The 72,089-nt window shown below is 41.4% G+C and overlaps 1 protein-coding gene across 7 annotated transcripts; it reads right to left on the minus strand.

Annotated features, from left to right (window-relative positions):
* Positions 1-3,891: 3,891 nt before the first annotated feature.
* L3MBTL1 (L3MBTL histone methyl-lysine binding protein 1) lies at positions 3,892-59,910 on the minus strand. Of its 7 annotated transcripts, none has more exons than XM_078393179.1 (22): positions 59,835-59,910; positions 45,018-45,180; positions 43,533-43,756; positions 42,127-42,271; positions 41,154-41,298; positions 38,666-38,792; positions 35,842-35,929; positions 33,103-33,194; positions 30,231-30,335; positions 28,452-28,587; positions 27,748-27,848; positions 26,375-26,526; positions 24,048-24,124; positions 21,468-21,553; positions 20,814-20,924; positions 19,907-20,021; positions 17,617-17,713; positions 16,540-16,737; positions 15,439-15,485; positions 9,309-9,450; positions 8,121-8,183; positions 3,892-5,892 (listed from the first exon to the last, which is right to left on the minus strand). In XM_078393179.1, the coding sequence occupies exons 2-21, from the start codon at positions 45,151-45,153 to the stop codon at positions 8,159-8,161; spliced, it is 2,349 nt and encodes a 782-aa protein (XP_078249305.1). In that variant the 5' UTR covers positions 45,154-45,180; positions 59,835-59,910; the 3' UTR covers positions 3,892-5,892; positions 8,121-8,158. The 7 variants fall into 7 exon arrangements, with proteins under 7 accessions (XP_078249305.1, XP_020656812.3, XP_020656811.3 ...); XM_020801153.3 differs by having other exon boundaries at positions 9,309-9,454; XM_020801152.3 differs by having other exon boundaries at positions 9,309-9,466.
* Positions 59,911-72,089: the final 12,179 nt, after the last annotated feature.

Consider the following 72,089-nt stretch of genomic DNA (forward strand, 5'->3'; position numbering starts at 1 on the left):
ATTTTGGCAGGATTTATCACAGTAGGACTGTCACCTAAAGATCTGCCCCTGTTTTTTTTTTTCACATTTAGGACAACGCAGCAATCCAAGGAACCACAAAAGAGGAAGAGGAAAAGATGACCATGTGCCAATAAAGGATGTTCCTTTCTTCCATTGCACTCAAGACCCCAAGAAAGCCTTAAAAGTGTAAACCTACTTTAAATTTTAGATCTGGACTCTTACATTTCAAAAGTGCCTAAAGTTAGTACAGATTAGAACCTGGATTTCAGGAATGGGAGGAGCTAATTTTGTCTGTTTGGTGTCTTACTTTGTTGTGAAATAGACTTCTTCAAGCCTACTTAGGAGCAGTTAATTAAGAAAGAAATGCCTCTGAACCTCTCAGCTATTGATGAATTTATCCATGCAGCATCATATCTCCTATTGCAGTGGTTCCCAACCTTGGGTCCCCAGAGGTTCTTGGACTACAACTCCCAGAAATCCTGGCCAGCTCAGCTAGTAGTGAAGACATTGGGAGTTTTAATCCAAGCATATATGGGGACCTAAATTTAGTAGCCAGTGTCCTACTGGTTCGCCACCCTCCAGAAAAATGAGTGATTGTTAGGACACCTGAGACAAAAACCTCCTGCAATGAGCCACATAGGATGATAATGATCAGTTCATCTTGTCCAGAGCTCTCCAGGCCCTTGGCAGAAGCACTGTCACTTGGAGACACCAAACATTTTCCAGACAATATCTGATGAGCCCCAAAGTTGCCTTCTCTTCCTCCCTTGCCATCTGCTACTGTTCAGTACCAATGCTCTGTTCCCAATATTTACAGCAGATAAATGCAGTTTATCGGCCTCACACAGACCTCAAGACTGTTTTGGCCACCCAAAGCTCCCCAGATACCCTCCCTCAGCCTCTAGAAGATGAGGCTCACCTATTAAATAGATTACAGGGGAGCCCTGCAGCATTTTAACATCCAATATCACTCATTTTCTAACACTAGCAGTAGACTTTTGGCCATTTGCCATTTCTTTCTTTTCATTTTTGGCAATCCACATAGTCTCTGGAGGATCCTGGAGACAATCTATTGGCCCCAGCCTTCCAAAGTTGCTGACCCCTGATTTACAGAAATACTTAATACAGTTGTGGAGGGGGAACTCTCTCTCTCTCTCTCTCTCTCTCTCTCTCTCACACACACACACACACACACACACACACACACACACACACACACACACATTCTTTGGGTTTAAATTTATTTTCTTTCCACAAAAGTTAATGTTCACATCATATTTTAGAAGTAAATAACTCCAACCATCTAATCAACTAAATGTGCAATTTCCTCCATCTGGAATGATTAAAACATTCTATGTCACAAAAGGGCAAGAGATTTCAGATTGGAATACTTATGATGGTGGACAAAAAGGGAAAAAAAAACCAGGAGTGCTGGATTTCCATTTGACTTAGAAGTGTGCATATTTCACCATCAAAAGCCACTCTTTTACTCTCTGTGCCAAACACACATATGCCAAAGAACCCAGATGCACAATATTAGATTTTACATTTCACCCTCACTTCCATTAAAGGTTATTTTGTTTTGGAAGAAGTCAGGGCTGAGGAGAGCAATGCCTGATCTAGGTTCTATTCCTGTTGCAAATTCATTGAAGCTCACTCAGTATCTTGGACATTCTTCCAAAAAATAATGATAGATATAGACAAATAAATAAGAAGAGAGAAAGAATGTAGTATGGAATCCATGGGATTAATTGACTGAATCCAAAATACTACATGAATACTGTTTTTCATTGAAGATTTCAAGTGGCTGCCTGCTGTTCAGTGTATAAAAGGCTTCAGAAAGTGACTTGTCACCTGAGTCTCAGTCCAAAACTATTAACAACAGATGCAAAGGTGCAGACCTGACTCTTTATCTGTGACACAAAAATAGCACAAAGGAAGCAATTTTCTAAATGACTGAGATTTCATCAGACAATAATAGAGATGCCCCCACCTGTATTCATCACTGCTGCACCAAAAACATCTCTGCTTATGAACATGCATTCATAATTGGATGATTAAGACGTATGTTAATAAGAAAGGGATATTTCTTTCCATCTTCATAGGATTTTTCCCCAAATACATGACTGGTCCTCATATAAGCAGGACCTTATATAATCTGGACTTGTTCAGATCATGTTCCAAACTAAGACAGTTTTCTTATTAAAGCCTGCATTTTTCATCTTATCATAAAAAGAAATATCTCACTATCTTCATAGTAGTCATAGTAGGCATCCTTCAGTCTCGAAAGACTATGGTAGCGTGCTCTGTATGGAGGACTTGGAACAGCGTCTAGTGTGGCTGAGGAGGCCAATTCGAGAGTGACAATCCCTTCCACACTGGAGACAAATCCAATCTGTCCCCTGTCCAGCTCCCTGGTTTTGCTTCCTTTGTGACTTCCTCTTTGCCTCAGCCTGCTGGACAAGGGTCTCTTCAAATTGGGAGAGGCCGTGATGTACTGCCTGCCTCCAGGCTGAACGATCAGATGTCAGAGTTTCCCATCTGTTGAGGTCTATTCCTAAGGCCTTCAGATCCCGCTTGCAGATATCCTTGTATCGCAGCTGTGGTCTCCCTCTGGGGCGATTTCCCTGCACTAATTCTCCATATAGGAGATCCTTTGGAATCCGACCATCAGCCATTCTCACAACGTGCCCAAGCCAGCGTAGACGTCGCTGTTTCAGTAATGTATGCATGCTGAAAATTCCAGCTCGTTCTAGGACTACTCTATTTGGAACTCTGTCCTGCCAGGTGATACCAAAAATCCGTCGGAGGCAACGCATATGGAAGGTGTTCAGCTTCCTCTCCTGCCGGGCACAAAGGGTCCAGGACTCGCTGCAGTAGAGGAGTGTGCTCAGGACACAGGCTCTATAGACCTGGATCTTGGTATGTGTTGTCAGTTTCTTATTGAGCCATACTCTCTTTGTGAGTCTAGAGAACACGGTGGCTGCTTTCCCAATGCGTTTATCCAGCTCGACATCTAGAGAGAGGGTGTCAGAGATGGTTGAGCCAAGGTACACAAAGTCATGAACAACCTCCAATTCTTGTGTGGAGATGGTAATAGAGGGAGGTGAGTCCACACCCTGGCCCATGACTTGTGTTTTCTTCAGGCTGATTGTTAGTCCAAAGTCTTGGCAGGCCTTGCTGAAACTATTCATGAGTTGTTGGAGGTCTTCAGCAGAGTGGGCAACAATGGCTGCATCGTCTGCAAAGAGGAAGTCCCGCATGCATTTCAGTTGGACTTTGGTCTTCGCTCTCAATCTAGAGAGATTAAAGAGCTTTCCATCTGATCTAGTCCGGAGATAGACACCTTCTGTTGCAGTTCCAAAGGCATGCTTCAGCATGACAGCAAAAAAGATCCCAAAAAGTGTTGGTGCGAGGACACAGCCCTGTTTCACTATCTTAACCAGTCATTTTCTTCATTTTTTTCCTGGTTGGTGAAAAAGAAGATTTCTTTAAACATATGGATAGTTTGGCAGCACACATGAATTGTATCTTCTCGGACCATTTAATCAAAAGTGCAAAACTGCGTTCTTCTCAGTATTATGCCTCTTGGCAAGCAAACATATGCTGATGTTCAAAAGGAAGACATTATGAAACCAGCAGAAAGATTGCTTGAAGAACAAAAGCTAACTTGACACACATAGAGAGAAACCAAGATAAAAATTTCTTCTGAATAGCAGGCAGCCATCAGTTAAAAGAGAAAGCCAAATACAACCAAGCATTTCATAATACTGGAGTCAAAATGCTGCATTTCCATAGAGCTTTCCATGAGCTTAACCCAAATATTTAAAAAATGTAGACTTCACAGACCATATTACTATGAGACATGTTGCTGGTGTACAGGTATGGGTGAAAAACTTTAGTTCTGTTGTTACAGACTGAAGGAGGACAAAGAAAAATTCTAACAGCCTCACGGAGCTCCATACACTGGAAGTGATATGCAATGCACTAGTAAACTGAGGGCTGCATTTCAACTTAAGAAACCCATGTCCAAATCCCTGCTTGGCCATAGAAGCCTTGGGCTGATTATTAGACTCTGTGGAATTGGCATATGACATAGGACCGTTATCAATTGAGATATGCTTGTGTAAGGACTAAAGGAGTACTGAGTTAGAAAACATCCAGAAAGACAACTAGCACTACTGAAATTAGAAGTGATTGCTTGACTTAATAGGGCCATTCCAAAATATTTTGGAACCTGAGATGGAAAATATTTATGGCTCCTACCCCTCCTTTCCCAAAATGAAAACATAACAGTAAAAAAAATTAACAGGGTGTGACCTGTCTTAAAAGTATGCAGAAATTGCTGTCTGGAGCCACCTCTTCCCTTCTGTCTAATAGGAGGACTGGCATTGGAGCTTAAGCCTCTTCTTAGTCCACATAGCTAAAAGCAGCTGAAGTGGCTCAACAGAACATCTGGCACCAGTGCTTTGCTAATCCTCATCAAAAGAACAAAAGGAAAAAGTATGTGTAGGAAAACAGCAGAGTTCTTGATGACTTGGAAAGCATAGGTCACATCACACATTGTATTCATGCGGTTAAAAAGAAAATAAGACATTGCCACCTGTGTTTCTTTTTATAAAAAGGAGAGTTCCTAGGTTATGTTTTCAAGAGACACTGTCAAGTAGCTGGATGTAAACATTTGGCACACACTGAATAAATACAATTTGATGGGCCAGAAATGATGAATTTAAAAAAGTGGATAATTGCACCATTGCACATAATCATCTTTTACATGGTACAGCACCTGATAGTCCAACAGGATGGGACAAAGTGAAATAGCCCTAACTTTAGTTATTCCTGCCACAGATGGGAGGAAGGAGGAATGATGTATTTCGGACAAGATACCAGCCATGTTCGCTTTTTTTTTTGGTGCACTTTGGGGGAAAGTGCTCCAAGCTAACCTGACAATCGGCATTTGTAGAAGTTAAAGCAAGGAACAATATTACCTAAACTGCTCAGTGAATCTTAACCTCCATGCCTAACATGGTAATATTATGATTCTGTAAATTGTGAGCACCAAATCATCATTTGTTTGTTTCATAGCAGCAGTGAATCCGGAACTGTTAGAGTGTGTTATATCTTCTGTGTACTTAGTCCAGTAGTCTGCCTTGGAAGGATTAAGTCCCTGGATAGATATTTATCAATCATCCCCGTGAAGTTCAAGGTCTAATCCCTGATATTTGGGAAACGACTTTCATAATGCAATGCCACAGTTCAGAATTGCTTCCAAATATCTCATACTGCTTGAAGTTGGGTAAAATGAATATACTGGCAATTGACTTACAGTTGTTTTCCTTCTCTGTTTCATGAAAATTCAGACATAATGTAAGATGCCTGAACCCAGGCTGTCAGATCTGAAGAATTAAAACCAAGGCAGCTTAAATCTAGCAGCAAACCTAGTCTCAGATCTATGCTGTGTGCCTTTAAAACCACCAAGAGAAGACCTTGACAGGGTTTGTGGGATCAGGCAGGTCAATGCTGGAGCTCCACTGGCAGACATATTCAGGCAGTATTCAGAAAGGCTGGTACAAAGAGAGAGGAAGACAGACAGGGGATGGATCTGGTATGTAAACAAAGACGGAGACTCAAAGAGGGAGCAAGTTGGCAGGATTTTACAGCTGCGAAAGTCAGAAGATCTCCACTCTGCTGAGACAGATAAACAGGAGAGTTCGGCATCTTCTAAGGAGAGGAAAGTCAAATACTCCTCAGGGTGGCTCACTTTAAGGTGTCATCTGCATTTTTGAACATGAGAATGGCATTGTAGATTTTAAGTGCTGGGCCAAGTTTGACGCTCATGATCTTCACAATGTCAGCCTGAGTCAGCAGGAGGAATGCTTCACCATCAATCATCTGTGGAGAAAGAGAGATGTTGAAGTTTCTTTCTCATGCATATTGGTAGGTCTTTACTTTAAGCTGTCTTTGCTCAGTGCTTACTGGGAGGGTTATGGGAAGTGAAATGATTAGTACCAGAAGGTGACATTCTATTTTGGTCCCTCTAGCCACAAATAACAGCTCTTTGAGCACTACCTGTGCAATAATCACAACTGGCTTCCAGAATGTGGGAAGAGAATATACCTGCATTTTCAGGGTGGAAGCTTACCATTCAATGGAATTTACCATGGTATGGTTGTCCAGCTAAGAGAAGATGTACCCCAGCAGGCAATAAACAACTTCTGAGCACTCAAATTGAATGAAAATCAAAGGACAATGCCACATAACTATTTCCCTGGACATTTCTTTCTCTCTTTAAAAAAAATGCTTTCTCTTTAAGTTTGTTGAACTTCCTGCCATTATATTTCATGGTTCCAAACTCTGACTTGTACCTGCTGTCACCAGTACTTTAAAATGTCAGCAGTAGACATCCAGGTTTTGGTGCTGGCTGAGTGCATTTGTACAAAGTTGTGGCACCAGCTGCACCAATTCCTACAGATGTCTCGTCTGGCCATAGTGACACAGGCCTTACTCTAACATGGTCTATATGTAGGCTGCCTTCAATAGTGTTCAGAAACTTCATCTTGTTCAGTGGGTTGCTGCCAGATTGCTGGTTGGGACCAGCGCGAAGGTAAACACCACCCTTATCTTACAACAGTGTCTTTGGTAGCAGTCTGTTTCTGGGCACAGGTCAAAGTGAGGGAGATCTTCAAATGATGCCCCTCTGTTAGTCTCACCACTTTTACAAGTATGTTTGGTGAGGATGCCTGAGAGGATCTTCTTGGTGGCTCTCCAAGCTGCAAAAACTTAGTCTACCCTCCTCTTCTTTTTATCTTTCTGCTTTCAGGCAAATATCATTTTATTCTGGGAGCCTTTCAGCAACTAATTGTTGAGGAAAGAACTTTTCATAGATTCATGCTGTGCCTTTTTGATGCACTTTAAACTTACTCTTCATTATCATTATCATTTCAATGATATGGTTTAACTGTGTTTCAACATGATAACCTTCTGTAAGTTTATAAGTGATATGTAAAACATTTTAGTCCTTAAGACCAACTAAAAAAGTGAAGTACCACAAGAGTATCTTGTTGCTTTTGCTTTTATTTATAGCTGTTTTTATCTATTGCTTTATCTGTTTTAATTTTGTTGTGAACTACCTTGGGTACTGACTCTGAGAAGGCGGCAGATTCCGAATCAAATAAAAAAATTGCTTGGCACTATACGTTTAGTTGTGAGATAAAGGACTACCACCTGAAACAATCCCAAATGTTAAATAATTTATTAAATAGGCACAATTTTGGAGAAGATATTTGGGTTACTAAAGGTTGCTGTCTTTCAATAAATACCTGACAACGGCCTCACACACTCCATGAGGACTTTTCCCTCAACCAAGCTACCATAAAATCACTCCAACCAAAACCAAGTTTAATCTCAATAAAACTTCTCCAGCCTCTCATAACCCAAACTATATTTTCCTCAACCACTCCTTAACAAAGGATCAAATCACATGTTGATCTAGAGTTTATTGCCTCTACTTGCAATGTTATCCCTTCAGACATGCAAATCTTTCAGTGCCATATGCCTGAGTATCTGATATGCAGACAATATGAAGCATGCAGGCAAGTTATGCTGTCTCCCAAATATCAATGACAAAATGAAAAAAAAAGCTCAGTTTGTGAATGTAGGGCAAGTTTGTGTTAGAACAGACTGTCAGTCTTTTTCCCTTAAGGATGCACTGCTTGTAGAGAGAAAATCAAGTGTCTCATTTAGGGAGGTCCTGAGTTTTCTGTCAAATCCTCCCAACTGTATCACCATGGAAAATCTGTCTTAATTTGTATTGCCACTCTTGAGTGGGGTATGGTAAAGAAGAAAGGATGAGGTATCAGCAAGACTTCAGAGGAAAACCTGCACTACATAGTTTTGTCAGCACAACTTTCCTGAAATTGGTGCCCTCCATAACATTTGCACTACACTCCTATCATCTAAAGGCTACCGGATAGGAATTATGAGATCCGTAGTCCAAAAGTAATGAGCAGGCGGAGTGGGGGTGGGGGAGCTACATTCATACGTGGTTCCTAACAAGTCTGCTTCCCATTATAAATACCACCATAATCTCTCTTTCATAAGAATGTGACTCATATCCCTACCTCATCCTTGAAGAGCTTTGCTTGGTCCTCACAGCCTGTCAGTGTCTGTACAAAGCTAAATACCTTGAGGGAGAAAAACAGAATGAATATTTTTTCTTTTAAAAAGATGTGGAGAAGGACTACAAACATACACAAATACACTCCATTGCTCAGCAAACATATTTCCAACCCTGTTTTCCAGAATAACAAAAATAAAATGTTTCATTAAAAGCATTTTAAAAATACAATTTATCTCAATGGGCCTCTTTATAATATCTGTTTTACTGTAAATTCTGTTGCCGTTTTAGACTGAAGTTTGGATTAGCTGGTTCAGGTTTTCTTTTTAATTACCAGAGGCAGAGTGTAAATTCTTTTGTGCTACATTAATTTTGGGTAGGTAATTTTGTTTGCTTTTTGTGAAAAAGTTGGGAGAAATCTATCCTCATCATTATCACCACAACCCCCATTTTGTTAAAATCAATGAGCAGAAAGGAAGAATATTTAATTTCTTTTGTACCTCCTAATTCTTCCCTGCAAAGTCTAACCTTCTTGGGCAATCTTTTTTTTCCCCTAGCTATGCTTAGTTGGATTTTGGAACCATCCAAAAGGCAGGGTATATGAAGCAATTTGAATGGCAGGAACTGGAAGAGGGGAGAAAGACAAGCTACTCCTTCACATAGTTTCTCCATAATATGTAGTTGTGTGCTCAGAATGGTAAAAAGGTGTCTAGCATTCTTTTAAAATGTTGACAGAATTGTTGTGAAAGTTCAAGTAAGATAACTCCTAAAGATACTTGCAGGACAAACATTATGTAATACTACAAAATTCTACACACTGGGCACCGCCCTGTGGAGCACAGGGGAATTGGGGAATTACTGACAGGAACGAGACCTGGTAACAGTATATGATACATAAATAGGTCTAAAACAAATAAAGTTAGTTTATAAGTATCTATATGCTAGGTCTTCAATATCCTTCTTTCTGTCTGTGAGCAGCAGCAATTACAGTATATAAACTGGGAATCCCTGAGTTCCTTGTGTGGGCAAATGAAACAATGTGCAAGTGACTTGGAACATACTCATGTGTCTGCAGCCATGTAGGAATGCACAAGCAGAGTAACAGTAGTGAATTCATTAACATGGCTCTGCCTCCAGAGAGCCATAGCTAATTTCCTGTGCTTACACCTATTGTATATCCACACACTCTTACCTCATCGGTGGTCCATTTAGCCACTGTTGATGCTGTGATCCCAGCCACACCAGGCAGAAGCTTACAGTGCTGTTCCCAGCAGAGGGACAGGGAACGATCTGGGTGTGCTGACAAGGCCGACATGAAGAGAGACTGGTGCATGCTGTCTGAAGAAATGGCTGTCAATGGCATTCAAAACAGTGATGCTTAAAGCAATGAAGTGAAAAAGAAAAAGGCTTTCCCTCTGCTTTCCCAGGGCTTGTGTCAATGATGTTTAGATGTTGTTTGAAGCTAGGAAGACATTATGAACCAAATTTGACATGTTGACAGCAGGCCCATATCTTAAATCAGGATTTCTGCTAAAGCCATGTATGTATGATGCATAAGAGTAAAGACTGGGTAAGGAACTGAATTCTGATTCTACCCATGCTTTAAATCAGTGGTTCTTAACGTGGGCGATAATGCCCCCCAGGGGGCGATTTCATTTTTCAGGGGGGGCGGTAGAATGAAAAGGGGCGGTATGTGGGCGGTGGAACAGAAGGGGGCGGTAGGGGGGCGCTGGAGCAAACCAAACCTGTGAAGGCAGCTGCAGCCGCGGTGCTGGCAGTGGATCCGGTGCCACCACTGCCAGACAATCCAGCTCTTTCTGCCTGCCACGTCTCGCCTTCCTCCCTTAGGGGAGCACCAAGTGTGGATTGGGTGGAAGAAAAGGGTCTCTCGGGTCCCCATCCTCACCCGGTGAAGCGCTGCCTTGTCCCTGGGTGGGGAGGGAGAGAAAAGCCCCGTTTGTCCATCCTGCCTTCCCGCCTGTTGCAAGGTAAGCACGGAGAGAAACGGGTCAGTTTGGGGTGCCATAGCAGGATTTCTAGGGACAGGGCTGGCTCGGGTCATCCTGGGTGAGTGGGAATTCAGCAGCTTTTCTGGCTTTTCTTGTTGCCCTGTTGTGGCTGGCTGGCTGTCAGGGGGGAAGAAAGTTCACCTGGCCAACTTTAAATGGCTTTGAGGGATGTCGAACTTGAGATCTTCCCCTGTCTTCCGTGTACACGGGTGTGATGTGCCTCTGTGTGTAAATCCTCTGGGAGACAAAGCTCTCAAATTGAACTGAGAGTGCTGAGGGCAAAATCTACAGGGCTGTCATAGAGAGAAGCAAATGCACTGCAGAAAGTCAGCCGCTCCTCTTTCTCCCTGAACCCTGAGGATCCGTTCAGTGGAGGCAAAAAGGGCAGCATGTCAGTGGTTTGAGTATAACAGTTTGCTTCAAGAAGGGGGTGGCAGGGGTGCTCCAAAAGTTTTAGACTACAACTCCCACAATCCCCTGCCCTTGGCCCACCTTCCCGCCCATTGCAACGGAAGCACGGAAAGAAACGTGTTGGTTTGGGGTGGAGTGCCATTTCTCATTGAACTATTCAGCAGTTCAGTTGTTTATTGTTCTGTTGGGTACTTGAAAAGTTGTTTTTAAGGTAATTTGTTATGGATGTTGTTGTAACCCTCTTTTCCCAAAATAATTTGTGTGAGTAAATGTTGTAAAGAGTGTTAGTTACTCATTACTTTCTGTCTACTTTAAAACCCTTAGGACTGTGAAGTGATTGGCATAAAACTTGAAAATTCTTCTCAAAATCTTATGAAATGATAATGTGAAAATGTTTCATTAAACTAGTTTTGTGTGTAGAAGGTTGCTTTGGTCAATAGACTTTTGCATTATTCTAACAATGCTCCTCGAATAAAAAAAACAATTTAAAACTGCTACAAGGCAATATACAACCCTAATTTGCTTCTCTATTTCCTTAATACAAAGTCTACTATCTACAGAATTTCTGTCTAACTTTGCTCTGCTTTTTCAAAAAAATATTTTGAGACCCAAGTGGGTTGCTATCTTGAATTTAGGGTTCAGACAACAGCAAAATCAATATACCTTTCCTTTCAAACAAATGCTCTATTATTCTAAGATTCTCCGATTCTTAAAATTCTGTTAGGACTTGTAGCTGAAGTGACAAAATCAACTGCTAGCATATTATTGCCAGCAGGATGTGGTCAGAAGCCATGGAGACATATTGTTTTTAATTGCTACCTTTTAGTATCAGAGGTAGTTTGTGAAGTGAAGCTTTTATCAAGCTGTATTTTTTGAGCTTTGGAATACACAGGCTTGTGTCCAGTAAGGATCATCTTGCTGGTGGAAGGAGAAATTGGGCTGCTTCCCTACCTTAATTTTCTTTCTCCTGTGCTGCCCTCATTCTCCATTGCCACTACACCAAGCTCAGTCACCCAACTCACATTTAACAGCAGATCTGAAGTGGTCTGCAAGAGGGAGGGGCATCACTGAAAACTGTCTCCTTCCCTCTTCTGAAAGGGGACAGTGCCTTCTATCAGTGGAGAGACTTCCACTGGATAAAAACCTCAGCACCCTATTTTCATTTTCATGTCTTGTTTTGTGTTTTGCCCATGGATGATTGATTGATTAGGCATCCTTCAGTCTCGAGAGACTATGGTAACGTGCTCTGTATGGAGGACTTGAAACAGCATATTGTGTGACTGAGAAGGCCAATTCGAGAGTGACCATTCCTTCCACACTGAAGACAAATACAGTCTGTCCCCTGTCCAGCTCCCTGATTTTGCTGCTTTCAGGACTGCCTCTTTGCCTCGGCCTGCTGGACAAGGGTGACTTCAAATTGGGAGAGGCTGTGATGCAACGCCTGCCTCCAGGCTGAACACTCAGATGTCAAGGTTTTCCATTTGTTGAGGTCCATTCCTAAAGCCTTCAGATCCTGCTTGCAGATATCCTTGTATTGCAGCTGGGGTCTCCCTCTGAGGCGATTTCGCTGCACTAATTCTCCGTACAGGAGATATTTTGGAATCCGATGTCAAAGGGATCTGATGTTGAGCCATCAAAAATTATGGTGCCCTTCATTCCCCCATGAAAGGACCTGATGATGTTAAGGAGTTGAGGTGAACATCCAATCTTGGGAAGTATTTTAAAAAAGGCTAACCAAATCAAAGGCCTTTGTGAGATCTATGAAGGCCACAAAGGGTGTTCCTGGATTTATTTATTTATTTATTTATTTATTTATTTATTTATTTATTTATTTATTTATTTATTTTATTTTATTTTATTTATATCCCGCCTATCTGGTCGTGTGAGGACCACTCTAGGCGGCTAACAACATGAGAATAAAACAATAAAATACATATAACCATATTACTTAACAAAAAGAAAAAGAAAAAAAATTATTAAACAAGATAGGAGAGCTATAGGGTAGGAAAAAATCGTCAGGAATTATCTGTTGGGAAGGCCTGCCTAAACATCCAAGTTTTTAATTGTTTCTTAAAAATACCCAGCGAGGGAGCCGCGCGAATCTCAGGGGGTAAGTCATTCCAGAGACGAGGAGCCACCGCCGAGAAGGCCCGATTTCTAGTCTTTTCCTTCCGGGCCTCCCTCGGCGTTAGGCTCCTCAGTCTCACCTCCTGGCTCGCACGAGTGACACGGGTAGATCTTGGTGGGAGGAGGCGTTCCGCCAAGTATCGAGGTCCTAAACCGTTTAGGGCTTTATACGCAAGCATCAACACTTTGAAGTTGATGCGGAAACGGATGGGCAGCCAATGCAAAGCAGCCAGGGTGGGGGAGATATGTTGGTATCTTCTCACTCCACTGAGTAATCTGGCCGCCGCATTCTGCACCACCTGTAGTTTCCGCAGCAGTCCCAAAGGTAGCCCCACGTAGAGCGCATTACAGTGGTCTAATCTTGAGATTACGAGCGCATGCACCAAGGTAGTGAGCGCCCCAACATCAAGGTAGGATCGCAGCTGGGCTATCCGCCTAAGGTGGAAAAAGGCGGTGCGGACCACGGACGCCACCTGGGATTCCATAGTGAGCGCTGGGTCTAGATGGATCCCCAAGCTGCGGACCCCGTCCCTGGCGGGCAGGGTCACCCCCCCAAAAGTGAGGGAGTTTCCCAGATCCCCTATTGTGGGGGCGCCCACCCTTAGTACCTCCGTCTTGTCCGGGTTCAGCCTCAGCCCGTTCTCCTGCATCCATTCCAGTACGGTCTCCAGGCAGCGCTGGAGGGACAGGACGGCATCTCCTGCGGTAGGTGAAAAGGAGATGTAGAGCTGCGTGTCATCCGCATACTGATGGCACTGTGCTCCACACCCCCTGATGACCCCACCCAGCGGCCTCATATAGATATTAAACAGCATTGGGGAGATGATCGACCCCTGTGGAACCCCACAATTGAGGCTCCACGGGGCCGAGACACTCTCCCCAAGCTGTACTCTCTGGGGGCGGTCCTCCAAGAAGGATCCCCTGCATTTATCACTGAGCTTGGATTCAGCAGTAGCCAGGAGTGCATTTGCACATTTAAAACTAGTGTACCCATTCTTGAAGAGTCTGATGTGGTAATGGTGACATATATCTTACTTACATCCTGGCTGGATTACTGTAATGTGCTCTATGTGGGGCTACCTCTGGATAGTATCCGGAAACTGCAGGGGATCCGAAGCATGGCAGCCAGATCCCTAACTGGAGCTGGTCACAAAGATCACATAACTCCCCTATTACAGCAGTTTAATTGGCTGATGATCTGTTTCCAGGATCACTTCAAAGTGCTGGTTTTAACCTATAAAGCCCTAAACACTTTGATCCGAGCTATCTCAAAGACTATGTCTCCCATTATGAGTCTGCTAGGGTGTTAGAATCATCAGGAGAGGCCTTTCTCTTGGCGCCTTCACAGGTGTGTCTGAGGGGGACACAAGAGAGGACCTTCTTGGTTGCTACTCACAGATTTTGAAACTCCATCCCATAGGAGGCCAGGCTGGCCCCATCTTTGCTATCCTTCTGTAAGCAGGCAAAGACTTTTCTCTTAAGACAAACTTTTCCTCAGAGGCTGGCTGCCTGAGTGGGGTTATTAAATAGGTTGTTGTGCCTTACTGCTTGGAATGTATTTTTTGTATTGCTTTTGTTTACCATTTCTTAAACAGGTATTTGATTCTTTTTTGTCTTTGTATACTTACTGTTTTTTAGTTTTAATATTATCTTTAAATGATGTAAATCATCTTGGGTCCTTTTTAAGGAGAAAGGTGGGGTAAAATAAATAAATAAATAAATAAATAAATAAATAAATAAATAAATAAATAAATAAATAAATAAATAAATAAATAAATAAATAAATAAATAAATAAATAAATAAATACTTCTTTGATCCAGCTGTGGGGTTTGTATTAGTGTTTGTTTTAGATGTTTTAAATATTTTCCTGGTGAAATTTCAGAACTGGATATCCTCACTTGGGAAAATGTCTGAGATACAATGTTTGTGGAATGAATAATATCACCATTATACTACTCATTAGAAGAAGTGCACCTCATTTCTATAGTGTCTGCAGCATCTGCAGTAGGTTTGACACACACATTAATCAACAACGAGCACTAGTACAGGAAATAAATCCATTTAGACATATTTCAGACCTCCCATCACCCATTTTTCAGGTGGGCGGGTATAATGCAGTGTGGACTGGCTTCCGTATAGGAAGCCATTTGTACAAGTGAGCAACTCTCTAGTTTTAGCAAAGGCATCTAATCACATCATTTCAATACATCTGAACTGGCATAGAACAAAGGAAAATGCAGCATGAAGGACTAATGGACAAATGACTTTAAATAAGTTGCACAGAGAACGGACACTCCTGCTGTAGGATGTGGATTTTCGTTCTGTGTCCAGGAGACTCAATAAACAAAAACCCCAAATTTAAAGGCTTGTCTCACCCTTTTACTAACTGGGGAAATCTCTGCTATATGTACAAGGCAACTATAGCAATGGGCAGATGCATTTTATCTCTTAAGAAATTAAACTTTGCTAAAGTATTCAGTAAAAAAGAGACTATTGAAAAGAAGAAAAGATAATGTATAGACAAAATCATATCACAAAGAAAAAGTTAAATAGAATACATGCAAGCTTCCACACTGGATAAGTGTCCCTCACACAATGGTCTGGAACTAGGGATGTGAACACTTGGGGGGGAAGGGAAAAATTTGGGGGAGGGGGGAGTTTACCCTCATGTTTCCTTTTCTTTTTCCCCATAGGAAAAAAAAGGCAGCAATTCCCTGAATTGTTTTCTTTTCTGGCACGAGGTCTTTACAAAGCCAGAGAGAAAAGGTACTTACTCTGGAAGTCTTCCTGCTGGATTTTCCGGTATTTTGGAGGCCGACCTCTAGAGAAACAAAAACAAGCTTTATCTTCAAAAGAGGCAGTACAGTGAGTGAAAAATGATGAACTATAGTAGACCTCATAAACTAAACCTTAGTTCGTATATATATGGAATCCTCAAAAACCCAGTGTGGAAAGAAGATTTAAAAAAACTATAAGGATCACTTATTTATTTATTTATTTATTTATTTATTCTTTGCTTATATTCCATTCCACTTATATCTCACATTTCCTCCATGAAGCACAAGGAATTATATACAGGAGTCTCTTACAGTTTTCTATTCTAAACCTGCTTAGCATGACCATAGTTTATACCTTCAAGATTTTATCACAGAAGTGTATTCCATTAGCCTTTCTAATGCCCAAGTTGGATTAAGTCCACATCCTCCAGATTTTTGTAGGCAGAAGCAAGCTACTTTGTAAAGTTAATGCTCAGTCAAATGTACTAGTGGGGAGGCAGTGAGGAGAATAAATGAGAAAGAGTGCAAACATATGAGAAAAAAAATACAGTGATAATGGACATCAGGAACATTATGTTGGCCTGGAGTCCTTCATCCATTGCTACTTAGCTCTTATCCAACCCAAATAACTAAATGCATGATTTGGGTGTAGGAAAGAAAGTCAAGAAAGGCTTGCCTGCCACTTTTAACTCTCTTCTACTTCCTTTCTGTATGTATTGTTAGACTGATATTTCTCAAGGAAACCTATGAGTCTCTATTCTCCTTCTGACCTTCAACTCGTTCTCACCTTTTGAAGGAGCAGACATGCTCTCTCTCCTCTGCTGTGAGTTCCCTGGAACACATGCCTACCTAGTTAGGTTTAGAATTTAGGCTTTTCTATCTGGAGTGTTACTTCCTCAAAAAAAAAAGGGGGGGTTAGTTATTTCATTTTTAACTGCTTCTCCTGTTTTCTTGTGGGCACATTGTAGGAATTACCATCCATTTATCTACATCAGCACTTATGCTATAGAGAGAGAAGCACTAATATTGCCTGCTTATTTATTTATTATGACCTTGCACCAGATGTATTAGCAGCAGTAGCAGCAGCTATCTCCTTACCTTCCGTGGTGTCGAGACTTTTTTCTCTGAGAGAAGCCTATAAGGTTCCTCTTTCGAACGGAGTTTTCAGTGTCTGAGAGATCAGCTTTCACTCTCCCCTGGTTTTTCTCTGCAAGGGGACACCCTGAGATGCAGTAATGAGCTGTAAATCTCCCTGTCACATGTCCTGATCCATCGCAACCAGGTGTTGGGCACTTTCTGGAGATAAGAGATCAGAAAAGACCCTTGTTTTCTGTATGGGTGGCAGATTGCCATCACAATTAACAATATAATCCAGTTCTGCTCAATTTTCCTTCTGATTCATCACACCAAACATAGCCTAACAGCCAGGAACAGCACCCTGTACAGTCGTGCCCCGCATAATGATTACCCTGTATAACGACGAATCTGCTTCATGACGATGTTTTTGCGATCGCAATTGCGATTGCAAAACGATGTTTTAAATGTGGGTTTTTTTGCTTTGCAAAGATCGGTTTCCTGCTTTGGGAACCGATTCTTTGCATTACGACAATCAAAACAGCTGATCGTCGGGTTTTCAAAATGGGTGCCGGGTGCTCTAAATGGCTCCCCGCTGTGTTTTTGGACGGATTCCTCGCTCTACAGGCACCAAAAATGGCCACCCCTATGGAGGATCTTCACTGGATGGTGAGTTTTTCAGCCCATTGGAACACATTGAACAGTTTTCAATGCGTTTCAATGGGCTTTTTTTATTTTGCTTTACGACGTTTTCGCTCTACAGCAATTTCGCTGGAACAAATTAACGTCGTTAAGCGAGGCACCACTGTACTTGACAGGCCCACCTGTTCCTCTAGTCTGAAACAACAAAAAAATGGCACCAAGTCCATCAGCCTACAGTGAGCTTTCATACTTGGTCTGTGGCTCACTGATGTGGCGACACATGAATTTTGGAAGTCTAGGATAGTAACTTGACTTGATAGAATGTATTCTAAGCAACTTGTATGGACAATGCAGTAGTTGCTTCCCAGCTTCTGCTCGTAGTAAGTAATATTAGTGGATACAATTTACAGCACTAGAGTCTCCAAGGCACTCCCCTTGCTTCTTCAGTTAAGGGCCCACCTGTGAAAGCTGTATTTGGAGGTCTTGGTGTTGGGGAGAGTCTTACAGGCCAAGGTTGGGCAGGTTCCATTCGTAGTAGACACAGGTTCCTTTGGCTCTGTACAGAACAGGAAATATAAATTGAATGAGGATTTCTCAACAGCCATAATGCAGTTTCTGGGTCAATCCTCCATACTGATACTTCCTAGATGCATGGAGCCATTATCAATGCTGTGGCTTTAAAAAAAAAACTGAATTGCAGTATTTTTTTCCATTGACTTCTACATTCACTCATCCATCACAGGATTATGATTAGAGATGGGTACAAACCAAAATATGAACCAGGATGTTTGTTGAAAATCGCTAGTTTGTTGGTTCGGGTAGGTTCAGGTTTGTCAAAAGCGATAAAACAAACTGAATTGAACCAACTAACTTTTAACGCGAGTTTTGGTTCATTTGCCCATTTTCTCCCCACCCCTCACCCCAACAGCCTGCTCCCATCGATCAGAGGCACTAAGCAACCCTGGGAGGGACCTAGAGACTACTGGATTGGCAGGTCAGGCAGCCAAATGTGTCACTCAAAAGGCTCTGGGGGAGTTGCTTGTTCTTATTTATAAGACTGTTTCACAGGAACCATTTCCACCTCAGAGCCACTTCTGATAGTCAGAGGAACCCTTCTACCTCAGAATTAGGTTGGCTCAGATCTCTACTGGCACATTGCTTCCCTTGTCCGACAGCTTCTCTCTATCTACCCCTCTGTTGACCACACAAGAACCTCTGTAGCTCAACTCAGAACTCCAGCATGGCATTGTCCATGCGGTTTGGGGAAAGGGCATTGTCCCTCCTCATTCTTCTGATGTCAGGTTCCCTGGCATGAACCACTGCTGAAATTTCTCCCAAGCCAACTGCTGAGGGTCATTTTCCTGGTGGGGCTTGCTTTGAGGGTGTATAACTCAGATATCCAAAATCCATGAAATTTGGAGGGGTTGTAGAAAATTGGAGGAAGCTTCTCCACAATTTTCATGTCTCTAGGTGGCTGGCGGGGGGCCGTTCTAGGGCTCCTGGATTTCAAAACCAAAATTAACTAATTCATGGTACATTTTTTCCTAAAAGTTCAGAAAGTTCGTGGTTCATGGACTTCAGTGAACCATGAACCCATGAACCACAATGAACAATTGTTTTGCTGGTTTGTGCCCTTCTCTAATTATGATCATGAGATTTCACATCACCAGCAGTAAAGTGGAAGGAAAAAAATAGTATTATGAGAAAGATCAAAGTTGGTGGTGTTTCCCCCTCCCCAAATATTTAGAAAGGTCCTTAGTGATCTTCTATGTTCAGGATTTCTATAGATTCTGCATAATAAACTTTGCAGAACTATAGGGATGTGCTTAATGTTAATGATTTTGGGTGAATGTTCTAATTTACCACATTTTAACTGGTTTGTGTTTTTCTAAAACAATTTGTGAACTACCTTGGTCCCATAATTGAGAGAGAGGCAGCATAGAAATAAAATAAATGGGAAGCTATATATGTGAAAGTCAGACATCAGACATCAGCTCCAAGGACTCATTTTCAGGTACTAATATGAGAAAGCATTGCCCACCAAAGGAAATCTAGTTCAAAACTTGATTTATTAGAGAACATGTTTCCTGAACTCTAATTTTTAAGTAGAAAACAAAATATTTTTTTTTAAAAAAAGACAAAAACATGGCAGGACTTTAAAGACTAACTGTGGTATTTTAACGTGAACTTTCATGGACAAGCTAACTTCCTGCGGCATAATTTAGTTTTCAAGTTTTATATGAAGCCAAAATCCTGTTCCATAAATTACACTTGCATAAGGATGATGATGTCACCAGCAGTAGAAGATTGCCAGTAATTAGAGAGTTAACCCTTCAGTCTCAGGATTCTCACAACTCACCTGCAATCAGTCTCATTGCACACAGGTTGGCAAACTCCAAGATCTAAGCAGGAACTCTTAATTACCAGCATTCTCCTACTGCCAGTACACAATCCAGCAGTGTGAGATTGTTAGCAGTTCAGTTAAAAGAGTTTCTGCTTCAGTCCTGGGGCTCACCCAACTCATACCCAATAAGAGTTACTGCAGGTTTAGTAATGCCTGAACAGGGTTATGGTAGACTTCTCTTTACATTCAGAACCTTCAGAGGAATATTACAAGCATTAAGCACTAGAGAGAAAAAAAGATGGCTGTTCCACTTCACCTGGTGACTGGGCGTACAACTTCTGTTTCTATCACCACATCTATGCAATCAGGCTGCAGCAAGGACTTGTGCCTAGTATTTGTACTCACTGAGAGGAGGCTGCAATGGATGTCCAGTTTTGGAGCACCATCCCACAGGGTGAATGTCGGGGTGATCCGAGTCAATCCAGAAATCACATACATGGCTCCAGCCATCAAAATGAATCTATGGGCATGAATCAACAGGTTGGATAATAAAGAATTTGTTGTGTCATAAACTAAGTAAGCAATATACTGTATACTGCAACACAAAAACATGTAAAGGTCACATGTTTCATATGTCACACAAAGATGGGAAACCCCCCCATTTCCCACTGCAAGTTAAACATTCAACATTGCGTTTCTGAAGTCCCGCAGTAAACATCAAAGCTGCAATGTGTCCAATAATCTTAAAAATATGTCCAAGTCACCAAGTCCCCTCAAAATAGGGGAACGTGGAGATCTACTTTTTGCTATAAATCCAAGACACAGCAGCTCAAAAGTGGACCAGATCAATCTATTAGATGTGCAGCTTCAAAAGAGAGAGGAATGAAAACTGCATGCAGCAGGCATTGTGTATCGGACCGGATGTGGTTTGACATTGTTATGCGTGTCGCTGTATCTTTACTTGTGTCTTCATTCCACAGATGTAGTGCACTCAGCTACTGAATCTGTGATCGAAACTGGCAACAGAATTATATTCGGTGGAAGTAACTGATGGAACTACGTCTACAAGAACAAGCCCAGCATTGCTGAGCATAAATGGGCCTTTAGGTTGGCCTGCCTGTTCAGTATCTGTTGCTCCAACAAACACAATGGTTGCTATAGAAAGAGAGGTTATTCTATGTTCTGAAAAAGATAATCCATATTGTGTAAACATTTATTATACAACAACAACACGACTTGTAGAAAAGCAAGAAAACAGAGAGAGAATGATTCACTAATAAGGCATAAGCCCTAAGCAGGGGAAGAAATCTACCTTTATCCTGTAGTCTTCTACGTCTTCGACAGTGGCTGCTCGGATCAGGGCAGGCGTTCTTCGGTCTACTGCCTCCAACCTCATGTTGATCAAGAAGCCATGGGGTTGCCTCTGGGATGGAAGGTACAGAATGGGTGAAACCAGAGCCTACAAACAATCACATTTCTCCCACCCAGTCTCTTTCTTTTCTATCTTAACAAATAGTTGCAGTAGGACTCTCCAGCTTGTTTGTTATTTGAATTGCTGGTCCATATTTTTTTTCACTTGGTGATCTAGTTCATCACTTCTCCAAACTCCCAGAAATAATACAAATGTTTGTATACTGCTAAAGTCACAGATGGGAAACATTTGTTTTTTGGATTATAAATTTCAGAAAATCACAGCCAGCATGGCCAAACTACTAAAACTTGAAAATAGATTTTTAAAAGGGGACTGCTCAACTCAGCACTTACTTGGACAGGCATGGAGGCCAGACTTCCCTCTTCTTGCCATGCCCGCCTCCAAATACCATTCACAACAACATTTGCTCATATATACTAGAGATCAGATCGTGGAGCCATTGACCATGCTGGCCAGGAGATTCTCAGAGCTATGGGCCAATGGGTCACTTTTCCAATCTTTGATAGAGACATGAGAAAGATATAGACTACTTACCACTTTAAAGGCCCAAGCTGGCACTGCAGAAGCACCTGTTTCTGCTAAGTATTTTTCCCAGCTGAAATTTTCAGGATCAGGGTAGTCTGGAAATAAAAAAGTCTGCCAGATAACAAGCTTTTGCTAGAGAGGCCTCAGAATCATTTACCAGCTGCAATAAAGTTCTCATCTAGGGATGTGCAGGTCTACCAAGTCACATCTCCAGGCTTCTTTCTCCTTCTACACCTGATTTATGTCTTCTTTAAAGATGGGCAGGAATCTCAGTTTGGAGATTCATGCCGGTTCAGTACTGTGCCTGCACAGGTGTTGTGTGGATGCCACATACTTCCCCCTCCTGCCTCCTCTGCCCATTCCCTGAGCAATGTACGCTTCCCTCGCTGCCTCCTCTGTGCAACTGCCCACTCATTGTTCACAACCATGCTTTACTCCTCTGCCTCCTCCAGCAGCTGCCCACTCAAACAAGGTGATGCAGGCATTCCTGAAGCACTGCCTTGGAGTGGGCAACTCCTGGAGGAGGGAAGCATGACTGCAAATAGTGAGTGCAGAGGAGACAAGGCAGTTGTGGGCACCTCTAGGGAGGTGTGAATGAGCGAGTGCTCAGAAGAGGTGGGAGGGGGAAGCATATTTATTTATTTATTTATTTATTTATTTATTTATTTATTTATTTATTTATTTATTTATTTATTTATTTATTTAACTAACTAACTAACTAACTAACTAACTAACTAACTAACTAACTAACTAACTAACTAACTTATATGCCGCCCACACTACCCAAAGGTCTCTTAGCAGCTTATGGTGCCCGCATAACACCTGTAAGGGCGTAGCACTGGACCAGCATGAATCTCCAAACAGAGGTTCATGCCCATGTCTAATTTCTTTCCCCTGCCTTTTTTCTTGCTTATTGTTTTAACATTTCAACCTATATGCACTCCCTGCACCCCCTTTCCCCCATAAACTAAAGCATGCTTGCAACATGGTCTAATGCACTGGTTCTTAACCTTGGGTTACTCAGGAGTTTTGGACTGCAACTCCCAGAAGCCTTCACCACCAGCTGTCCTGACTGGGGTTTCTGGGAGTTGCAGTTCAAAAGCATCCGAGTAACAAAGGTTAAGAACCACTGGTCTAATGCAAATTTTAAATTTCCAAATTTTTCTGGCTGCACATTTGAAATATGTATATTTTACTGGACATGCCCACAGCCATCCAATAATGTGTGGCTTGGCAACAGGAAGTGCCTCTGGTCTGCAATGAGTCTGGACAATATAGATCAGTCGAAGTCCATGAGTCCTTGCATGCATCCAGAATAATGCAAGATGTTTCATAGCAGATTATAAATCATTGGCTAATCCAAAATCACGACTGTGGGGTTGATTTTCCATGTACTGTACATAAAAATACTTTTTCACCTCACAGGAGAAGGTCTTCTCTGTGGCTGCTCCCAGACTCTGGAATTCTCTCCCACAGGAGGCCAGGCTGCCCCCATCTTTGTTGTCCATCCTCAAGCAAGTAAAGACCTTTCTCTCCAAGTAAGCTTTTCCTGAGTGAATGGCTGTAGATTGGGATTTTTTGGAATGGACTGTCGTATCTTACTGCATTGAATGTGGTGTTGATTATGTTTGTTGGTATTATATTCATTGATGCTTTTAGTGTTGTATACTGAATGCTGCTAACCTAAACACTGCATTTTAATTGTTGCAAGCCACCTTGGATTCTTTTTAAGAAGAATGGTAGGTTAAAAATATTTTAAATAAATAAATGTGAAAGGACTTAATGTATGGAAATACTACTCTGTCCCTAAAGAAACTGAAAATTGCCTCCTCTCCGAGAGTGTTGCTTTCACATAGCAATGCCCTGGTTGTGCAAATGTTGCTGCTGAAGAGGCAGCGATGTGACAATCCTTCTGGCATCAAGGAGAGAGATTTGTAATAAATTTAAACACTGATGCATATTTCATCTCTTGTTTTATTATTGTAATTTGTACAGTACTGCGAAATCATTGGTTATATACTGCATTGAAGTTTCAGAACAATGAACAGTATATATAGGCCCAAGGCCCTTGCCTAATTCCACTGGCATAACACAAACTCCATGAATTATGAAAGCAAATTACCTTAAGAAGTCACCCTAGATGTTATCTGTTGTATACCAAGTTGTGTGACGCCATATTCAACAGATAATGTCTACCCTAACTTCTTGAGGCTGTTTGCCCTCAAACACCTTTGTGATTTTTTTCCTTGGCCACTGTTATTTAAAAAAAAAAAAATCAAGCAAGCAAAAATCAATCATGAATTAAAAATTCAGCCTCTGGGGCTGGACTTCTGACTTTCTCACAGCAAATCCTGAAGTGCAACAGAGGAAAACTCCAACCACTTCCTGTTCCTTTTTCTGGCATGAAGATCATTATGCCTGCAGCCAACAGTGTATGTATTTTTAACATGTGAATGCCACTATGCATTTTTAAGAGATCACCATTTTCTGTGATGGATAAGGGGCCAAGCTATGTGGCCCAATGAACATTTCTTGTATGCAGAAGCAGCTATGGAGAAACAGAGTGGGAAAAAAAAATTGTATATTCACCTTGTGGAGGAGTGAGGGGTTTTCCATGCTCCTGACACCAACCGACTGGGTGAATATAAGGACTGCTGGGGTCACACCTGCAGTACAAATAAAATGAACGTACCACAACCTCAAAAAGGCAGTAACCATTAGACCAAAAGTCCATCTAATGCCCTGTTTGAGCAGTGACCACAAGATCAGTTTTTGATGCTATCTTGTTGAAGAGAAAATTTTGTTTGTCTCAGGCTCACAAGTAAGGATAAGGAACTCCTTGAGGAACTCATGAGGAATTATTCCCTCCAAGGAGATGATGAGGAATTTGCACATGCTACCCAATACTGTCCTTGCAATGGGGAACAATGTTTGTGAAAATTGCTCTCTCTTTTTTTTTCACAACCTGTGCACAGCATACATAAAGCTAGGACTACTGCTTTGTTGATGGATATTTAAGAATCAGAAGCATTGCTTGGGTTGTTTGTTTTTTTACCAGTCTTTCTTTATGCACTTGCTGTATGTGTTCACGGAACACACTACTGTCTTTTCAAACAGAAAGGACACTAGTTTTGCACAGATATATTTTGGGCAAAATACAGAGAACGGAAGTAGGAGAAAAGGTCTTTGTCTTGCTCTTGTCTGGAATCTCACAAGGCTTTCAAATTCCTCATCAAGATGTCTCATCAAATCAATAAACCTTAAGTCAATAAGGATGAGGAATTTAATAAATATTCTTCACATAACTATCCTGTTAGGAAATAGGGAATCAATGGAGCTGTAAGAGCTCCAGTTTCTAGAGTAAGCAGTTAATTTACCCTCATTAGGGCTTACCAGTATCTAGCCGAAGAGCCCCACCCCTTTTTGTGCCCCCCTAAAGTATCTTTCTTCCTACTTCTCCAGTGCATTTTTCTCTTTACACACTCGCAAACATAATTTATTTATGTGTTTGTTGACATTATATTCAGTCACATCTCACTGGAAAATAATATGCCACTGTTCCATCTTTGCCCCACTACAGAGCAAGTCTGATTAAAAACAGGTTATGCCAAACCTGATTATTTTATCATTTACCCAAACTTCTAAAGAATATGAGAATTATTTAAATGGCACGAGTGCTAATTTACATCCTGGGGGAATAATGCTGCTTACTTCACTCCATTAATTTTCAATTTATTCCCATCCTCTGCTTCCTCTCTTTTATTCAGTTATTACATGCTGATGCAAATAATTAATTCTGTTTCTTTCTGATATCTGTCTTCCTTCAGCTTTATTTTGACACATTTGTCATCTAATGGTCCTACTGCCTCTCTGGTTGGTTTCTAGCTTGCAATGTATTTAAACCAAATTTGGATTATTCTTTTTTCAAAAAACATCTTCAGCAAATTATCCTTTCAATTTGTCTTCTTCTTCTTCTTCTTCTTCTTCTTCTTCTTCTTCTTCTTCTTGCAGATTTAAATTTAGTTTCTCAAGATATATATTTTCAGTTTGCTTCATTTGGAAAAAAAATCCCTTTAGTCTTGATGTTTATGGTCATTGTGATGTTGCTATTTAACGATACTGGCATTCTTTTAGATTTTGTTGTGTTCTTTCTATCCTGCCACATCTACTTCAATGGGTATAGCTCAGTAGGTTGGAGCTTCTAGCCACACCTGGCAATTGGAGCTCAAATCCTCATTGTGCTCACTGGGAGAGGGACCTACAACACCATCAGGAGGAGCTGGTAAAGCACTTCTGAATACTCTATAGTCTATACCGAGAAAACCGTGGGAGGGTCACCAGAATATTATTAATATATATATTATTAGAACCTCCTGACCATTAGGTAGCTAAATTAGCCTATGTCTTCTTAAAGCATTTGTCACACTGGAGAAACATTTTCATGAACTTGATCATCAGAAACCCATACATCAGACACAACAAGATAAATCATGTGTTGTACAGAAGTCCCAGCTGCCCCAACTGTTTCTCATTGGATTTATGAAGTGTGAAACATAGAACACATTTTAAAATGTGACATGGTCTAATTAAAAACTGAATAAGGAAAAAAAAGCAGTAGAAGTCCTGGAAAATAGTAACCTTGCAGATTCATTGGTCCATTTCAACAACACACAGCTGAAGTCCTGTGATCAAGACACTGCTAATAGGAAAAAGTGCTGCTCAGAGAGTTGAGTCTTGATAGGATTTGGAGTTTGATCCAATGAGAGACAAGGAACCCCAACTTTCATGATACCTGTGGAGTCTTACCAACATGTTAACTTCCATTGAAATGTCTAGTTTCCCCCCTTATACATGTAACATCAAGATCTACACAAGATTTAAGCAAAGCCATTCCTTTGTTCTAATCTTCCACATACCAATAGTCATAAGTGTCATCCCAGTTGTCAAAGTGCACCAAAAAGCGATTGTCCACCACATCTGTCACTGTGGCAACACATATCAAAGAAGGGTTCATGCGGTCCACCGCTTCAAGTTTCATGCCCACCTGGAAACCAGTTGGTGCAGCATTCTGAAGAAAGAGGGGAAAAAAAGAAAGAATCAAGCCCTATTCTCAGATCCAGTCGAACGATATAGGGTTCACATGTGAGCAGTGCAAACATGTGGCCAGGGCTGATTATCCATTTACTTCCCTCCTCGCCCCATCCCAAAAACCAACAGGTAACTAGAATGGAAGTGGGAGAAATCCTTTCAAATGGATATGCATGTCAGATTGCCTCATTCACATATACTGCCTCGCATTATTGAAAGGCATCATGTGAAAATAGTTCCTGGCTTGACGCATGTGTGTGGGCAATCTTATATGATCATGTAATCCTGTTGTAAGAAACCAACCCTTCTTGTATAGTTCCTGACAGCAAGCTTAACCTTTTCTATCCCACTAAAAGCCCTTCATGCACAACCAAGAGGACCACAAACACAGATTTTGAATGCCATCCTCTCTTGTGCCATGCATGTGTATCCCGGAGGAACTCACAGGCAGGGCATAATAACGTTAGTTATTTGATGCAAGTAACTTCAAATCAAAACTTTAAGATTTCTGATGGGAACTCTTCTGCAACTCATCTGACAGTCTTCCTCATGTCAGTTGACACATGAGCACCAGACACCTTGGGTTCCTCATTCTCCCATTTGCCATTGGGAAGATGTTACTGATTTCTTAAGACCTTCAAAAAAGGCAGTGTGGAGATTTCCTCTGAAGCCCCTATCCCCTCAGGTCTTCACGAGGTTCTCGCCCTTCTTCTTTCTTCGCTGCCACCAGGTATTACTGCCTTAATACCATTTAATCATGGAGACATGTGTGCTTTTAAAACTGAAGTCATTTATTAGATCAGGGATATTAACATCTGTTTAATATTCAATAGGTAAATCACAGGTTGCTAATCACTTATATTTAAATCAATTCTACTTCAACTTAAAACTCTATTAACTCTGTTTCATTCAGCATTCTTACAGATCTCTAACTCACTCTTAGTACACTTTTAAGTTTCACACTGTCTCTCAATACCAGAAACTCCCTCAGACTCCATACACCAACCTTTATATCCAGCCCCCTCCCCCTTGGCTCCACCTTCCACCCCCCATTGGCTCTTTCTTCGCTGTTCTGCTGTGACGGACAGGCAAAGGCAGGGCTGTTCACTACAGGCAGCCATTTGCATGGCCTCGCCTTTCTCCGCACACTCACAAAGGCAAAACTCCTTCATAACATCTGATTGTCTTGCCAGGCACTCACACTAGCTGGGGTTACAAACAGATGCTTGGGAGCTGCTTGAGCTTTGGTTATCCGCAGATAGCTGGCCCAGTTAAATTCATCTTCCTTGTAACCTAAACAGCCTGAAATAAAGGAGAGATAAGAGCGAAATATTATTGGAAATCCAGATACCATATAAGCAAGTCATTTTAACCATTTTTAACAGTCAGTGACTGATAGGAATCAAACTTGTCTGTAAAAAAGAACACTTGGTGAATCCTGCTGTGCCCAATACTACTGATGGCATTCCATTATATAGGTTGTGTTTGACAATTGAGATCCAATGTATTTCAGGAAATGAAAGGCTCCAACATTCCCCCTTTCTCTTCCCCCTGATGAGTTCATCTATTTCATTCTGTTTTGCAGATCAGCAACCCATTGATCTATGAATGTATCCCCCACAGTTGGCCTGCAGGTCCCTCGCAGACCACCAGTGAGTGACCAGTGAGCGACAAGATGGGGACCACTGCACTAAATGGCTTCAAAAGCTGGTGAGATTACTGTCTTTGGATTGTTGTGTACAGGACATGCAACACTTTTGTTATTAAACAGGATGTTAATTCAGGTATCTTCATGCCACCAGCTTCTGCACTCTTTTCGTCTATCTCCATTCCAACAAAGTACAGTACTGCTTTGTCTCTTACTACCCCCTTGATCAATGCCTTCAAATGCCCCAGCCAACCTACCTTTGGGAGGCTGGAGTTTGTGTCCTGTTTTCTCAAACCAGCCAGCAGGATGTATGTTGGGGGAGTCTGCATTCAGCCAGAAATCATGGCATTCAGAGTATCCGTCAAAATGAAGGCGCATCCTGTAACCACATACCTGCATGCAAGGAAAGAAGTAGAAAGAAGCATTCCATCCCAATGAATAAATGTCTGTCCTACAAAACTTCCTTAACAGTTGTTCTAATCAATTAGATATTTCCATTTCTGGTCACCTAGAGGCAGATTTGTCAAAGTCTGACAGGCTGGGCCCAAGCTGTTACCATTTCTGGCAACATAAGAAGCACGTGCAAACTAGTGGCGATAAATTCATAGCAGGTACACATCTCCGTCTGAATTCTGAATGTAAAACCTACAGTGGCTACAATTTACATTTGAGTTCTAACTTGAGTCATTGTACTTTCTGTCCTAAATTCACAGACAACACTTTTCATATTGCAAAAGATTTCACAGCCAGTTGGCTCAAACATAGCTTCTGTCTGAGAGCTCATAACTTCCACAGTCATGTGAAGGCCATGGACTTGTTTTGGGCCTATCTGGCAACAGAAAGGAGCAGTGGGATTCTGGGGGGCACAAATGGCAGCATCCTGCCATTCCCCAACCTCCTTCTGCCACAACTTCATTGATTGACAAGTTACTTGTTATACTTTCCTTCCCTCCAAATCAACATTGGCTCATGCCTTCTGCACTCAGCACTGTTGCCATTGAATAGTAAGCATACTGTACTTAGTGCACACACGTACAAAGAATATTCCCTTTGTTTCTCTTTCTCTCAATCTGAAAGGCTCCACAACATCAGTGAAAACCAAATAAAAAGCATATTTTGTGCCAAGTGTCAGAAAAATTAGGAAGAAAGCAGAGACAGCTCCAGTTCTCTCAGAACAAAACTGAAAGAGCAACACAAAATAAATAAATAAATACTGTAATATCAAGATCTTAGAATGGTAGACCTGGAAGGGCTCTAAGGATCATCAAGTCCAGCCCCTGTCAAGGAGGCACAGTGGGGAATCGAACTCCCGACCTCTATCTCCTCAGCCAAATAGCTAAACCACTGAGCTTGCATGGCATAAATTGCATTTCTCTATTTTCTTGTTACTTTTGCATGGATAGCATATTGATATAGAGAACTGAATTTTCATTACTCTCAGAATCTCTGCCCATGATTTTTCCTTGGTAATCTTACTTGGGAATAAATCTGCATAAACTGGATTTTGTGTTGTGTTGCTTCTTGACATGATATCTGAGTAGGCAAGAAAAAAAGGACCTATATAAAAAGACATATATTGTGGATGCTTAGAACTTACTGCATTTTCTGTTGTTTTACAGGTAATTTGATCCAATGGCTTTATTTTGCAACTATCCTTCCTCATTTACAGAATGCAGGCGGTGAAGACAAATTTGGTTTCCAGAACCCTCCTGTGGTTCCCATTGCTTATTCAATATCTTTTTTACCACAACAAAAATCAAGTAAGTGGGGGGGGGGGGAAGCAGAAGAACAGATGTGGAATGCCTTTTGACTGGAAGTTGTAGGAGCCTAAAAACACTCTATAATGATAGGCATTTGCCTCTTTTATTGTAGTGTTCCTTTTTTGATCTGCAACAATATTATAAAGAGCTCTGAAAATTGGTGTTACAGATATCTCCGAATAAATAAATTCATGAAACAGGATAAAATAATTGAAAGAGAATTTCGTCTTTGACTGTTGAAGTAAAACAGAATTCAAAAGTATAACCTCATCTCACCTCGGCCACTGTGAGAATGAAGTACATCGAAGGATGTTGGGGATCAATTCCTTCCAGCTTCATCCCCACTTTGAAACCATTCTTGTGTTGTCTGACCAACTGGTGCTGAAAGGAATGAACGAGGAGACGCATCACTATCATTCTATGACTTGAACTAGGCCTCCAATACTTTAAAATGCCAACTGCATGGTTGTATGAAGAAACAGAGACTAGGAAAGGAACAGCTTTACTCTCTTCCAGCCACGATGACAGAGACCTCTATGTCTATAAGAATAGGAGCACAGTCCTAACTAGCCAAGATGGCTGAGGTGACACCAATCGACACCTCCTCCCGGGGTATTTTAGGAACTGCTTCAGACTATCTTCGCTCTGGCCTCACTTTGTGCCTGAATGAAAGGAGGCATGAATGTGGCCTAAATCAGCTGAGCTCCTCCCCTGCTCCATCTCTTTTGGGTTCTTCTATGGGCAGATTTTAAGTTCAGATTTTTGCCAAAACGAGATTCTGCTAACACAGGGGGAGTTTCTACCAGCAGAAAGGGTTTCTGCCTATACCTAACCCTCTAAAGCTAGTGCATCTTTGAATTAAGATCACACTGCGTATGTCTGCACCTGCATCAGTACCTCTGAATTAAGACTGAACTCACTGGCTGTCCGCATCTGTATCAATACTAAGGTTGCCATTTTTTTCCCCTTTGGCTGGCTTCTGTGTCTTAAACTAAATCCTAACACAAAAGTATTGCCCTAAAGCTTTCAAGATGATAACAGTTTCTCCATCATGTAAGAAGCATCTTGGCTGTTTTCAAAAAGACAGACACAGATTCTTCCCCTACCCTAAAAAGGAACTAGTTCTATTTTTTGAGTTTCCCTCTCTCACCCCAAACAACTTTTGCCTAGTTTGTAAACCTAGCTATTCCCTGCCATATGTCTTTCTTTCTTTCTTTCTTTCTTTCTTTCTTTCTTTCTTTCTTTCTTTCTTTCTTTCTTTCTTTCTTTCTTTCTTTCTTTCTTTCTTTCTTTCTTTCTCTGTCTGTCTGTCTGTCTGTCTGTCTGTCTGTCTGTCTGTCTGTCTGATGAGCCATATCATGAGTGCATAGATTTGTCCTTCAATTAAAATAACTGCAGAACTGTTCATGGACCTGTGGGAAAAGCTGGGTACAAATGAAATAAAATGAAATGAATTAATTAAAAGTTTGGGCATGTATGCAACACATACTGTACATATTCCATGAATGAAGTCACAGGTGCTGGTCAGCAAGGTCCTGCAGGAGCCACACACACCTGTACAATCAGCTTTTGTCTCCTGGTATGAAGAGGAAGTGGAGGAGACTCTCAAGAGTCCCCTGGACTGCAAGGAGATCAAACCTATTCATTCTGAAGGAAATCAACCCTGAGTGCTCACTGGAAGGACAGATCCTGAAGCTGAGGCTCCAATACTTTGGCCATCTCATGAGATGAGAAGATTCCCTGGAAAACACCCTGATGTTGGGAAAGTGTGAAGGCAAAAGGAGAAGGGGACGACAGAGGACAAGATGGATGGACAATGTCATCGAAGCTACCAGCATGAATTTGACCCAACTCCAGGAGGCAGTGGAAGACAGGAGGGCCTGGCATGCTCTGGTCCATGGGGTCACGAAGCGTCGGACACAACTTATTGACTAATCAACAACAACATGAAGAGGAACTAAATTCTCACAGGCTCAGCGTGAAGCTGTAAATCTGAAAAATTGTTTCAACCCAGAATCCACATCAGGGTGGTAAAACTGTGTATAAACACTGATTCACATACATTTGAAGAACTGCTTCTTCCCATGTAAGCCTCCCTCTGGTTTTAGATTTTCTGGGGAAGGCCCCTTCTCTCTGTCCCATTACCTTCACAGGCATGTTTAATGAGGAATTCAGAGACCACAGGAACCTAGTTTTGCCCTCCCCACCTCTGTCCTTCCACCTGCAGACTTAAACCTTTCTCTCCAGTCAAACTTCTGGCAACTCATCAGCCTGCCAAAAGAGTTTTTAACAAAGGAGGCTGCATTTTTTCTGTCTTCTTTAAAACTCTTTCTAAAAATATGTCTACATTTTTTTACAGTTTTTTCTTAATAGTCTTTCACTATTATGATGTTTCTTGTTTTTACTATTTTATGGCATCTCTCCCTGCCATTTGTAGGGAGAGATGGGTCAGTGAGTTGGGAGAAAAGCAGGACTGAAATATTATGAAATAAACAAAATATATAAACTTGAGGGTAGCAATGCCTCCCCCACCACCCACCGGCAATGTGAAAATATTGCTACACAGTCATGCCTAGTCAAGCTAACCAGAAACCAAGCATTTTAAATAGAAACATAAATCTAGAATGGATTTTAAAGCCTGACATTCCTCAAAGAATAAACTGTAGACTGGTTTTAACCCCTTCACAATTCTTTTAATGCCCTTCTGATGCGGTTTTCTGCACCCATGAAAGCCAAAATTTAACTTAAAAGAAATAAAAATGAGAAGTCACTCATTATAGCACAATTAGGCTTTCAAGGGAAATAATGCAGATTTCACAATTAAATTGCTGAACTGACAAAAATAAAACAAGGAAGATGGTAGCAGTGATATGCTGACTTCTGTTGGAGCTCTTTCAGGCTCTTTTAGACACACCTATACTGCAAATGTTCATTGATTTTGCATAGTTTTAGCAGCACCTTGGCTTCTCCCAGAACATCCTAGAAATTTTAGATGGTACTGGTGCTGTAGATTCTCACTGAGAAAAAATCTCTAATCAGCTTTGTGGCACTACAAATCCTCAGATTCAACAGGGAAGAATAATAATTTTATTTCTTGTGTAGTAGAGATATGCCTTCAGATTCCACACACAGGAACACTATAACTCACCTCCTGGAACAGATTTAAAGGGGCAGCAACGGCTTTCTGCTCATCTAGGTAAGATGACCAGCTCCAACCTTCTGTCTTTTCCTCAACAGAAACTAAGAAGAGCAGAATACAGAACAAATTGAAATAATTAATAGTTGTATTGGCATAAAATATTTACGAAATTTTGGACAATTTATAGAAAAACAAGAAAAGAGACCAATTCCCCTTCTCTTCCCTTTTTGTTTTCATTTACCATCTGTAACTACTTATATGTCTTGAAGATACAGTAATTAAGTATATCATCATCATCATCTTAGAACTGCAAAACTGGAAGGGACCCTATGGTTCATTGAGTCCAGCCTCTGTCAAGCAGGCACACCAGGGAATCGAACTCTGAACTTCTGGCTCTGCTGGCAACTACCTAAACCATGAGCTATAATAATCCAACCTTCTCCAATGAATCCTGTTCTTCTTCATCTCCTGCACTTGCACCTGAGCTGACTACAGATCATCTGGGAGGTGGAGACAACTGGCCAAAGCCTTGGTAGTCATAAATGGTTTGCTTTTCATACAGAATGTATAGGGAAAGCATTTCTTATAGTATGTCCATGTTACACTCTTCCCTCTTCCCCAAGGTTGTAAAGGAGAAAGATGATAAGCTGAATGTCCCCAACCTTCCGCAATGTTTAATTTTAACAAAAACAATGGGCAGAACAATCCAATAGAAATGGGGAAGGGAGATTTAGTGAAGTAACCCATTCTTCTTCTGCCCTACCAAGCTCCTATCAGCAGTGCAGAAAAGGTGTGTTGTGTTGCTCTGGAAGGTTGGGTTTGAGGGCTGATTATTTTTCTTTTGGAATCTCCCCTATTATAACTTCACCCGCCTTCTGACAGGGATGGCAGGAGAACAGGAAGACTTCTACATCTGCAAGATTCAAACCTTGTCCCATTCGATCCCCAGCACATATTTTGGCTATCAGAGTTCTGGTGGGAGAGGAAGAACAATCTGCCACTGCATAGATGAGATTTCAAGAGGAAGTCTCCACCTCTGCTGATGGAGCTGGGATTCTGCTATATCCGTCGAGACTTGTATTTATTCCAGGAACCACGGAAATGCAGTCAGAAACTACAGGGCTGGGCAACTGTGACCCTCCTGGAATTTTAATTTTATTTTTATTTGGCTTACAACATTCCATTGGTCCTAGCCAGCAGAGCTAATGCTGAAACATCATAGGAGATGCAGTTCAAAAACTTCTAGACTACCAGTTTCTTAGCCTTTCTCTCAGCCTTTTGCTTGTCACCATCTGTAGTGATCATGGAGCCCAAGAAAGTAAAATCTGTCACTGCCTCCATATCTTCCCCATCTATTTGCCATGAGGTGGCCATGATCTTAGTTTTTTTTATGTTGTAGCTTCAGACCATTTTTGGCACTTTCCTCTTTCACCCTCATTAAGAGGTTCTCTTTAATTCCTCCTCACTTTCTGCCATCAGAGTGGCATCATCTGCCTATCTGAGGTAGTTGATATTTCTTCCGGCAATCTTACCATAATTCATCCAGTCCAGCCTTTCGCATGATCATCCATAAACGACCCCCATTTAATTGGTGGGTAAAGGTCTGCTTTCTCCATTCATACATTAATGACTGGCAATCCCATATGAATATACCACTACCGTAGAACATCCCAGTTCTACAGACAGATGCGTAGGTTGAAAAGTTTAACTAGAAAAGGCTACTCTGTGCATGCTCTCCTGTGTTTCAATAATAATAATAATAATAATAATAATAATAATAATAATAATAATAATAATAATAATAATAATAATAATAATAATAATAATAATAATGTGCCATCAAGTCAATTCTGACTTATGGCAACAATTTTCAGGGTTTACTTGGTACAGAATACACAGAAGTGGTTTACCATTCCCTTCATCTGAGAGCATCCTGGGACTGTGCAGCTTGCCCAAGGTCACACAAGCTGGCTGTTCTCCCTGGAGGCACAGTGGAGGATTGTACTCTCATCCTCTGGCTCCACAGTCAGACTCCTAACTCACTGAGCTATCCAGCCAGTCCTTTGTGTTTCATTACTTCCAAAGAATTCTACCAACCATTCCTGAACACACTGCAACTGAATCATTAGACTATGCAGCTGATCTGGAAAAATCCTGAAGAACGAAAACAAGAACTTTCATGCTCAGATCACTCCAGCTACACTTCACATCAACCAGACAGCAAATCAAAATACAGTGGTGCCTCGCTTAACGATTGCACTGCATTACGACAAATCCGCTTTATGACGATCTTTTTGCGATCGCAAAATGATGGTCTAAATGGGGGAATTTCGCTTAGCGATGATCGGTTCCCTGCTTCGGGAACCGATTTTCGCTTTACGATGATCAAAAACAGCTGATCGTCGGGTTTTCAAAATGGCCACCAGGTGCTTAAATGGCTCCCCGGTGTGCTTAGGGACGGATTCCTCGCTATACAGGCAGCAAAAATGGCCGCCGTGTGGAGGATCTTCGCTGGACGGTGAGTTTTTACCCCACTGGAACGCACTGAACAGGTTTCAATGGGTTTCAATGGGGTTTTTAATTTCGCTTTACGATGTTTTCACTTTACAGCAATTTTCCTGGAATGGATTATCGTCATTAAGCGAGGCACCACTGTAAGGCACACCACACTATAAATGGGCAAGAAGTTAGAGAAATAAAGGGACCACTTTGAAGGCTGAAGCAACAGAGCCATCATACAGTACTTACTAAGTTGACTTGTATTCCAGTCTTCACTTTGAGTGTTGCTAGAGGGAAGTTCTCCTCCAGAGCCATTTATCTCCTCCTGCTTCACATCCTTTGCCAAAAAGATAAAAACAATTTTTTTATTGTAAAATTAGTCAAGCTCTTGTTTCTTGCTCTCCTACTTGTCTGACTAGGAAGATGGAAGGCAGCTTTTATGAGGTCAGTTTCTCTGTGATGAAACAACTGAAAGTTTGTGCTGGTTTTGTACTATATTTATTTTAAACTATTTGGTTAAAAGCTACGGAGGAAATAAAGGCAACTAGTCCTAAAGTTCAGCTAGTCTCCAAAACAATAGCACCAAAACAGGCCAAAATCTTGTTCCTTTGCATAGTAAATCATGCTAGTTTTGGCCTATTAAATCTATGGAGATTTAGTCAGTTAACTCCTCCATAAATTCAAGTAGGCCTACTCTAACTGCAACTTACTATGTTATAGGAAGCCCATATGAATCGATGGAACTTACTGAGGAGTTGACTCACCAAATTATGATTGATTCAATGGGGTGCCTCTAATGCAATTGACTACACTTAACAACAAGATTCTGGCCAACGTGGTGCAAGAAGTGGATTTTTATCCACAGAAGATCACAGTGAAATGAATCTTGCCCTTTCCCCTCTGTTTTTTCCTTTTCTTTTCCTTTTTCCATGAACTACTGCTCTTCTGAAACCCAAGTATTCCATACCTCTGGTATCATATGGACTGGGGAGAGAATCCCAATTATGTATCTTCAGCACATCATTTTATTTGGCCTGTCTAAAGCAGCAGTCCCCAACCTTTTTGAAACCACGGACCTATTTGGGGGGGCAGGTTCCATGCACAGGGGGCAGGGGCACCCCCGTGCTCGCGGGTGGGCATGCCGTGCTCGCAGGTGGGTGTGCTGCTCTCGTGGGTGGGCATGCTGCACCATGCACATGCGTGCAACCCTCCTGCAAGCATGACACACACCCTGAAAATGCAACAACCCCTGCAAGTATGACACCGCCTGCGCAAGCGCGACACGCCTACTGTGCATGCAGGTCGGGAGGTGGAGATCCATCTCCACAGCCCAATCCTCCACGGACTGGCACTGGGCCATGGACCAGAGGTTGGAGGCCCCTGGTCTAAAGAACCTAGAATTGTTTCTCCAAACTCCTCGAAATGGGAATGGCTCCTTCCTCTGGATAATTTGAAACAGCACCAATTGGTCCTTTGACCTATCCTGCTTATAGATATAGCTTCACAACTAATTTTTAGATAAAACCTAGAACTGTTACGTTCATTAATGTGTACTTTTCAGTGCTGGGTAAGGAGATGCAGGCTGGCAATAATGCTGTATTGTAATGAACACAAATAATGACGGAAACGCTGTTGCTTTGTTACACAGGAAAAAGGTATTAACATACACTTGCTCCTACAGTGGTACTTCGCTTAACGATTTTAATTGGTTCCAAAAAATGCATCGCTATGGGAAAACATCGCTAAGCGAAACACGGTTTCCCATAGAAATGCATTCAAAACTGGATAATCCGTTCAAAGCGAAACATGGTTTCCCATAGAAATGCATTCAAAACCGGATAATCCGTTCAAATGGGAACGGATTGCTGTCCCTAAGCAAAAATCGTCATAGGAAACATCGCTAAGTGAAACGTGGTTGCCCAATTGAAATGCATTGAAACCTATTCAATGCATCTCAATGGGGGGAAAAATTACAACAAATTTAAAAAGAGTTGGAACAAAGTCAAATTAGTTTAACAAAGGGTTTATTAAGTGCACTTATGATTTCAAGCATTCTAAACATTTTTAAAATATTTTTAAACATATAAAAAACAGCCAACATGAGGCTGTCAAAACCATCGTTAAGCGAAACAGGGGGACCCAAACTGTCATCGCTATGCGAAGCATGGTCCGAAACATCGCTATGCGAAAATCGCCCATAGGAACATCGTTAAACGGAGCGCAAGATCGCTCCGAAAAAGTCATCGCTAAGTGAATTCGTTGTTAAATGAAGCACTCCTTAAGCGAGGCACCGCTGTAGTTGGTAATTAACAAGTCCCTGCTGGTGATTCTCAAGGCATGCCAAGCCAGCCTCAAGAATTGAAGCCATGGCTTATTAACTGCCAGTTACGAATGTGTGAACACCATGCCTTTTGGTTTCTGCCTGCATAGGAAAGCAACAGGATTTCAGTCATTATTTCTTTATTTTAGAAATGTTAAAATGCAAAAATAACCAAATAACTAACAAGTGCAACTATAAATAAACATGATCAAGATATCTACAAATGATGCAGACCTAAATAATTGTTAATTACACAGCAAAATGGTCAGTAAAGTGTTCCTAGTTAAATAATTGCTTAGGTCACAGAGTCTTCAAGTTACTAAAGTCTCTTTAGGCTTTCAAAACCTGTAGAGAAAATTCAGAGGGGAGGCACCCAAGTCCTGTCCTTCTTGTTGCATCCCCTCCATATATCTACTGGAGATTCTGGATGGGACATTTCCTTCCATTCATGAAGCCTCTCCATGTTGTTTTGTTCCTACTGCAGGTCTCGTCCTCTCACTGTCATTAAACCTGCTGTTGCCAGTGGCTCTGCTGGAACTTTCTTCAAAATCCCGGCACAACTGCAAGGATTCTGGCAACCCTCAAACCCGTGGTAGTGAGAACTGTGGTACCTTGCTCTGTGGCATGCACTACCCAAGGCTGCTTCCTGGAGTTGCTATCTCTGATTCAAGACAATCAAATGAGGGAAAACAATGAAAACAATGTTATTATAGCATGCAATTTTGCAGATAGGAGAAAACATCCCAGCTATACCATTTGCTCAGAATCCTCCTCTTCCTCCTCAGAAGGGCTTTGATAATCTTTTCTCTTCCGCTTCTTTACTGGCTTGAGCATTTCAGTGGAGGTGGTGCTGCCAGCAGAGTTCTCCACAATGACAGATCTGTAAACACATCCCGAGACAGTTCTTTTTTTTCAAGCAGTGGGAACAGCTTCCTCCTTAACACTAAAAGCTTTCCCCCCCTTTTTTTGGGGGGGGGCTGTAGCTCCCAGAATTCCCTGGGTAGGATAGGTAGTTCTTTTATTTTCTCCTTCCACCTATTGGCCGCCCCCCGCCCCACAAAAGGATATTTTCTATCCTCCAGTAATCCAAAACAGTAACTTCTCCAAGCAGAGAAAATAACAAATGGATCTAATAGGCTAGTTTTTTTACACACACACCCAAATTCTGTTTGCAACCATTCCGACATGCTCTAGAGATAAAGCACATCCTCACTACAAGGTTACAGCAGCTACACCAGCAGAGTACCCTTTGTGGTTACTTCCAAAAGGTCCCCAAAATTGTAATTTCACAAGTCTGACACAAATTCTGTACTTAAAATTCTTTACTCTCTCCTCCTCCTTGAAACAACTACAGAGAAAAAGAATGCATAGGCCGCCATCCTGGGTGTGCCCTGTAACTATGTCCTTAGCAATTTTTTTCACTGAGTTGTATTTTTTTGCTTTAATCCTACCTGTTAAGCCAATAATGCTCAGAGGGATGTGACATCTCCCTTCTTTGAGCTCATTTCACATTTATGGGACTGCAGTTTCCACAAGAAATTATTGCCAAGGCTTCCCCCACCACAGATGCCAAAAAGCACTAGTATAGAAACATTCTATATAAAAGCCTTTGACTGTGTGGACCACAGCAAACTATGGCAAGTCCTTAAAGAAATGAGAGTGCCTTACCACCTTATCTACTTCCTGAGAAATCTATATGTGGGACAGGAAGCAACAGTTAGAACTGGATACGGAACAATTGATTGGTTCAAAATTGGGAAAGGAGTATGACAAGGCTGTATATTGTCCCCTGGCTTATTTAACTTATATGCAGAATACATCATGCAAAAGGCTGGACTGGAGGAATCCCAAAATGGAATTAAGATTGCCAGAAGAAATATCAACAACCTCCGATATGCAGATGATACCACTATGATGGCAGAAAGTGAGGAGGAATTAAAGAACCTCTTAAAGAGGGTGAAAGAGGAGAGCGCAAAAATGGTCTGAAGCTCAACATCAAAAAAAAAACAAAAAAAAAAAAACTAAGATCATGGTCACTGGTCCCATCACCTCCTGGCAAATAGAAGGGGAAGATATGGAGAGAGTGACAGATTTTGCTTTCTTGGGCTCCATGATCACTGTAGATGGTGACAGCAGCCACGAAATTAAAAGATGCCTGCTTCTTGGGAGGAAAGCGATGACAAACCTCGTCAGGATCTTAAAAAGCAGACACATCACCTTGCCGACAAAGGTCTGCATAGTCAAAGCAATGGTTTTTCCAGTAGCGATGTATGGAAGTGAGAGCTGGACCATAAAGAAGGCTGACTGCCAAAGAACTGATGCTTTTGAATTGCGGTGCTGGAGGAGACTCAAGAGTCCTCTGGACTGCAAAGAGAAGAAACCTATCCATTTTGAAGGAAATCAACCCCGAGTGTTCATTGGAAGGGCAGATCCTGAAGCTGAGGCTCCAAGACTTTGGCCATCTCATAAGAAGAGGAGACTCCCTGGAAAAGACCCTGATGCTGGGAAAGTGTGAGGGCAAGAGGGGAAGGGGAGGACAGAGGACGAGATGGTTGGACAGTGTCATTGAAACTACCAACATGAATTTGACCCAACTCCAGGAGGCAGTGGAAGACAGGAGGGCCTGGCGTGTTCTGATCCATGGGATCAGGAAGAGTCGGACATTACGACTAAACAACAACAATATAAGATATAGTCTCTGGTTCCCTCTAGTGCCTGGTTCTGGTGTGGTCGCAATGACCAGATAGGCGGGGTATAAATGGAATCAATCAATCAATCAATCAATCAATCAATCAATCAATCAATCAATCAATCAATCAATCAGTCTTAGAAACATGCATTTCTGGGGGGTGCTCTTTAGTATTTTCAATCAGTGGATAAGAGAAACCGTGGGTACTGATCCTTCAGATTCTGCCATCTTACTGTACGTACACCTTGTCAAAGGGAGTTCCAAATTCAAGAACTCAATTGTATTTCCTTCTCTCCATAGATGAAAATGAAAATACAGAGGAAACATCATTCTGAGTAAAGAACTTAATGCTATCCAGCTGGTTTAAACTCCACCTCCATTTATCTGTCTTGGGCTTAAGGAGGTTGGAGTCCAATACATCTGGAGAGCATTGACCTGAATATCTCTGACCAGACATAAGAAAAAGACGTAGGAAACTTTATTATTCTTTTTCCCACCCAGTTTCCACCTCCTTGTAACAACTCAGTGAGAACATCTTTTTCTTTTGCTTACCTTTCTTTGAACTGTCGGTGGCAGTTCTCACTGCAAAACCCCCTGCCTTCTTGGCCTGACCCTGAAACATTTCTCCGTCCACAGGTACTGCAATGGCACAGGCTGTCCACAGCTGGAAGCTTTGGGGGCTCTGGAATGTCTGAGTCTAAGAAACCAGAAGAGAAGCAATGGACAAAGAGTTGCCGCAAGTAAACAGTCACAGGGACTCTTTCCTGAATCAGCCCAGCTTGTGAGGTGGAAAAATGGCGATCTGTGCAGTTCACCAGAAGCATGAAGTATATTCCAGGTACCCACTAATAAGGCCTACTTTAGTCTGTCTACATCAGTATCAATCATAGAATACTCAGTTCTGCTTAAGACAGTGCTTTTAGAACCATTATGAAAGCAGAGCAACACAGGGACAGGAAGTAAATAATTTTCTGCTACACAACAACACACACAGCGCTGCAGAACATCACAGTTTCGTGCAGCGAGCTTCTGAGAAGGCTTTGTATTTATGACTATCCACATTTCTAACTATACGTTCTCTGCTCTGCTGCGCCACTGTGGCATGGAGCTGATTCTGGCTTTGCTAAGGCAATGTATAACAGCCCATTGTTGGCTTTAATAGTTTCTATAAAACTGACAAGATATCCAGTATGGCAGTAGCAGCCTGCATTTTCTGCATTTTCAGCATAACTTAGTACAGTGAGACTCATCGCCAGATGGTGGGCCACCATGTGACAAACTGGCACAGAAACGATGAACACAATAATGAAACGAAAAACAGTTGGGTTCTAGGTCCATTGATAGACTTTCCCACACTGATGACAGCAAGGATTTTCAAGGTATTTATGGCATATTATTTTTCTGTAAATTATTACACCCAGGAGACTACAGAGGCATCAAGAACAAGCAACATCACTGCTTAGTCTCACCATGCTTAAGCAGTGGCTTCCAAAATTCTGAGTGTTTGCCAAGAAGATACACTCACCTTGAGCTATGGTGGGATTGTCCTTGCTGATGAGTGCCACCGCATCATCCCCATCTCTTTCTGAGTGGCAACTATTTAGAGGCTCTGCAGGCAAAAGCTTGTCAGCACTGACCACTTTCAATGTCCCAAATTCGTTTATCCGAAACTGCATCAATACACAAAGGAATTGAGTGAGTATTAAGAAATGTATTGCTTTTGATTGTGGGGGAGTGTGATGGGGTTGCTATTGGTGCTTCTAGCAGCTCTCCTGCCTTTGCCCCATGCCTCATGGGAGGGATTCTTGGAAGTTGCAACCCCCCAGGGCCCCAGGTAAGCACTGATGCAAAATGGCAAGTCCCAGGTGGAGATGAGGAGGTGGCAGGAGACAGGGCCTATGTGAGGTGGTGGGGGCCAAGACTAGTTGGCAGATGGCAAGAATAAAGGAGGGTCAATGGAGACAACCCAGTCGGAAGAGAAAGAGACATGGGATGAGGCAGCTGAAGAGCTAGATCCCATATTTTGCACATCAGGAGAAGTGGACTACATGTATATAAGGAACCTCTGGACTGGGGTCCTGGTAGAGTTCTTTGTGGTCAACTGAAGACTGCATGCGGAGGAACATCCACTGTCACCTTCTTGTTTCACCAGCCTGTAGACCTCAGTGTCCTGCATGGCCCGGCCCCCCACTCCCAGCCAAAGAAGGTCCTGGAGGTATATGAGATGAGTGGCAGCACCACCTTCAGGATGGGCCAGAGAAATGTAGGCATTGACTAGCAGCCAACAGTACAAGCCATCTTTGAGAGGCACTGGATGGCTCAGGATTATGTTAAAGGCCCAACACCACCAGCCAAACTCAGTGATAGCAACTCAGGGTCAGGCAGAGACTGAATTGTCAGGGGAGTTAGCCCCCACAACCGACTTTCAGGAGGAGGAGAGACTGGCATCCCTTCTTTCTTTGTACTCCATTCCAAAGTTCAAGCAGCTCTGGAACACTCAGGTTCATGTAGAGAGTGGCTGAGGAGGCCCTGCCAGCTGACCTTGTGCTACATGGGTGTGTGTGTGGGGCTCTGACAGGGAGATATACAGCAACCATGAACAGCAGTCATGGATAGTAAAGGTGAAGGTTCCCCTTGACATTCTTAGACCAGTCGTGTCCGACTCTAGGGGGCGCTGCTCATCCTGTTTTCAAACCATAGAGCCAGCGCTTGTCCGAAGACAGTTTCCGTAGTCACGTGGCCGGCGTGACTAGGTAACACCGTCATGGATAGTCTTATCTAGTCCTACATTAACGCTGTTCACATGGGTGGTCAGATCTACTTCTCAAATCCTCTCACTATGCAAGCCATTGTGTTTAGCCCTAGGAAACGTGCGGCGCTACCTACCAACCGAACACTGTTGCTGCACTTGGGTTTGAGAAAAATACCTACCCTTAGGTTGCTTCCAGGGAGAGTGGCTACCCCATCTTTCCATTCCAAGACCCGAATGGTGTTGCAGGTCTGTACTCCACTGATCTGTGGGATGACTGTTGCTGTAATAGGCTCATTTGCTGTGCCCTCTCTTTGCCTCTCCGCCCCCATATTCTTCTGGGGGTCCCGAGCGAACCGCTGAATTTCTAAGGTGCTTGCTGGCAGGTTTACTGTGGCTGTGTTTGCTTGGAAAGAGCAAAAGAAATCCGAGTACAGTATATCACAAGCTTATCAATAGGCATGTGGGTGCAAAATGTATCTCACAGCTAAATGAATCAAATTTCACCCCTCAAAAAGGGACACAGCATGACAGTGCAGGTAGGGATGGGTGTCAGAAGAGAATGAGAATGACGAGTGTTTCCAAACCCTTTGGTACTGGGGCTTGCAAGATAAGGTCAAGAGAGTAACAGGTAGCTTGGCAAAGCTTCCCACTCCCTGCCTCACTTTGCCCTGTCATTGTTCAAATGGATCATTTCTGGAAGGTTGTCCCAGGCAAGAGATGTCATACATAGAATATAGCTTACAACCTCTTCTTGCTCGCTGTAGTCTTAACTGGCTGCAATCAGGATGTATAAGAGAAATTTTCTTCTTTCCTCCTTTTCTCACTTGATACTGAGCAAATGCAAGTCTTGAACTACATCAGATTAGATTGCCACATACAGGTATGTTTACCAGTATCATTAGAGTGGTGCCTTGCTTAGCAATCGCTCCGTTGAGCGATGAAATCGCTTAGCAATGGACTTTTTGCCATTGCAAAAGCGATCGCTTAGTGATGGTCCCTATGGGGAAAATTCGCTTTGCTGATCAGCGGTTTCAAAATGGCAGCCGGAAAAACACAATGGCCACCTGCTGTAATGATATTGCCTCGCTTTAGAGGCACCGAAAATGGCCGCCCCTGTGGAGGATCTTCGCTTTAAGGTTAGTTTTTAGCCCATAGGAATGCATTAATCAGGTTTTAATGGGTTTCTATGGGCTTTTTAATATTGTTTAGCATCGATTTTTGCTGCACGGATTAACATCACTAAGCGAGGCACCACTGTATTGTATTTGACTGTACCTTTCCTGCTCCTATGACCAGTAAGACACTTTTTTTCCTGTTTTGCTCACTAACTTTTAGTTTCAGGGTTATGTCTAAGTTTCTAGATTACTGTGCATTTTGGAGGATTTACATTTCTAGTCAACCGTGCTGCAGTAAAAGGGGGAAACTCTGAACAATTGTTTCTGTAAGCATGATCAACCCGCAAAAGGAACAAAACCAAGTGGGACATTTGCTCCCTACATTACCTGTTTTTCTTTTGGGAATGAAATGGAAGAAGGAACAGAAGGAGACTCTGAATGACAGCTAGGTACAAGGTAGGTAGGTACATTACAGTGCGGGTGGTCCAGCCCTGCCGGCACTGTAATGCTGTATCCCTTTTTGGGTGTGGGTGTGGATGTGATACCTACCTGGTATGATGAAGGCAGTTGCTGGTAGGTGGGCATTCTGCACAGCACTCTCACTGGCCACCAAATGGACACTGACTTCTCCTGTCACGTTCCCTTTTGTGCTTCTTATCACTTCCATCTCTGCCCGCCCATCCATCCCCTTGGTCAAGCATATAAGAGGTAACTGGAACACAGTAAGAAAGGCAAGATCCCACTTAGAGCACTTGGAAGTTAAAGATAATTAAGAAATTTGTTTGATTCATGCCTCATATTTCAATGCATAAAAAGGAAAAGGAAGCCCTTTTCTTCAGTCCATTGAGTAGCACCATTTACATATATTGATCTTTGGAGAACGTTTTGAGTTCCCCAGCTATGTTTACAGCCATTCATCCCACCAGACTCGATGCCCTATCACAAAAGAATGGTCTTCCCCACCAAAACCCAGCAATGCAACTCCTGAAAGCCGCCAGGAACAGTTTTTAAATCAGTGAGAGGGGTCTGTTGCAGTGTTTAACGCATACACACACAGACTTCCAGTTCAGGGGTGTGTTTGTTTGAATTTTTGAAAATTGCACAGTCCCTAGATTATCAGCCTCATTCAATCTTAAAGTAGGCTGCCTCAAATCTGGAAACGGGACTCAATTGTGTTCCTGGAAAAGAGCAAAGATACACATTTTATTAAGGGAGAGCCATCTCAGGAGGATCCAGAGACATACGTATTTCAATTTTTCCAAGGAGTATCCCTCCGATGAGTGAGGCAAAAGGAAAAGGGTATAAGAAGCTAATATGCATATATTAATTTCAAACACTTGTAGTGCAGGGGTTATGTACTATAAAGCTCCATATAATTTGTTTGTTTGTTTTTGTTAATGAGAATCAGGTATGACATTTTAAAAATGTTTACAAAAAAAAAAAAGGTTGGAAATGCCCCTTTGCATCCTCTAGTGCAGTGATCCTCAACCTTGGGCCTCCAGATGTTCTTGGACTTCAACTCCCAGAAATCCTGGCCAGAAGAGGTGGTGGGGTAGGCTTCTGGGAGTTGTAGTCCAAGAACATCTGGAGGCCCAAGGTTGGGGACCACTGCTCTAGTGGTATTCTTTTCAAAAGGTATGTGAGCCCCCTCAGAACTTAGTATAATTGTCCCTCACATTTGTTAGAAGGCACAATCAACCTTTCTGGGCAAATGTTTTTCAAAGGTTTTTTAAAAAAACTTCTTTAGTGGGTTTCAGGAGCCGGGCAAAGTCAGCATGCTGGGTTGTGGGTGGATGTGCAAAAATGTCCCTGAAGGCTGCATGAGACCCTTGGCCCACCTCTTACTCGGTACTGCACTAGGGCAATGTTGGTCACAAATACCTTAAAACCAAATCTGCGTCCCCGACTTTGCACCTTTACTGGCGAGCCTTTGCTTTTATAAATGATTAAGCCAAGGTTATGGTACTTGGTACATAATCATGAGAAGGCAAGAGACACAATCAAGAAAAAGTTCCCTTTGCTTAACCTTAACTATTTTTACACCTTTTCTAAGCTTGAAAAAAGTGCACAAGACAAAGAGATCTGACTGTCTTTTGTCAACAGGATGAGCCCCTTTGTTTAAAGTAAACATAGAAATCTTCTGTTAGCCATGAAATCTGCATGGGATCTGGCCAGTGTTGTCAGTATACATACACACCTTCCACAGGAGATGGGGAAGGAGAAAGAAGAACCCCTTTCATTTTTTCTTTATATCACTTAATCTTTTCATTATGTTATATATATACAGGTGCAATGATTATTATATCTACATCTATTTAAACAATTTGTTCTTAAATACTATACATAGAACAATTAATTGCAACAGCAATGAAAGTACTGCTATTACTAATCCATATTTGATGTTTCTAACAATGACCTTTTAATGTTGTTCAAATTATGGCTTTTTAAAAAATGTCTCTGTACAGTGTAGCCATATTCATGAATTACAATCAGACCACCACCAACAAATTGGCATTCGATCAAAGAAAAGAAAAAAGAAAAAAAGTGAAAACAGATCAAAACAACTGCCCCATAAATTATCAGATAATTCCTATAATTCACTGCCAGTGCTGCTAAATATAAAATTATTTTGGGTTTTCATTTTTGTTCATAATAAGTCTATTAATAAGTTGACGTAAGAATATTATTTGGGGCCTGAGGGCAAAAAGTAAAAACTTCAGTAGAGAACAAAATAAACCAAAAGCCATCTCTCTCTCTTTCTGTCGTGTGTGTATGCGTGCATGTGTGTCTGTGTGCGCACACTCACACATTATAATTGAAAATAAATACTATCTGCTAAACGAAAGTAAATATAACCACAAATAATTACAAGAATTAGTCAACTCTCTCTGAGGTAAGTGCACTATGTGTGGCCATTGTGTCACTCTAATTTTTAATTGGGGGACCACCTTTTAACACATGTGATGTAGACAGGAGGGGTGAGGTTGCTACCCAAATTCTATATCTAGAGGGCTCCAGGCTGTGACTCTTCATAAAGGCAGATGCACATAGTGTGATTCATAGACCCTTAGATGGTTTGCAGTCAGTTCCACCCACCGTCAAACACACATCCCTGTTACACCAAGGAGAAGGAAGAACAGCTATTTTCATTCATCTTCATCTTTATGCCTGGCACTTAAAATGCCTTTCACAAATTATTTGTGCTACCTTGTTCACTGAGCTTTTCAAAAATGTTATGACTAATCCTGAAAAGATGGGGGAAATCCCTCTGAATTTCATAATCTCTTCTGTCTAGAAGGACCCTCAATCAGCACTCAAGAGAGACATTCTCCACCTCACTTTTCTATCCTCCTTTTTTCATCTTGAAGGGACAAAAAAGCCTACAAGACAACTCTATTAAGGTAAAGTAAAATATGCTAATTTATGTTTTCTCTTTCTGTTGTTACATATGCTTATTAGAAATTTCCACCTCATTTTTTTCCTCCTCTACTATCCCACTCCATCAAAATCTGAATTTCTCCGTCCTCAATAGCAAACTTTCTTTGTTATCTCCTTAGCCATTTCCCCTGTTTTCTTTCTCTCTTCTAACCAGGCCACCCATAGTTAGTCATGCATTTACTTTGCCACATCATATTTGGGAATGACATTTACTGTTGGGAGTTTTATTTACAACCTCACATGCTGTCTGTAGTTTGAGTGACTGGGAGGAACTTTTCTGGGCTGAGGTGATTGTCAATCTATCTAGCACTAACCACTCAATCCTTCTAGCTTTTGAAATTCAAAGAGATCCTGGCCTCTCTTCCATCGGTTGGTGGCAGTTGTTTGTTGCTGTTGATCCATTCAGCTGCTTGCTAGTACGTGTGCAGTATCACCAAGTCTGTATTTTTAAGGAACTATAAGTAAAGAAATATTTTTATGCATTCTCCTACAAAATATCTCAAAGTGAGTTATTGGGACTTTATGTGCCAATTAATGAAAAAGGGGTGGACTATGGGGAACTTGTAGCTATTTTCCTCTGTGGATCTCTGTATGTCTATTGTACAGCAAATGGAGGAGGGGGAGGAGGATTTTATCAGAAATTCTGCAACATTAACCCCTATAAGCAAAGTGGCTCACAACTGCAGCTGAGGTTCACCTCCTACTGAAATACTGAGGTGAGTCATCCCTGTCTTTTAGTGTGTGTACACAAACACACACATCCCTCTGTGAATTTGTCTGCACTTAGCTATATATTTTAACACAAATTCTCTGCATTCCGCTATTCAGCATTTATTTAAAATGTTTTTATTATTTTTATCTTCCGAAACTAATATATTTTGGTTGATGCACTGAATGAATTCGATTTGTTAAGTCGATATTTATTCAAATATTTCTTTATATCAATACATCTCAAAGTGAGGTACAATTAATGTAAAAGTACACTAAAACAATCTAAAAGAGTTCAAATACTTTATAAGACTTCTAAAAGCTAAATGAAACAAACCAAGAAACTGATAGATTGCAAACCAAGTCATGCTCTTACTATACACTACATTCTCAAGTAAGCACCCAGATTTTAAGGCAATAACAAAATAAAGGATCCATAGGGTCATTATAGCACCATTCAAGGAAGCCTTCACAGACTGAAAAAATGCCACCATAGGGACTAGGGTCCATAACAGCAATTTTCAGACAGCAAATTCTCCCCTCACCCTTCCAAAGCTGCCACGGCTTCTCAGGATCAAAAAGCATCCCTAAGTGGCTTTGGGACTGGGGGAGGTAGAATAGGAAATGTTTAATTAAATATAAAAACCCATAGTTGATGACATCATCAGACTTATGTGCACAGAGCAGCATTAACAGTATTCTAGCCAAATTTGTCCAGACAATGGACAGGGACTATGTAATCTTCCAGATGTTTATGGTCTACAGCTCCCACCAGCCTCAGCCAAAATGGCAAATGGTAAACAATGATGGTAGTTGTCACCCAACGGATTCCTGTAAGACCACATATCACCCTCTCTGACCTAGGCATTCTCACAATGTCAGTTTGGCAATCCAGATTTATGATGTTCTCATTCTCATCTATATTTGACTATATCTAGCACTACTTTCATTTTGTCGAATTTAATCGGGCGGGGGCACAATTCAGGATCCAGAGAGGGTCAGAGTTCATTTCAAAGAGCTCTTCTGAGCAGCAAATGGGATGTATGAAAAAGCGCATAGGCAATGAATGATTAACAATAGCAGCCAACCAATGGGAGGGTGGCAAATGACCAGGGAACATGGTTTCAGTTCACTGTACTATTCCTTGCAATTTCCTATAATTAATAGAAAGCGGAATAAATTATACTGTATATACATTTACATCTTCTTTCTGCAATGCCCCCCACCCCAATACAGCAGAGTATAAACTTGTTAATAAATATCATTTCCTGCTATCTGAGAAGCAATAACCTGTTATACAACAGTGTGCAGAGGTGTAACTGATTTATCTCAATTAAGGGACATATTATTTTAGAAAATGTGAAGAGGACCAGAATCCTTGTAGAACCACTGCCTGAAAATTCAACAGGGCATCAGGTCTGAACGACACTACTGCTGGTGCTATTAACATGCCTTCAGAATCAAGAATATACTGTGAGGCATTGAACAGAACACAGGAATAATCCAGAGGATTTAAAAGTCAAGAGAAGCAGTTTTCTGGCCACGAGGCAAGCGTTATATCAATTGCTGCAGCTGCAACAGAAACAACAAATGTAATTGCAGTTAGCATAGGAAAAGCAGCTGTTTTGATATAAACATGCTTGGGTGGTGCTGAATAGCCTCAAAACTTGTTGGTATATAAGAATGATTCAAAATCTACATACTACACATTCACATATACTGGAGAAGTTTATGGAACACCTGAAACTTTTAGACTTTGGGGGGGGGGGCTTAGCAAACCATAACGTCATCTATACAGCATTAAAGCAGACCTGGAGGGCCATTTGATATGATGAGATGATACTGTTTAAATAGGAGTGAGCTTATTCTCTTTACATTTACCAATCTATTACTACTTTTAAAATTTAAAACTTCTGGGGCCTGGAGAGACCAAGTGAATAGTGGATGCGGTACTGGAATGCGTGCTCCTGACAAGAACTTAAGAGCCATCATAGTGAATCAGACCAGGGATGCATCTAACCTGGACTTTAGGAAAGTTACTTTTTGGACTACCGTTTCCAAATTTCCCCATTTAGCATGGCTCTGTTAATTGGAGGGATTCTGGGGGAAAAGTAACTTTTCCAAACTCTAATCTAGCCCATCGTTGTTTTTTCTCCTAGCAGCCATCCCAATACAAGCAAAGCAATAGTTTCCATTCCTTGTTGTTTGTTCCTGTATTTCACAGCACCCTTCCACTGCAGTGCCTTTCTCAGTCACCGATTGCAAATAAGGCAAGCAGGCAGGCAATCTGTAATCCGCTGGCACAGGGTGAAATAATTACAGATGGAGGTGGAGGTCCGCTGGTTTGCATTCTAATATGAAAACAATTCACACTTCTGAAATTCATTTGTGAATCAGAACACAATTATCTTTCTGGTTTTGCATTCCTTTGAATTTTGTCACACAGTTAGCCAATCCAAACTGCATTCCAAAATAAGAAGCTACTTACGTGAATAATGCATATTGTACATTAAAGAAAGTTGCATACAAAAGGGAATCTACTGGAGGAGATGCTGGTAAACATTACATATTTTAGGGAAGAATTTTACAAAATTGTGTCTATCCTCTTTTTTAAAAATCATAAATGTTGTTCTTGAGTTATCTGGCTGCGGACCCAGAAGCTGGGAGCTCAATCCCCCACTGTGCCTCCTTGACAGAGGTGGAATCAATGCTCCATAGGGTCCCTTCCAGCTCCCCAGTTCTAAGATTGTTATTATTATGTAGCAGTAAATGAATAATGTTCAAACCTTGAGACAGTTACTCAGGTCCCTTGGTTACCCAACAAAGACAATTACAGAGAGTGAAAAAAACAATTGTATGATTGTTTTATTGATGCTACAATTGTACTAGCACCAATCCAGATTACCCTGAATTATGGCAGCAGGGGAAGATGGATTTAAAGAACACATTTAAAGGAGGAAATTGCAGGATTTAGGAGATGGCAGGATATGATGTAAGGGGAAGTCCACAGCACTGCTAGTATTCACCCTTTTAAAAAGCTGCCTAAATGTTCCCATGCTTGAGTTGTACAATAATAGAACCCTCGGTTTGTAAAGAGAACAATGAAACCAGTTAAGGGTAAATGAAAAGCTTTTAAGTGGTCACAACATAACGCAGGCATGCATTACAATGGTTAGCGACCGCTTGTTGTAAACAATGCCTCAAACACTATCCAATAAGTGTTCGAGACAAGCATGCAGACCCATCACACACTGTACAGGTGGACAAACTAACATTTGATCAATAGCCAAAAGATATTGGTATGTCGGCACAGAAAACAACATCGGAAGTTCCGCAACATAAATGTTCTCTAATGGCAAGTGTTCTGGATTCGCTGTACTAAGGCTCCCTTTATGAACCTGCCTGGGTGTTAAGATAATCAGGAAAGACTTTTCTCTTAACCCGACAACCTTCACAGGTGCACTTGGGGGGGATACAGGAAAGGCCCTTCTCTGCCACTGCTCCCAGACTCAGGAACTCTCTCACACTGGAGGCAAGGCAGGCCTCCTCTTTGGCATCCTTCCACAAGCAGACAAACACCTTTCTCTTCAGACAGGCTTTCTCGTAGTGATTAGCTGTCTGAGAGGTTTTTTTTTTAATGGATCATCCCTTGTTCCTTTGTATGTGTTTTTGTGTTGATTTTGTTTACTGTTTTAGTGTGGTATCTGTTTAATTCTTTTATAATATTTACACACTTACTGTTTTTTGCTTTTAAATATTGTCTTCTACTAAAGTAAGCCACCTTGGGTCTTTTTAAAGGAGAAAGTGGAGGTAATTTTTTTTAAAAAAATGAGTGAAGTGTTGCAAGATAAACGATCACCTGAAAAGTCCCCTTAGTGATATAAATAATAAATAATTGTGTCATCAAATCAATTCACACTTATGGTGAACCTTTTCAGGGTTTTCCAGATAAAGAATACTTTAGAAGTGGTTTGCCATTCCCTTCTTCTGGGGGGGGGGGTCCCTGGGACTGTGCAGCTTGCCCAAGGCTACACAGGCCAGCTCTACTCGTAGGAGCCACAGTAGGGAATTGAACTTCCAAACTCTGGCTCCGCAGCCAGATAGTAAAGCACTGAGCTCCCTGAAAGAGATAACATGAAATCACTGGGTGCTTCTAGACAGACGGTCCCTAGCTCCACCCATCCAGATAGAAGGTCCTTAGACACACCTAGCATTGTACAGCTATTCTGCATTTTTCTCCTTCATTTATTCTGGTAAACAAAAAAAGACAAACAGTGAAACTAGTGGAGGAACAGAAGATTGCAAGTGGAAGATAACTTAATCTGCAGAGGCCAAGTTCTCTTAAATAAAAAAAACTCTTTGTTGTCACTTACCTGTTTCCAGAGACAACTAAAGTAGTGTTCTATACTGTACTATGTGAGAGTAAATTCCCTGAAGGATCATATGACTTGAAATGCACAGCTAAGGGTCATTTAAGTTCTTCTAAATGCAACTTAGTTATTTTGTGTTCTTACAGGAACCAGCCGACTTTGCACTCAACTCAATCGGCAATCCAAAATGTGTTCACTTGGAAATTAATGCAATGGAAGTAATTAGGATTTAATTTCTTGTTAGGACTTGGCTGTCAGATTGATTCCTTCTCAGACTTCCTTTGTCTGACAAGAGATTTAGAGAGCTAGGATTAGGTTAAAGAGAAAACCGAATGTTGTGCATGCACTGTGTTTTAAAGATCACATTATCTACACATATCGATGCTGATATAATTCTCAGATCGGAGGAGTTAAGCTTTATTTCTATAATTAAGTAACTGGGCTATGTTGTATCTTGCTTGGCTTTTAGACTTATCTGAAAGCCATTCTGCTGTTATTACTAAGAATTCATTGTAATATAAGAAGAAAAGTTATCAGCAAACCTCCTCGCTCTGTTTTACACTCCACACATATTGAACTAGCCTTGTGGATATCACATTCTGCCAAGGGGCACAACACGTCAGACAGCTCATTGTCCTGTGACAAGCTGCCACCCCCACAGAGATGAACAAACCAGAAATGTTAGAGAATTCCTACACTACACTGTCATTCTGCTTGTTTGTTGTAGTTATGTGCCTAAAGTAGCTTCCAACTCATATCAACCCTATCTCACTTTATTTAATCTTGCTTCTAATGAGAGTACTCACATGATTATATTTAGGTCCCATTTATTTGTCTTTCTGGCAGCCCACAGTAACTCTAAAGCTCTCCTCCAACACCACACTTCAAATGAGTCTATTCTTTTTCTCTTCTCAACTTTTTCCCTTGGCCAACTTTTTGTATCTATACTTAGTGACTAAGAATACCACAGTACGGATGATCTTGACCCTTGATTTCCAGTAAAATTGGAACATTATATCTATTTCTTCCTAGCTGGCCTTAGGAGCATCAGACTTGAATCAGTCTCCATTTGGACTGATGATTGAACTGAAGTACAGTAAATCTTTAACAATTCCTTGTTTGACATTATATAATTCTGGGTTTAGTTAGGGTGTGGGGTTTTTTAACTTTGTGAGAACAAAATGTTAAGCATAATAGATGAAAATAAATCCTGTTGAAATCCAAGATGCATTTTGTTTTAAATAAACAATATTTTTCAGTGACATAAAGCTACAAACCCTCAAACAGGAAGCACTGAACATTGAGGAGGGGGGAAAGCCAATTATGTCAATGGGATTTATGCAATTTTTCAAGAATCCCATGCATACTCATATACAGTAGTTCTTTTCACACCATGTACGCATGGAATCCCAGGAAATGTATGAGCTGCTGAATTGTCTCAAAGTTACAGAGATTCAACTTAGCCCACTGTGTGAAATGCCTCATATGTACTTAGTTTCCATGCTCAATTGCGCTTGAAGAGCTCTTTCGCTTGAGAGAACGTGAAAAAGAGTGCAAGTTGTGGGTTACTCCTGCTCCATAACCCTGATCTCCTCAAATTCACACACTGAAAATGACTGAATTTCCCGGCAATTGCTGTGAGAAAACATCTGTATGGGACAAACCTCAGCTGTAAAAGGAACCTGCAACAGTATCAATAGTTTCATACGGAAACGAACACACACAGGTTCTTCACTCTCCATGCAGACAGTAAATGATAGACAATTTAGAAATTGCACTGAGACAGTGGCAAATAATACTAAAACCACAGAAATGCAAAGTATTTTGTTGTTTAGAAAACAGCACTCCCATTTTCAGACGTAAGCATGATAATGAAATAACAGGTGTTACTGACAAGACAGCAAGACACACAGAGAAAGAAGGGTGCTTCAAACTATCGATTTTTATTTTTAAATACAAAACCTGTGCCATCCTATTTAACGGTGGAAACAAAAAGCTGTTCTGGGCTCCAGAGAGCTCAGACTTAACAGCATCTCACCTGCAAACCCTAACCTCTGGCTCTAGATATGTGAGAATTGGCTTTTGATTTTGGCTTTTCAGTAATAATAGGGTGGCATGTATACTACTCTGTACATGTTAAAAGGCTATTTTCTTTTTATTAGCTCACTTTCCTTCTGAAAACAGTTTATCTAGGATTTCCTAGGGTAGCAACTAAGACATCACCAAAAAGGACATGCATCATCTGCGGTTATTTTAAATAACAATAGCATGGCATCAAGTCAATTCTGACTTCTATGAGACTATTTCCAGGGTTTTCCAGGTAGAAAGTACTAAAAAAGAAATGGTTCACCATTCCCTTATTCTGGGGGCTCCCTGGGACTGTGCAGTTGTCCCAAGGCCACACAGGCTGGCTCTTCTGGATGCATAGTGGAGAACTGAACCCTCAGCCTCTCGCTCTGCAGCCAGACACCTGACTCACTCACTTACCCAGATTCGTTTGGTCAGTCTGTCACAAAGTAAAGAGGGTATTCCTTTCTCCATACCCTCTTGCTCTTAAAAAGAATCAACCTGGAGAGCAAGACTTTACTGGACAGGAAATGTGCTTCCTGACAGCTGCTCAGGCAAAATGGCTGCTGCACGCATTCACTCTGAATTGCAACTGTAAGGCTGACCCTACAGTTATTTGGAAGAGTGTGGCAGGTACCCACAGGCAGAAAGTTTGGACTACAGTATCATAAAAGGACATTAAACTGACAGCTACATTAAGTAAGTGCTTGTTATTTTTACTACTAGTTACAGGGGAGATGCCTGCAGGATTTTCTGTTTATAAATGAGGGAATAGATTGGCTGAATGGGTTATACCTTGACAAGAGAAAGGGGGCACAATTTGCTTGACTATTTTGGGATGACCCTATGGTGAAACCATACACCACAGCCTACAAGTCCTGAAGCTCAGCACGGCCTGATATGGCAGTTCTCTAGGGACCTTCTCAACTTTCTGTTTGGGCTGCTCACCTGAGGTTGCAGAAAGGCAGAAAGTGTGTGTCAATGACAATAACCACCAATGTTTGTTGAGACACTTTTTCCAAAGAAACCGAACAAAGATTGCAGAAAGTAGAAGAAAAAGATTGGAGAAATAAAAAAAGAGATCAGAACAAAGAGCTCAAGAGGAAACCACAGAGACAGAATAACAACCCTTTCATTCATACCCTAACATAATGAAGCCTGTGTAATCAGTAAAAATATATATTCTGCTCCTGTTTATCCTTCTTTCATCTTCTTCCTCCATCCTCTGCTCTCTCTCTTCTGCCAAATACACAAATGTAAACTGGGGGGGGGGAGAGAGAGCAATGTCCTCTACTACTTTGTTAAATGCTAAACACGTGCTGACATGACATAAAAGTAAAAAAACCAGAAGCTGAACAAACTGGCTCAAATCCTATTACTCAGTGTGGTAAGTGGCACTAGAGTAGGGCCACTGAATCAGTGGGGATTTGGAACATCAACTGCTCCATAAATTCCATTGATTTTAATAGACTTACTCTAGCTGCAACTTACTTTAGCATAATCAGTCACAACTAGAGTAGACCTATTTGACTACAGCAGTTAACTCAACAAATCACAGATTCAGTGGGTCTATTCTAGTATGACTTAGTAAACAACAGGATTCCAGCCACTATTACAAAAAAAAAGTAGAGTTGGATGCTTCGTGCTTTGTACAAAGCACAATGCACCCTACCCCGATCCAACCGAGCCCCTCTGCGTCCTGCTGGAGTCCTTCTGTAGCAGCGGTGCTCCACTCTGGGCAAGAGCCCAGTGAGCCCTTCCCCACCTCCCAAGGCAGCTGACTACTCGGAAGCTGAACAAGTATACTCCCTATCCTGCCTCCTAGCCGGAGTGGTTAGCTGCCTGGGGAGGTGGGGAAAGGCCACCCGGGCTCCTGCCCGATTGGAGTGCCACTGCTGCACAAGGACCCCAGAGGTGTGTGGAGGCCAGTAAGTGGCCCAGCCAGTCTAGGGGGTGGGGAATGAGGCTCCCCCACACCTAGGGGTGCTATGTTTCATGCTTCCTATGAAGCACAAAGTGCTCATCTATAATAAAAAGATATACAAATGACAGGATTCCAGCTCCAGTACTACTATATAAAATGAGTTTTAGGACTCATTCTTTGGATTGTGGTTAAAGGGAGTACTAGACTATAGTGTCTTAAACTATGCAATCATCTTACACCTGAGTGGATAGCTCAGTGAGTTGGAGGGATGGAAATTTGATTCCCTATTTTACTTCTTGGGGGGGGGAGCACAACAGGGAATCAAATTAATATTTTATGGAATACAAATACAAATAACTATCTGTTTAAAATGAAGTGAAGCAGTAACAACCTGTATGCTTAGCTCCACCTGTAGACCCCACCAATTTAGAGGACAAAAAGAGATAGCATACAAAAATCCCACATCAAAAATTTTAGAAAAGTTGAGAGACAATAATACATGCTTCCATACATACAGCCATCTGTAAAAAACAATATCCATTTCAGAAAATAAATGCATGATACAAACCCAAGCTATACACGAAATACTTCTTCAAAAACAGTTGTGACAGCAAATGTTCATCAGTACTTGCTTGTCCAAAGATATACTGTATCAAAAATTACAAATGAGTAGGAAAATATAAATCCAATAAACCACACTGAAGTCAGGATGCCATTCATACTTTGAATCAACACCATTTCATTGTAATGGATTGTGGGCGCATAAAACGCCTTTAAATGTCACTGCCATTAAATGGCCTAACGAAGTGCTATATTGAGTACTGTGATTTATGAACATTTTATTGTGTAATTGAAAACACAATTCCCAGCTATTAAACAATCATCATTGTCTTCACTATTCCTCACTAACTCTAACACAGAGGGCTCATAACAAGACATAAGTGAAAATATCACTTTTTTTTTTTCAGTCAAAGGTGGGGCATTTTTAAAAAACTTGTTGGCAGTTGTCCTTCTCAGGATTTAAACTGTGAAGGTCTTTTGTGCAAACCAGCTGTGGCTGCCCAAGTTCTTGAGTCCTTCTCAACTTTATAACACAGCCATGAAGTCTATTTCAAATTTTAATTTTTTCACAAGTGTCGCAAATACAATTTGTTACTTCTAGTTTAGCTTTTCTATTTTTAACCATTGTGTGGAGCCTCAAGTTGGGAGTTCGATTCCCCACCGTGCCTCCTTGACAGGGGCTGAACTTGATGATCCATAGACTTTCTTCTAGCTCCGCAGTTCTAAAATGATTATGATGAAGTGACAGTGATTTCTATTAATACTATTAAGGCTTTATGCTTTAAATAATTAGCAAAATGTTATCATTAAAAGCCTTTAGCAAGTTTAGGGCGATCTTGATCACAGCAGTTACAAAGAATCTAACAGTTTGTTCAACATCATCATCAACAACAAAAGCAACCAGAAAATCTTCAGTCTTTCTGGGATTTCCGGTACAAAAAAGGCATGTTTCTCCCCTTTGATTTTCATAAGTATAAAGACAATCTCTCTGGTTCTAGCTAATCTGTCAAAATTCTCCTTGTGCAGGTTGGTTCACATTCAATCCTAATTTCTTTCATTATCAAGCTAACCTGGAATTAAATACTTGAAAAAAGAGGACAGGAGGAGACGAGCAGAAGGTCCCAGGCAGATATTTGGAAGCGTTAATTCCTGGAGGACGAAATGTTTAGAGCTGCATGCTTGAACTGGCAAGCCAAAATGGGCCCATACCTTACAGAAAAAATGTTAAAAAGCCACATCAACCTTCCAACATTAAAGCCACAGACAAACAAATGAAAACGGTGAACTGGCACTTTTAACTAAGCTCATCCTTCTGCATCCCAAGCGCCATTCCATCGCCACCGCCTGTGTGCATGCCCGAAATAAAAGTACCTCGGTTGCAGAGAGTTGTTCTCGGCAAAGATTCACTTTCAGGCATCAGCCTCAAACCCTTCAGGGAAGAGGTGGAGAGAAGGCTTTAAAATAATAATAAAATAAAAAAACCGAAAGGAACAAAAGCTCCCTGCCCGTCCCGGCGGTGCAGGAACGGTGACCGTCGAGCAGGAGGAGAGGCGACAACACAAACCGCTCAATGAATCCATAAAGTCTTTACTTAAAAAAAAAAAGAAGACACATCAAAATGGCGGAATTCTGTCTCTCTTTTTATTCTGTTGAACAAACAGATGCTCCCATTATTGGAAGAAGGGAAGACATGAACATGACCCGAAGGAGAAAGTTTGCGAAATCGAACCCTAGTCCTTTCCCCGCCTCTTTTGCGAGATCATCGCACGCATCTCCCGGTACCCTCACGCTTTTTTTCTCCCCCCTGCATCGCTTCCTTCCAACTCTTTTATGTCATCTGTTTATGGGAAGGGGAGGAAGGGGGGGGGTCTTCCAATTGCCCGCGCTGGAACATGGAAACTGCGAGAGGAATATAATAAAAAGAGCCTCAGGAAGATTTCTCTCTCTTCCCCCCCCCCTTTACTCATGCAAAACGTCAATCACCAAGGGTTTGGATTTCCCTCCCCCGAGGGTCTTAGGATTTATAGGTTTATTTAGAATGGCAAGGGGGGAAAATGCAAGTAAAGAATTGGGGAGGTGTTTTTTTTCCCCTCGGAAGAAAAAAAAATGAAGAGGAAAAAAAATCAAAACGCTGGCACATCCACTCGCCAAAGCAGGTAGGCGCGCATTTTTTTCAGATCAATGCATGGCATGCAAACGGGAGCAAAGGGCCGCAGAACCCGGCGCAGACCGTTCCCGAGCTGCATTTTTTGATGATTTAAAGAGGTTTATAAATTACTTTCTTATCTGATTCCTTACCTACAATAATCAGCCTGTGGTCACTGAATGCTGAGCCTGCGGGAACCTCAGGCTGGCCGCGCCTGCGCGCACGGGGGGGCGGGGCTCGCTCTCTCTCCCCTGCAGAAATCCACCGGGCGATGAAATTGACAAGCAAAGCATATTTAATATAGAGGCAGAGGGAGAGGAGTGGGGCGGGCGAGGGAGCCGTCTATTATCCACGCCGCAAACCCCATTTTTTTGCGTGTAAATGGTATTATTAAACCAGCTCTTAAACCGTTTTCCTTCCTTCCTTCCTTCCCACCCCGCCCCGATTTCTTTCCTACTTGGCTGCCTTCCTCTGCTGATCGGGGGGGGGGATGCTTTTGCCTCCATATTTTTCTCTCCCCACAACCTCCATCGCGCCGCCCTCCACCCAAAAGAAAGCCAGCTCGAGACGGGGAGCGGTTTTTTTATTATTATTATTATTATTTTCTCGAATTTCCTGGCGCCTCTTAAAATAACGCGCGTCCTAGCAAGAGGACCAGATTGTAATACATATTTCTCCATGATGGGTGATGTCCTCTCCTGCGCGGGCTAGTTAGGAGAAGAAGGAACGGGCAGGTGGAAGGGCAAGAAATAACATAACTCCCTCGGTGTTGGCGGTCCCGGGGTCTCCCCCACGGAGCTTCCCGAAATCCAGCCTCTCGAGAGGGAAAATGGCCTGGTTTTTGGAACATTTTGGCGTTTTGTCGGGGGGGGGCGACCCCCTTCCCTTCTGTTCTGTCCGGAACGCGCGCGTTTTCCCGCACCCCTCCTGGTAAGCGCCGCCTCGCCCAAATCCTGCCATCGGTGCGTGTTTTCCCGATTCACCCGTTCGTTGCTTGGCGAGGAGACCACGCTCAGGAAACCCATGTAAGGTGGACGGGGTGGGATTTCTAAACTGGAAGGATCGGAGCCCAAACGGACAAGGATCCGTTTTAGGAAGCCAGCAGGCGCTGGCTTTGCTCTCTTCCTCTCGGTGGTTATAACACGAAGTACACGTGTCGTCGTCGTTCACGGATTCACTGCCTATATTTTTTTTCCCATTGGAAAAAAAAAGGCGCACAGTTTAGGAATGGTCTTGAGTGGCCAGGAATGTCTTTCCACAATTAAAACTAGTGAGTCAGCGACATCCCTTTCTACAGAGGTCGGATCTGGCCAACCTGATACCCGCCCTGGTTACTTTCCTGCTGGATTACTGCAATGCCTTCTGTGTGGGGCTGCCCATGGGAAGTGTCGGGAAACTTCAATGGGTCCAAAAATCCAGCAGCCAGATTGCTGGGGCTGGTTACAGGGATCTGGGAACCTCCCTGTTACAGCATCTCCGCTGGCTGGCTGCTCATCTGTTTCTGGGAACAATTCAAAGTGCTGGTTTTAACTTACCAAGCCCTAAACCGCCTGGGTTCAAACTACCTCAAAGAGCTGGCTCTGGTGTTAAGATCATCAGGACAGGCCTTTCTCTTGATCTGCCACCTTCACAGGTACATCTGATGGGGACACAATAGAGGGCCTTCTCTGTGGCTGCCCCCAGATTTTGGAACTCTCTCCCACAGGAGGCCAAGCTGGCCCCATCTTTGAGGTCCCTCGACAAGCAGGCAAAGACCTTTCTCTTCAGCCAAACCTTCCCTCAGTAATCGGCTACCTGTGTGTGAATTTTAGATAGATTGTTATGCATTACTGCTTTGACTGGAGTTTTAGTGTTACCTGTATTTTCCATTTTTGTGTTTTCCATTTCTTAGACTAGAATTTTTTTTAAAAAAATCTTCATATATTTATTGATCTTTCCCTTAATATTGCCTGTTAATGATCCATTGTTCATAGTTTTAAATATTGTCTTTTTAATGATGTTAACCAACATTGCATACTCATTGTTTTCAACTTTAAATATTGTCTTTGTTGTAAGCCACGTTGATTCTTTTTCAAGGAGATAGGTGGGGTATACACAAGCAAGCAAGCAAGCAAACAAACAAATAAATAAATAAATGCAGACCATCAAGCTAGCTACTAAAAAGTGGTCCCTTTTGCTTTATGGAGAACTGTCTCTTGGCCCTATTTTTTGTAGGAGCCAAATATACACCACTTTGTAAGCTTTGAATAGAATGTTTTCAAATCCTGGCCAAATGTTTGTATTTATCACACTTAAAAACAACAACAAAGCAGAGAGCCCCATGTTGCAAAGCTGAATCAATGGCAATCATTTGTGGAAGGGCTGACTCACAAATGGCACCACCTGCTGAAAATCACACCTTTGGCAGCATCACATTAGTTCACTCCAGAATATAAAAACTTTGTCTACACGCAGGCATGCTTTCAGTGTGCATTCATTCACCCTACCTACGACATGGAATTTTACCAGGATCCAAGTGACACTGTTTTCATCCACTGGGTGGATAAACATCCACTGATGTTACTACTACCCCCCTCCATGATCATTTTTCTTCTCACATAAAATCTACAACTATAAAGGACAGATGGAACAGTTGCACACAGTGTTTTAACCAGTAAAGCTAAGAACCCTCCATCCCCAAGTACCATATTTTCCCGTTTATAAGACACCCGCCATTTATAAGACACCCCCCCCCCCATGTTTCTATCCCAAAAATTAAGAAATCTTAATTTAGCTTTGCGTATTCAGCCTCTGGGCTCAGAACACTTGGTCATTATGAGTCGCTGTTGTAACTGAGCCTACAGGCTCCACCTCCAACCAGGTGTGTTCCAATTGATTTGTTCAGCAGCAGCTGACATCAGTTCCATAAGGTTTCTGACTGGAGGAAGCTAAGTCTCCTGACTGTAGAAAGCTAAGCCTCATGACTGAAGGAAGCCTATTTACAGAGGCAAGGTATGGGCTGTTTTGTTCTCTCCTTGGCTTACTTCCATGTATAAGATGCCCCTCAATTTTTAGTGTAATTGTTTTTGGGAAAAAGTAGTGTCTTATATGCAGAAAAATACTCTTCACCCACATTTTGCAGGGCACCTGCTGAGGCAGTTCACAGACCCAGATTTTGGGGGTGCATCTCCCACAGATTGGGAAGCAATGTCCTCCCTATTCTGGTCATCACCAGCCATCTGTAGCTGTTAAGCAATGTTGTCACCAAATCATTGATCTCCTCTGCTTTCCCTATGCAGTGATGCCATCAGAGTAAAACTTTGGGACCCAGGTTTGGGGATCCAATCAGTCTAGAAGAGGTGTTGCTGTGCTGAGTCTTACTAAAATAAAATGTTAGCTTATTAAAACTTCTTTTAATATAATTGTAATGGTTGTTGTGGGTTTTCCGGGCTGTTTGGCCGTGTTCTTAAGGTTTTTCTTCCTAACGTTTCGCCAGTCTCTGTGGCCGGCATCTTCAGAGGACAGGGGTCAGAGTACAGACAAAGTTCTGACTCTGAAGTATGGGACATTGCATTAAATGATAAATTGACTATTGAATTCAAGATGAAAAGAGGGGAAATAAATTTCAATATTTTGTATGTTGTTTGGGGTAGATTTGTTGAATTTGTATTAGTGAAATGAAATAAGAAAGCCTCACAATCTACAATTTTGGAAAGGAAGTTTGTAATAAAAATATTGTTCAATGGGATACCATGGGTATGGGGTGCATGGTAGAATTTAGTGTATAGCAAACACTATTATTTGTATTTTTGTTCTTGTATTTGTTTTCTGTTTTAAAATTTTAATTTTTTTAAAAAAGGAAGAAAAACCTTAAGAACATGGCCAAACCCACAACAGCAATCAGATCCCTGCCGTGAAAGCCTTCGAGAGTAATTGTAATTATTCAAATATATTGCAAAGCTTTTAAAAATACATAGATTAAAATTCATTTGGGTAGGGTTTTTTTTAAAGCTCAAAAAATAGCACCCTTGGGAAAGATAACCATGGATATTTGCTGAGGAGGACCCATGACAATAGGATGACACACATTCCTGCATGTTGCTAGACACATCAAAACCACACCTCTTTTAAAATATAGAAAAGTGGTCATAAGGTGATTAAAGGATGATTACACTTCTATGCCATTCCTTCCTTCCAAATTTGAATTTTAGCACAGTGTTGTCCCACCCACCCCCCTTGTCCATTGTTCAGATCAGTCCTAATGCACTTTAAAACACGAGTGGAGAAATGTATGCCCTGAATGCCTAAGTTGGTCTCTTGGGCTTCCCAGATCATTATGGCCACTTCCTTGTTTTACAATCAATTGGTGATTTTCCTAGGTTTTGTGCAAAATCCTGCCCTGTTCTAAAAGGCTGAAATGCCTCTCTTAAAGCTTTGTTACTAGTATTAAGAGTTTTAAGGTGAGGTGTGGTGGAACTTTTGGTTGCATCTTTATGCCTTCGGAAGTACTAGGAATATTATTCCGTGAATTAGCCTGAAACTATAACTAAAGATCCAGCACACTCAATTTAAAACATATTTTGAAAACTATCAAGGTAACCATACCTTTTAAACACAGCTTAAAGAAAAACATTTTAAAATCGTATCTTCTACTGACTTGCCTCCTTCCTGTTTACTGCATGTGTCACATCCAGTAGTGTACACAGAAAACATTAAAATATTGCATATCAGCCCAAGGTGGAAAATCCAATGCCATTTTACATGTAGAAGAACAATCACTGGGGAACACTAGAAGCTGCTAGTCTAGACATATCCAGTAGGTTTACTAATTTGAAATACCCATAAACACTACTATTATACAGTACTCTCACAGTCTAACACCAACCAGTTTTGCTCGGAAAGAAGACTACCTCCCAAGTACGAGTATATTTAGACTTGTAGCTTCAGTCCACCAGATTCAGCTGCCCACTTGTATTTAACTGTTTTTATTGTATTTGCAATGTAAACTCTTATTCTTATTCTTTATAACTTCCCTGATTGCCAGTAAGCATATTGATCAGTTAAATGTGTGGTAGAAACTAGAGATGTGTGCTTTGTATTTGCATCCAGGGGATACTAATATGAAGTGCGTCAGCACAGATGTCAATTCCCACCTTCCAGAACCAGCCTGGTCCACTTACCAGGCTCTGTGTGATGTGCCCGCCCACCAACATCAGTGTTGCTCCAATCGTGGCACTAGTTCTGCTGGTCCTTCCCCACCTCTCCCTGCAGTCAACCACTCAGCAGTTGAGTGAGGAGACTCATCTTCCCACCTCCTCGCTGGAATGGTCAGCTGCAGGAAGAGGCTGGGAAGCACCAATGGGAGTACTGCCATGTTTGGCATAACACTGATGTTGATTGCCTAATGTGCTACACAGGGCCCAGTAAGTGGACCAGGCTGGTTCTGGGGGAAAGAAACAGACTGCCAGAACACCTGTGCTGGTGTGCTTCATAGTTGTATCCCCTGGATATGAATATGAAGGGCACATCTCTAGAAACCAAAACATAAAATAATGCTCACTGTGTACCTTAAGCTGCGTCTCTGTCATGCAGATCTCATGCAAACTTAGACATATGTACACCAGTGAAATTGTGGCATTGAACACCTCTGTAGAACAGTGTTTCCCAGCCTTGCATAATCCAGGTGTTCTTGGAGCATGGAGGTGAATTAATTCATGGCTAAGTCCAATATCTCCTATCGAGGTCACAAGTATGACACTGCCTTATGAAAAGAAACACGATGGGTAGAAAGGGCCAGAGGGAGAGGTCAGAGAAGCACCCTGAGAAAGCTTGTCCATCCTTACAAAGAGCGGAAAACACTGTGTGGAGGCATCTGAGAATAGGCAGCCTCCAGATGTTCTACAGAGCTGTTAAATACCATGATTTCTCTGGCATGTGTATGCGCCTAAGGTGACAAAGCTCAGGTGAGGTGCTGCCATGTGATAAGGGTGATGGTGTTTGGAGATCCTAAGAGCTTCCTGGTCAAGATGTCCCGTTCCCTTCTTCCCTACTGAAGGGATGAGAGGAAAGAGGAGAAACTGTTACAGTGGGGTCTCTACTTAAGAACTTAATCCGTATTGGAAGGTGGTTCTCAAGTTGAAAAGTTCTTATGTTGAATCTGCATTTCCCATAGGAATGCATTGAAAACCATTTAATCCATATCTGCTCTTTTCCGTCCATAGAAACTACAGTGGAACCTCTACTTAAGAACTTAATCCGTTTTGGAATGGTGTTCTTAAGTTGAAACGTTCTTAAGTTGAAGCAAAATTTCCCATAGGAATGGACTGAAAACCAATTAATCCGTTCTGGTTGTTTTGTTATGTAGAGGTGTGTTCGTACATTGAAGCATTAGTTCCCATAGGAACTAATGCAAAGCTGGTTAATATGTACTCTACCACTAGGGGGAGATTTTTTTTTAACCTAAGATGATCTAAGGTTAAAAAAAGAGCAGGAAAGGTTTTTTTTCCTGTTCTTATCTTGGATTTCTGTTCTCAAGTAGAAGCAAAATTTAGCAAATGAAGCTGTTCTTAAGTTGGATTGTTCTTAAGTAGGGACGTTCTTAAGTAGAGACCCCACTGTATTCACTTTTTCTTCCATCAGCTTATTTTCCTTCAAAATAAAGGTGGCTCTGGGTCATGAAGGGTCGGACACGACTAACACCTTTCCATGTGTGTCTTTAACTATAGTTAGGTCCTTATTCCTTAATGACCCTCAGATTTTATACATCTCCAATTGTCATAACACAGTTTTAAGTGAAAATGAAATACAGCATAATATTTGTGCAGGTTTTTAAAAACTCAGCAGATTAACATGGAAATAGGACACAAAGGGCTCAGTTGGAAAGATTTGGATTAGATTAACTTGAATATAAATTAAACAGCTGGAAAAATAAACCACTACATGGACAACACCTGAGAAATATTGATGGAAAGCATGATAATAATTCAACATGGGCATGGCTAAAACTGAAGACCTTTAAGAAAGAAACCAAAGGTTTGATTTTTGCTGCACAAGAACAAGCACTCCAAATCAATGTGATGAAAGCTAAGATCCAAGGAATTAATGCTAAAAGCAAATTTCAACTCTGCCAAGAAAAAGATGAAACTGTGTCACACCTCATCTGTGACTGTCCAAAGATTGCACAAACAGATTACAAAGTTAGACATGACAGAGTGGCAAAATTAGTGCATTGGTCATTATGCAAAAAATGTAACTTGCCAGCCTCCAAAAACCCATGGGAACACCAGGTTGAAAAGATGTAAGAAAATGAGGAAGTCAAGATCTTGTGGGATTTCTGGATCCAAATTGATAGACATCTTGAACATAACACACCTGACATAGTAGTAAATAGAACAAAGAAAGGTCTGGATCATTGACATTGCAATTCTAGGGGATGCCAGAGTTGAAAATAAAGAACTGGAAAAACTAATAAAGTGCAGAGACCTGGCAATTGAAATATCTAGCCTCTGGAAGAAACACTCTTCAGTGGTCCCCGTAGTCATTGGGGCGTTGGGAACAATATCAAGAAATTTCATGCAGTACTATAAGCAGTTGCATATCTCAGAAATCATACCATCAGAGCTACAAAAACTGCCACTATTAGGAATAGCATACATACTGTGCCGATATTTAACAGACACTTAGGTTTTTGGTTAAAACATGTAGATGGGGGTATTCGTATTCATACGAATACCCCCGTACAGGTGGAGATAACGACATGGGAGAGAGGCTTTCTGTCCTGCCTCCTGCCAGGAGTGGCTCACCAATCGTGATCCTGGAGCAATTGGACAGCAGCGCTGACCCCGCAGCATTAGCAGATCCGTGAGTGGACCGTCTGGTCCCACGGGGCCAGACCCTCGTTATCTCCATCTGTGCAGGGATATTCGTATTTGTATAGGAATACCCCTATCTCTAATGTATCTATTATATAATACCAGTCAATGTTTTTATAATTTTGACTGTGCCTGGTCTTTCTGAATAATAAAAATAAGAATTCATTATGCAAAAAATATAATTTGCCAGCCTCCAAAAACCCTTGGGAACATCAGGTAGAGAAGGTGTCAGAAAATGATGAATCCAAATTGGATCTAAATTGATAGACACCTTTAACATAACACACCAGACATAGTAATAATAGAATGAACATGTGTTTATTAAAGTGAAGAACCTGCCTTTGTGAATATGAGAGTAAACGGTTTTAGCCAACTGGGCAGGCTGTTTCTAAGCTGTGACTTAATGAACTTTGGTCATTAATTTGAACCACATAGCCTGTTCACTCTTGGTTAAATTGGTTTGGTAATCAGCAGCTGCCATCTTAATGTATGAACAAGTTCTTAATTCCTCATTGCTTTCACTGGAGATAAAAATGCTAAAAAATAGTTGAGAGAAGAGAGTTGATTTGTTGGGTCTTCGGTGGGGCTTCGCATGAGAGGGAAGAAATATGAGAAATGGTCTCAAGGCACAGAATGTTGTTGTTTGGAACTGGACCTAGAAGTTAACAAATGTAATGCAAGCAGCCATAGCTCTGTTATACCGAACTCCAATTTCCAATTTTATTTCTTCTTCTCTAGTAACAAAGCTTGAAGACTGACTATTATAGTCTTTCCTTCCATGGTGGGATGCATTGTATTTATATTGAAATTATAGTAACAATATTTAGATTTGCACCTACATACATAAATTGGCATATGTAGATTTCATACAAATCTGAACCTCCCCACTCTTTGTTAACGATGCACTAGCAGTCACCTTAACAGTGATTCTGCATGAGGGGACGTTGTGCACCCTAAGCTGCTGTTCAATTCTGGTGTCTAACTTTCCTAGATGGTAAACAGAACACGGCCAAACAGCCTGAAAAACCTATAACAACCATTGAATTCCAGACGTGAAAGCCTTTGAGAATACATTTCCTATACTGGTGCCCTGCTCAAACTAAATTCAGAGTCTCTGGCAGCGGCTTTAAGAACTCTGAGAGAGCTATCCACCCATGGGTTTTCCCCAATATGTGTAGTTCAACATTAAAAAGCAGTTGTGAAATAGCTATTACTCTTTTGCACACTTTTAGCTACATTTGCATACATTCGGAAATAAAGGCCCTGACTGAGCTGATACGTTGTGGAGGAGGTGGAGTTTGGATATCTTAAGTGATTTTCCTTATCGTAAACATCTTCCAAAAGAACAGCAATCACAATTTTCTTGTTTTAGAAACAAAAAGAGTCCACTCTCTGTCTCTATGCTTATATATATGTAAGCATGTGAAGTTTTATCTTTCCCAGTTTCCATAACAACACGATGCACTTGTTCTTGACTGCCATGTCAATTTTTAATCATATCACATTAGTTTAGAATTCGATTGCATTGGTATAGAACTTTGGTTGCCATGACAACTGTGCAGTGAAGTATATGTAGAGTTTCTATTTTGTGGTCATAAATCCCGAACACCTAAGGATGTGTGACTGGATTTATGTTTATTTACATTTGCAGTCCACTTCATCCTAAGACTTGGAGTAGGTGACACACATGCAAATATAAATATTTCTTTAAAACTGGCAGTTAAACAAAAATATATCCAGAAATAATATGGGGAGGGAGAATGAGATATCTTTAAAGAAAGAAAGAAAGAAAGAAAGAAAGAAGACTTAACATAACAAAGAATCATGTCCACTCCAACACCATCACCACCCCTCCCATAAAACCTTTCTTATAGCATGAGCTTTTGTGAACACTCAACCCATTTCTTTAAAGCAGTGGTCCCGAATCTTGAGCCTCCAGATATTCTTGCACTACAACTCCCAGAAGCCTTCACCACCACCTCTGCTGGCCCGGATTTCTGGGAATTGAAGTCAAAGAACATCTGGAGGCCCATAGTTGGGGACCACTGCTTTAAAGGTGTAGAAATCTGGACATTACAGATCTACAGTACACGTAGTTTGGACAGGATGGGACTGTGGAGTGAGAACAAATTTTAACCTAGAATTATTATGCAACAGCCAACTATTCAGTGAATTTAGGATTTTAACCTGGCAGATATTAACCTGTGTCAGTGATTGGGCAGGAATGATTAATATATTAATGGCTTATTATGATCATACTGCACTCATGGGAATGTCATCAAGTTGTTTTCAGTTCTTTTAATATTATTAAGCAAGGGGTTAGAAAAACATGTCATTAATTCTGGTGCTCTTTTTTGTCTTTGATTACCCTGCAAAGCAGTTTCAACTTTCAAGATGAGCAAATGGGACATGCAGTGCAATGGCCAAAATCCTGTTGGGCAATTACACAAAAGAATATACAGTATTCTGAAAAATAATGGCTGTAAGTTATCTCTGTAAGAATTACCTGTTGCACATCACATCGCACAACTCCACATTCACCCGATAATGTCTACAGAGATTTCTTAACTTAATGACAATTAGTTTCCAACACACATGGGTAAAAAGGCAAGGTAGGCCAGATGTGGCCCACGGGCCGTCATTTGAAGACCCCTGTATTACACAGTGAGCTGTCATTAAATTTAATGCTTTTCTTCAGACACTTGGAGCATAATAGATAGACTTTAGGTTTATATACACAGACTGCGCAACAGTGCAGTTAGGGCCAAGTGAGGTAGGAAAAAAGAATGAGAATTAAGGCTGCATTAAAATTTGTCAGTATTAATTTGTCAGCTGTCTGTCTTTCTCAAATCCTGCTTTATTGTTCCTTTTCTTTACAACAGTTATTTCTTTAGATTGTAACGGAATGCACCAGGAGGTTGAGGTATTCTGAAACTGGCTTTTTTTTAATGTATTGCCATTTCTGATGTCACATGCATGTCCATTTATTCTCCTACACAGAGATTGTCCCATTTGCTTTGTGTAAAATGCACAGGGGGCACTGCTAGTAAAGAATGGCAAGTATCATGTTAGCAGATAAACAAGTGAATTAGCCCTTGATTTTCTGGGTGACAGTGCTGGGCCTTGTATTTGTCCTGCCAGAGCAGATAATGAGGACATGCTTGCCATCTAAGTTAGTAGCAGAGTCTTTCTCCAGTCTTTGCTTTGTTTAAGATTTGGAGGCTATCTGTAAACCAGTATCGGATGGAGGAGAGTATTATTCTCCATATTAAGGGTAGATCTTTGATTATATTCAATTCTTTAAACTGAGCATGGAATATTCTGCTTCTGAATGTGAGATAGTGTGCTTCTATATCCACAATTCAATATCCCAGGAAAATGGCCCGATATTGCTGCATTGTGCCTGCATTGCCAGCAGGAAAACGATGCCAAACTTTACACAGCAAAGGGCAGCCTGAATATTCAGAATAATACTTTCCTCCAACCCATACTCACAGATGGCTTCGGAATCTTAAACAACTTTTGAAATACACAGTGATTAAACTGCAGTATTGCAGCCAAAACTCTCCCTCATGACCTAGGTTCAATCCCAGGTAGCCATCTTGAGGATCACTCAGCCTTCCATCCTTCCAAGACCAGTAAACTGAGTACACAGCTTGCTGGTGGGAGAATGGGGTGGGGGTGGGGAAACGCGACATGTAGCCTGCATAATTAAATTTCAAGCTGCCCAGAGAGTGCTTTAAGCAATATGTGGCAGTATATAAGCAACACATTTTGATTTAGAATGTTCATTTGCTCTGTTGCACAAAACAGTGTTGCACTCCTGTGCAGCTATCATGTGTCTCTCAATTGGGAGCTGTAGTTGAGTGCCCTTTGTTCTTGCATGTGACCTTGGCATCATGGTGTTCTGTCATTTCCTCTTTTCAGTCTGTCTTGTAGTAAGTTGTTTCTGGGTGTCTGTCTTCTCCTGTCAATTTGTCCTCAAAAATACCTTATGGACTTGAACAATGTTACCCAACACATCAGGGAATTTTGTTCAAGATTTTGTTCAGGCTTACTGTTTCACAAGCAAAACAACTCATGTACTTTCAGCTGTAGTTTGCTCTTACAGTTTGCTACTCATAGAACCCCTTTTATTCTCATACTCATATTTTAAAATTAATTGTATAGACTTCTTTGGAAACGGAAATGTGCCTTCCTGAAATATCAACACGCTCAATTCATGGCATATGTTCTGAGTTTTAAAGCTGTAGAATTATGGAAGATTATTTTTAAAAGGGTGGATGAACTAGCCACCCACTGTAAATTCCATGTCTGTGGTAACCAGTAAGTTGTGACTAGTAATGCAGTTGCTTTTTGTATGCTTTGGGAGATAATTCTCCTAGCTATGAAATGTGACATTTAGAACACATTCAGAAGCATACTTGTCTTCATAATTTTGAATGCTCTAGATGTGCTGCTGTTAATACTCATAATTTAGTCATTAAATTCATTACAAAATCTCTGCATTGTCTTTCTGTGACACGCTCACATACATGGACCATTTGTAAACATGGC

The sequence above is a fragment of the Pogona vitticeps genome, chromosome 4, assembly GCF_051106095.1.
Source record: "Pogona vitticeps strain Pit_001003342236 chromosome 4, PviZW2.1, whole genome shotgun sequence".
Taxonomy (NCBI): Eukaryota; Metazoa; Chordata; class Lepidosauria; order Squamata; family Agamidae; genus Pogona; species Pogona vitticeps.

Excerpts from the sequence above, each read along its gene's own strand:
- L3MBTL1 (XM_020801152.3), bottom strand. The coding sequence starts at position 45,153 with ATGGATGGGCGGGCAGAGATGGAAGTGATAAGAAGCACAAAAGGGAAC. Across the intron at positions 20,022-20,813 it reads TAGAAGACTACAGGATAAAG|ATTCATTTTGATGGCTGGAG; the intron begins GTAGATTTCTTC and ends TCATGCCCATAG. Across the intron at positions 8,184-9,308 it reads CTAAATGGACCACCGATGAG|GTATTTAGCTTTGTACAGAC; the intron begins GTAAGAGTGTGT and ends TTCTCCCTCAAG.